This window comes from Natrix helvetica, assembly GCF_964273705.1.
Source record: "Natrix helvetica genome assembly, chromosome: Z".
NCBI lineage: Eukaryota > Metazoa > Chordata > Lepidosauria > Squamata > Natricidae > Natrix > Natrix helvetica.
The window spans coordinates 21,025,285-21,097,373 of NC_138554.1; the positions used below are offsets into that span (position 1 = coordinate 21,025,285).

The 72,089-nt window shown below is 43.6% G+C and overlaps 2 protein-coding genes across 2 annotated transcripts; one reads left to right on the forward strand and one right to left on the reverse strand.

Moving 5' to 3' along the window:
- Positions 1-4,910: 4,910 nt before the first annotated feature.
- Positions 4,911-28,994, reverse strand: LOC309381879 (serine/threonine-protein kinase NLK2-like). Its single transcript, XM_081933186.1, has 11 exons — positions 26,843-28,994; positions 25,900-26,029; positions 24,212-24,267; positions 21,867-21,973; positions 19,914-19,999; positions 18,672-18,881; positions 17,794-17,895; positions 17,621-17,707; positions 14,518-14,716; positions 6,869-6,962; positions 4,911-6,509 (listed from the first exon to the last, which is right to left on the reverse strand). The coding sequence occupies exons 1-11, from the start codon at positions 27,082-27,084 to the stop codon at positions 6,461-6,463; spliced, it is 1,362 nt and encodes a 453-aa protein (XP_081789312.1). The 5' UTR covers positions 27,085-28,994; the 3' UTR covers positions 4,911-6,460.
- Positions 28,995-41,291: 12,297 nt separating this feature from the next.
- On the forward strand, positions 41,292-47,219 carry ZG16 (zymogen granule protein 16). The gene is made up of 4 exons (XM_081933650.1): positions 41,292-41,381; positions 42,724-42,779; positions 42,865-42,997; positions 46,559-47,219. Coding segments are annotated over exons 1-4 (549 nt in total). The 5' UTR covers positions 41,292-41,379; the 3' UTR covers positions 46,917-47,219.
- The last annotated feature ends 24,870 nt before the right edge of the window (positions 47,220-72,089 follow it).

The window sequence follows — 72,089 nt, forward strand, 5'->3', positions numbered from 1 at the left end:
AATGGTTAATGACTCAGATCTCCAGGTTGGTTTCACATTTCCGATTGATCTCAAGATGGTGCAGGCCTTTCTGTACGGTTTCCCTCCGCTCTCCAGAGCTACTCGTGACTCAAAACCACAAAAGAACACAAGGTTTTGAGGAGGTAGTTTATCAATGTCTTGGTTACAGGCAACTGTCCTTACTCTTTGCTGTTACTGCAAGGGCGTCCAGAATAAGTAATCATACTAACATTATTCTAACAGTAAAACACGGACCCATAAAAATAAACATGACTAAAGCCTTGGCAGCACAGCCAATGGGACGATGCCTTTGGCACCAGAGACTGTGGTTCTGTCGTCCTTCAAATGACATTATATTGGGATATTGCCATCTTACATAAACAGAGCTCTTCAGGGGTGGGCTGCTGGGAGTTCGCAGGGGTTCGGGAGAACCTCTAGCTAACATTCTGTGCAGTTCAGAGAACCCCCAAATCCCACTCCTGGCTGGCCCCACCCACCCCTCCCCTCCCAGGAGTCTCCATGCGGCCCATTTTGGATGGAGGTAAGTGCAGGGCGCGCACGGAGGCTCAGATAAGTTGAAAAGTGGGCCTACTGGAAGTTCAGAGGGCCTCCGGAGCCTGGGGAGGCCATTTTCACCCTCCCGGAGCATCAAGGAAAGCCTCTGGAGCCCAGGGAGTGCAAAAACACCCACCACCACCACTGTGGTGCAGAAGCCCTGCATGGCCACGCCCGCCTTGCTAACATTTTTGAAGCCCACCCCTGGAGCGCTTCACACACGCCCCTTCTTGTGTGGTGGTGGGCTCACACACACACATACACACACACATATATATATGGATGGAAGAGAGATAAGTAGTACATAAAAGTTTAGAATGCTTTTTTTTTGTAAAAAAAGGGATACGGGTACATGTAATCCTCAATTTACGACTACAACTGAGCCCAAAATTTACGTTGCTAAGTGAAAAAATTGATAAAGGAGTTTTTGCTCCATTTCACGACTTTTCTGTTAAGTGAATCTGGCTTCTCCCATTGACTTTGCTTGTCAGAAGGTCACAAAAGATGATCGCGTGACCCCAGGACACTGCGACGGTCATAAACATGAGTCAGTTGCCAAGTGTCTGAATTTTGATCATGTGACCATGGGGATGCTGCAAAGGTCGTAAATGTAAACCATGATCATAAGTCACTTTTCTCAGTGCCCTTGTAACTTCAAATGGTCATTAAACGAACTGTTGTAAGTAGAACATAAAACACATTCACATGACTGTAGGATATTGCAAATGGCTATAGAGGTGAGCCAGTTGTTGAGCACTCAAAATATGGTGATGCAAACCATAGAGGGGAGGAAGGAGGAGGCTGCCAGAACTTGGAACCAAGTCAGAAGTACTGGAGGTCTGTCATAACTTTTCACGGTCACTAAGTGACTTTTCATAAGTCTAGGATTGTTCATAAGTTGAGAGGTATCTATAATTAATATAAACAGTTACAGTGTAATCCTTGACTGACAAACATTCATTTAGTGCCTGAAGTTACGGCACTGGAAAAAAAGTGGACCATGGCTATTTTTCACACTTACGACCATTGTGGCCTCCCTGTGGTCACATGATCAAAATTCAGGTGCTTGGCGACCGTGTCCCGCTGTCATGCGATCAGTTTTGGAACTCCTTTCATCCCAGCCTTTAAATACTTGCCCCAGTCACCAGATGGACAATAATCTACATCAGGGGTCTCCAACCTTGTCAACTTTTAAGACTTGTGGACTTCAGCTCCCAGAGTTGAAGTCCACAAGTCTTAAAGTTGCTAAGGTTGGAGACCCCTGATCTAGAACACGGGTGTCAAACTCGCCGCATCACATGCCCGTCATGTGACATATCATGATGTTTTTTTGTCCCTTCGTGGAGCTGGTGTGGGCATGGCCTACGTGTCACGCATCCGGCCCGCGGGCCACCAATTTGACATCCCTTATCTAGAACTTTTTTCAAGAGCTGCTTTCCATTCTCCTCCCTTGCTCCTAAATAGGGAAGTCTCCTGGAACAAAGTTTGTGTTTTCTCACTCATTCATATCAAAGAATTTTTTCTATACGTTGAAGTACTGAATTTCCCCGAAAATAAGACAGGGTCTTATTTTCGAAATAAGCGCTTGGCCTTATTTTGGGGGAGATCTTATTATTTTTGAGGTGCAGAAGGCGGCACGCTTGGTCCCCTCATGGCTACTGCTGCGTTGCAATATTTTTTTGGGGGGGTATTTTCAGGGGAGGGCTTATTTAGCGCATGCATTCAAAAGACCGATTAAGCTTATTATCCAGGGAAGTCTTATTTTCGGGGAAATAAGGTAGAAGATATTGTTGATCAGCCATCAGGTAAGCTAGTCTCAGATCTTTGTAACTTGGACTCGAGAGAGAAGAATATCGGGGCCTTTTTGCCCTTAGATGCCCTCAATTAAACCAAGTGCTGAGAACTATAAGTAACATGGCTACTTTTTCGGAAGAAATTATCTATATCTGGCAGAGTTACGTGCGGCTGGATCACCCAGGACGGCTCGCTGGGGTTCCAGAGAGGGCTAGTGCTGCTGGAACTGGGGCTCCCTCTCTCCGAGAGCTCAGTGGAACCGTAGCTCTCTGGCCCTGCAGGAGAAACATCCAGAAACCAGTCATTCGAACGCTGAATCCAAAGTGGGACTGCAGATGACGGTCTTGAGAGGACATCTGGTTGTCTATTATTGTGGGGGGGCTCAATCCACAGCGTCCCTCCTTGTCTCCACACGGTCGGCACAGCTCCTGTTTCTTGGGGCAGGGACCCCTGGAAAACCCGTTCGCAGAGGACGGCTGAGGCCACGATGAACACGGCTGCGACAGCTGCCAGGCTTACCATGATCAGCAAGCAGTTACCACAATCGCTTAGCGGGGAGGCAGTGGATGGAGGCAGCATCTCAACACTTGTTGGGAGACCCAACATGACAGCGGACATACAAGAACCAAGCCGGATCAAAATGGCCCCATCTGAAGCCGATATTACTTTTGTTAGAAAAAATAAAAAAATCTGGATGGAGAAGAAAATGGGAGGAGACGAGTCAGAGAGCTGCATTTAAGAGTTAGCAATCTTTGACGCAACTGAAGGATGTGGGAGTTGTGCAAACTTAGCCTAACAACTCAAAAACAACTCATATCAAAACCGCCCAACAAAACTCTCTTAAGTGCAATGGCTTATACCAGTACTAACCTGGTGATCTCCAGATGTGTAGGATGAGATCACAAAATACTTAGCTGTTATAATTATCATCGGCTAGAAATTTGTGAATTGCAGCCTAAATATATTTGAAAGAGACATGACTAAGAAAGGCTAGAATAGAACAAGAACTCTGCCTTGCAAATCCCAATCATTTTTACAGTTCTTCTAAGCCCTGATTGTGTCTTCTCCCAGGACAGTTTGCTCCAGTTTGTACTATTTCAATATTAGGGCTGTGTATTACCGTGTTTCCCCAAAAATATGATATGTCCTGAAAATAAGGCCATGCCAGATTTTGGGGGCAGGCAAAAATATACTCCTTTCCCCCAAAATAAGCTCAGTAGACAACTTCCCCCCCCCCCCAGGCAGAGCACCACTCACCGACCCAGCGGTATCCTGAGGCGCCAAGCCAAGCGAGCAGGGGGGGGCACATTAGCAGCTTGGCACCTTCGGGATACCACTGGGTCAGTGAGTGGCGCTCTGCCCAGCTGGGGAGGGGGGTTGCCAAGCAGCTGCTCTTTTGCGAACAGGCTCCCGAAGAGCCTGGCTCCAAAGTAATAAGCCCCCTCCCCCAATAATAAGGCCAAGGCCATATTTCAGGGGTCAAAAGAAAATAAGATCCTGTCTTATTTCCGGGGAAACATGGTACTTTTGATGCATATACTAAATATAATACATGTCTGCAACTTTTTAAAGCAGCTGTATCTTTTCCTGGAAGGTCGTATCAGCCGCAGTAGGCAGTTGTTAAGATCCCAAGAGAAGACATGGTTGCTTTAAAGAGTTGCAGACAAGCATTCATCCCTGCTAATGTTCTCCAAAGTACTTTTTGGGATCAACTCCAAGTTGCTGTATAGCTGTACTCTACACCAGGGATATGTAGGCCAAAGTATCTGAACAATACAAGTTTGAAGAAGCTGTAGTATTTTTTTCCATATTATTTTGGGTTCAAATTTGCCATGGTAGCATTAAAAAACTGAAGAATAGTTAGGAAGGCCCATCTCCAGATAGCCTTGGATAAAGTGGATTTCCCTTAATTTATCAAACAAGGCTAAATGAAGTGTTTTTTAAAGGAAAGGTGGGATTAGTCACCATAACTATACAAGTCCAAAAGAGCAACATTAAGACAGGCTATCAGCTAGCCCTCTCTGTTTGCCTCTCTGTAAAGTTATGCTACTTTCCCTTCAGATGATATCTGAGAAGTCTGAAGCCGTAATCCCAGCCCACCCATAGGAAACCAGGGAAGAAATGTGAAGTTTGCTTTCAGCTCAGAGTCACGGAAGAAGGGGCTGCACTTAAGGGAGGGGTGGTGGTGGAAGAAAGGGAGGCAAAAGGAGAAGTTGGAAGAAGGGGAGGTGAAAAAAATGTCTAACCTCGATTGTTGGAAGTTGTGCTGGATTTCTCTGTCTTCAATATTCAAGCGTATTGGCCTCCAAAGAGCGTAATGTACCCTTGACTTGCCTTTGACAACAGTGGAGGAAAGGATGTGGGATACATGGCGAGTCACATCACTTCCTGGGCACACCCATTCGGAGTTGTCAGCTGAGAGCAAAGAACTTCCTCCTATCAGACTTATCTTTTAACTCAGGTGACAGCTTGGCTCCTGCTCAGCAGTGACAACAATTGGTCCCGTTCAAAGCGGAAAAAAAGACTAGGAGACAAACCAAACCCACTACAGGAGAAAAATATATAGCATAAATTTAATTCAGCTACTATGGAGCACAATTAAATTAAGGAGGGGGATTATTACAGCCAAAGACAGTTCAAGTTTCCAGGTTATTGGTTCTATGTTATTGGTGTGTCGTCCCCCCCCACCCTCTCATGCGTTTTGTTTTTTTCTAGACACAAGGAAGAAATATACGCACACATTCGGGATTTAAACTAGTATATAAACTGCTCTGATCATAAATTAATAACAGGTCATTGACAAAAAGAGATGAAACACCAGCCAAGTAAAATAAATCAACAACCACCAACAAAATAAAAATACAAAATTAATAATACAAGTGTCCCAAACACATGCACACATGAAACCCATTAGGAGAAAAGAGGTAGATTTTTGAAGGGTGGTGGTGGAAAATTAATGGAGGAATACATTGAATCAAGGAAGGAGGCTGAGTTGGCTGCAGGCAGGAAAGGTGAAGGGCCTGGGGGATAACTTAACGGGCATTCCACATCCAGCATGAAGACCAAAACCTCAATTTTTCAGAAAACACCACATATTTTTAAAGAAAAGAAACACTTTCTGAAAGTACAGCAGAAGTGCGTCAGAGCCTCCAGCCGCTTAGGAGGTGTCCATGCTGGGAATAAGGGAAATCTGGAAAGCAAGTAGGCCAAATATACACACCAAAGAAGTAGTTAGCATCTTATCGCAAAATAAGTTCTGTGGGTTTTTTTCCCAGCTGCGTAAGATAAGTTTAAGGAAGCTACATGGTTTCCCAGAAGCTCCTGGAAGAGACTAAAGACAAGAACTCAAGACACAATTCCTGGTTGCAAGAAATGCCTGAACCCTGTGGTAGATTCTGTGGTAGATTCAGAAAATTCAGCCTTATTTATTTCTCCCATCTATCCCTGTTTGGGAAATCTTTTAATGGGAAGGGGATCTGTGGGAAAAGACATCTATCCTAAGTCTAAGGCAGTGTTTCTTAACCTTAGCCAGCCAGACTGGCTGGGGAATTCTAGGAGTTGAAATCCAGACATCTTAAAATGGACAATGCTGAGAAACACCAGTCAGAGTCTTTAGGTAGGGGGAGATTCTTTGAAACAGAAAGAACAGACAACCCCTTATTTCAAGAACAAGCTTCTCTCCATTCCAACCTGGTCATCCTTTTCAGAGGAAGCCAGGTAAGAGCCCATATGTATAAGGAGGGGAAAATATTGGTGCAGACCTAGAGGAAGAAGGGGAAGAATTCACAAAGACAGTGCCTACAACCCAAGAGTTTTCCAGTGTAGTACAGGAACAGAGGAAAGGAAAAAAACATCCATCAGGGGGGAGAAAAATTCCCTTCCCCAACTTGTCCACTTCCAAATAACAGTAATATAATAATGACCCAGACATTTCTCCTCCCCCTCCCTCTTTCCCAAATGCATCTGTCCATGAGTCAAAATATTCAAGAGTGCAGGATGAAGAGCCATGCCTCCGCCTCCTTTTCATCTCTCGGCTACCCCTTGTGTCTTCCGTCCCTCTTCTTCTCGTCTTTCTTTTCTTTTTTCCATCATGGCCATCCAAGAAGCAGCTTCATCTCTCTTCCTTTTTGGACACCTTGGAAGAATGCCATGCTGTGGAGCTGCCAGGTGGGAAGAATTTTAAAAAAAAAATGACAGGCAGTCCTTGACTTACGGCCACAATTGAGCCCCAAATTTCTACTGATGAGAAATTTGTTAAGTGAGTTTCACCCCATTTTACAACCTTTCATGCCACAGTTGTTTAAGTGAACCGTTGCCGTTGACAAGTTATTCAAGCTGGTTGTTGAGTGAGTCTGCTTTCCCCATTTGTTAAAAAGTCGCAAAAGGTGATCGCATGACCTTGCGACACAGCAACTGTCATAAATATGAGCCAGTTGCCAAGCAGCTGAATTTTGATCACGTGATCAAAGGAATCTGCAAAGGTTTCTGGTTAGGGGAGCCACCAATTTCGGAGACTTACCGGATGAAAGTTTTGAAGGCAGCTGACTGGGGGTTGATACAGAGGGGGACCCTTTTCCCATGCTGCTGTTCCAAGATAAACCTGTGCACCAGCTCTGAAAAACAAAGAGTTCATTTTTATTTGGTCAACACCAGGGCCACAAAAGTCCCAATTTTTGCGGCCCAAATCTGTAGTCCTATATTTACATAATGTATGTCTCTCTTTCCTTCTCTATTTTTCTATGTATTTTCATTCTTATTTATTTATTTATTTATTATTCACACTTATAGACCGCCCCCTCTCCCGGAGAGGACTCGGGGCGGTGTACAGTCACTAAAATACATTATAAAATACATACATAAACAATTAAATTAATACTAGTGAAGGAGGTTATGAGACTGTAATCGAATAATAAATATAATACGTTAAAAGCCTATAAAACCCTTAAAACCCAATTAAAATAAATAAATCCCGGGAGGTCAAACTAAGACAGTGCCAGGCCAGCTGATTGAAATAGGTGAGTCTTTAACTTTTGCCGGAAGGAGCGGAGGTCGGTGGTGGTTCGAATGTCTGGGGGGAGGTCATTCCAGAGGGTTGGGCCCATCACAGAGAAGGATCTACTCCTAGGTGTCGCCCGCTGGCATTGCCTAGCAGACGGCACCAGGAGGAGCCCCTCCCTGTGTGAGCGGATAGGTCGCAGGGACGTGTGTGGTAGGATGCGATCCTGCAGATAACTAGGTCCTCTCCTAACTCAGGTAAGCCAAAGCCTTCACAACAATTTGGGATAACAATCGTTGACTTACCTGAACGGTCCTTCTATGTGAGCTGCGAGGGGAATCCAAGCATGGGGTTAACTTTGTCCATTAGCCTAGAGACTGAGTTATGTAAATTGATGGCCACGCCTCCTCTGACTGGACTAGTTTAGTTTTGCACGAAGGTTCAGCCGATTTGAGAGATGCAAAAAGTAGTACAGAGTCAAAGGCAAGTCAGGTAAGTAATCTGAGACAGGTGAGTAAGGCCCAGAACAGCCGAAGCCGAGGGCGGGTTTGGATTCCCCTCGCAGCACACATAGAAGGACCGTTCAGGTAAGTCAACGGTCGTTCTCCTATGCGCTGCTTGGAGAATCCAAGCATGGGTCATACCAAAGCAATAAACTTTAGGGGCGGGAGCGAGGCTGGTCTGGTGTCGTAGCCGAAGAAACTACCCTTTGCAGCACGTGTCGTCCAAAGGACGTCACAGCCGAGGCATAAACGTCCACTTTGTAATGGCGGATAAAGGGCGACGGCGATGACCGGGTCGCTGCCCTGCATATGTCCTCTACCGAGGCCTGTGTTGCCCAAGCCGCCGTCGTGGCAGCACTCCTGGTGGAATGGGGAGTGATGCGACTGGGAATTGGTCAGGACTGACAGTCGTAAGCGAGGGCAATACACGCCTTCAACCAGCGGCTGATAGTGTGGGCCGATGCCTTTTGCCTCATGGTGCCTGGTTAGAAAGACACGAAGAGAGCCTCCATCCTTCTGAACGACACCGTGCGTCGCATGTAGCGGCGAAGTGAACAACGGATGTCTAGGTGATGCCAACACCGTTCCTGGGGATGAGATGGCTGTGGGCAGAAATCCGGGAGAATGATCTCCTGCAACCTGTGGAACCACGAGTTGACTTTCAGAAGGAACGTTGGGTCCAAACATAAGACGACTCTGTTCGGATGGAAGATGCAGAGGTCATCCCGGATGGATAGCGCTGCCAACTCAGACACATGTCTAGCCGATGCGATGGCTACTAAAAAGATAGTCTTAAGAGTCAATAATCTGAGAGAGATGGTCCGAATAGGCTCAAATGGAGCAGCTTGAGCACCAGGAAAGGTCCCAGGTGGGGTAACGATGGACCATGGGTGGGCTTAGGTTCGATGCACCTTTCAGGAAGGTCCACACCCCTGGGTGTTGTGACAGGGAGTGGCCCTGCCCACCACTAATCACGGTAGATAAAGCTGCGATCTGGCAGCAGAAGGTGTTAGGTGTTAAGCCCCTGTCCATGCCCATCTGTAGGAAATCTAATACCTGTGGTATGGTCGCCTTGGTACTTGGATCTGTATCTGTAGCTCAACACCATTTGCAGAAGGCGCGCCAGGAGGCCTCCTAGATACGGGTTGTCGACAGGTGGCAAGCTGCCTGGATTGTGGAAATGACCCTGTCAGAGAAATGCTGTTGACTCAGGATCGCCTGCTCACATGCCACACGGCTAATTGTAGTAGCTGTGGGTTCGGATGAATGAGGGCCCCTTGTGAGAGGAATATCCGATCGTCCAGGATCCTCTATGGACGCGAGAGTGACAGGTGGACAAGGTTGGCATACCAGGGGCACCTCGGCCACATCGGTGCAACCAGAAGTACCTCTGCCCGTTCCGCTAGAATCTTCTGGATGACTAGCAGTACAATTGGTAGGGGCGGGAAGGCATAAAGGAGACCCTCTGGCCAAGAACTGTGAAGGGCGTCAGTGCCTTCCACCCCCGGTACCTGAAACATGGTGTAGGATCACAGCAGGTGTGTGCTGTCGGATTGAGGGAACAAATCCACCTGCGGTTGACCGAAGCGGTGGGAGAGCTCTTGGAACAGGGCTGGGTGTAACCGCCACTCCGCCTGATCCACCGTGGCCCTGCTCAACCAATCCGCTTGGACATTCGCGGTGCCCGATATATGCTCCGCTCGGATTGACAACAGATGGTTCTCTGCCCAGTGGTGTAGATGTTCTGCTTCCATCATCAAAGATTTGGAGTGCGTGCCCCCCTGGCGGTTGACATGCGCCTTGGAGGCCACATTGTCGGTGAGTATCAACACATGGTTGGACGTCAGCAAGTCCCGAAACCCGTGGAAGGCTAGACGGATAGCTCATAGCTCCAGCCAATTGATGCTGTTCCGCAGCTCCCGGGCGGTCCAACGAGCTTGTGCCACTCGATCCAGGGCATGGGCTCCCCACCCAAATTGGCTCACATCTGTTGTAACTATGATACGCTCCGGTTCCTTGAGGAGGCATCCCTTGAGGATTCAGGATGACATCCACCAATGGAGCGACAGGGACCCCTTGGTCGGTAAGCGAGTCCTGGTGTGAGAATGACTGGTATGGGCCCTCTGAAAGGGGAGGAGGAATCACTGGAGTGGTCGCGCGTGGAACTTCACCCAAGGGACAATGTCTATGCAAGTATCATCTTCCCTAGAAGTTGGGACAGTACTGCGAGGGAAGGTAACCTCTGATTGGACACTTGACTCACCAGAGACTGCAGATTTCGTTGCATCTCCTGAGAAAGGGACACAATGCACATTTCTGAATTGATGACTGTCCCGAGATGTAGAAGGGACGTGGTCGGGTGCAGATGGCTCTTTGGGAAGTTCAGTACAAAGCTATGATCTTGTAAGGTGTCGATCGTCTGCTGCGGGTCGCAACAAGCTTGGTCCCGGGAAGACAATAAGACCAAGATGTCGTCTAAATAACAATTGACCCTTACGGGAACTGACCTCAGGGAGGCTGCAATCACTTTTAGCAATTTGGTGAAGGTTCGCGGGACCGATGATAGGTTGAATGGCAGGGCCTGGTACTTGAAATGACGGCCTGCAAAATGGAAGCGCAAGAACCTTTGATGGGCCGGATGTATTGGCATGTGTTGATGGAGGTGAGCAGATTGCCTTGGCGAATGCACGCTAGAATGCTTTTGAACGACTGCATTTTGAATTTTTGGTACTTTAGATAGAAATTGAGCCGTTTCAAGTCCAGGATTGCTCGCCATCCTCCCGAGCTCTTGGGAACTAGGAAAAATATGGAACAAAATCCTAGACCCTCCTGCCCTTGTGGCACCTGTTCTATGGCGTTCATGGAAATGAGGTGCTGAATCTCTGTCTGCTTCAGGCGTCTTTTCACCTGGCACCTGGGAACCGGGCATCTGATGAAACGTCTCAGGGGGATGGCCAGGAATTCCAGAGTGAGGCCCAGCCTCACGGTCTGAAGAGCCCAGGCATCCGAGGTTGTGGCCTCCCATTGGTGGGCAAAGGGAGCTAAACGCCTGCCAATAGGGCCAACCTCATGCAAGCCACCGGTACCTACGAAAGGACCGGTTGTTGGCGCCACGAAAGGGCCGCCGGGCCTGGGTTTGTTGTTGGTTTTGGTGTCTACCTCTGTCCCTGGTATTGACTCTATCCTGAAACCTCTCCTGAGACTGAGAGAAGGATCTGTTAGATAGACGGGTATAGGCGAGGGGGGTGTATCCCAAATCCCCGGCACGATAAGGCTGCCGCCAAGGGTAACGTTGTTGCCACCTATCCGTGCACCTGGCGGTTGAAGGGAGTACCTTTCACTTGTCCCTCATCTCAATCATTATGGGGTCTAGTGCCGCTCTAAAGAGGAAACCGCCCTTGAAGGGGGTGGAAGCAAGGCGCCATTTAGAGTGTACATCTGCATGCCAATGACGTAGCCATAAGAGGCGACGAGAAGCTATGTTGGATGCCACAGCTCGAGATGCGAACTTGGCCACATTGAGCGTGGCATCAGAGGAAAATTCTAATGCCACCACCAGCTTGATGACATCCTGATGAAGGCGCAAATCCTCTGGCGCTAGTCTCTCCTGTAGCTGTCTTAACCAGACTAAAGAAGCTCTATTGAAAAAGGAAGCCGCCGTAGCGGCACGCAACACCAATGCAACCGCCTGGTGCGTTTTGCGAATAACTAGCTCAGCCTTGCAGTCCTCAACCTTCAAGCCCTGCCCTCTGAAATCTCGGATGGGATGAGGGCTGGGGAAGCCAAAGCCGCTATCGGAGGACCAACAGTAGAAAACTGTAGGATGGTGTCTAATTCCGGTGTGGAGGCGTAAGCTAGGAGGTGTAACCGCGGTGGGGCTGGGACCATTGTTTTTGGATCACGTTTTTGTTTTTATTTGCCGAACAGGTGCAGGAGCGGGAGGCTTTTCCATCGCCCAAATTGTTTTTGGACGATGGAAAAGCCTCCCGCTCCTGCACCTGTTCAGCAAATAAGCGTTCTGTGGGGTAAAGCCCCACTTCGGTGCTCGCTTGAGTGGCTGCTCCCCCAAATTAGAGGTGGCCTTGGCCTAAAGTAAGGATTTAAATAAGGCTGGCCTGAAGAGGCCCGAGAAGGGAACTTTATCCTGGACCAGGCCTTCATCATCCGATAACTCTAGATCCAAAAATGTCCCCTTCCTCTCCTAGAAGAGAGCTCTCGCTGTAGGTGGACGGCAAGAGAGAAGGAGGATCAGCCTGAGAAGTGAATAAATCCTTAGCAGAAATCAGGTTTCTAGATCGTTGACTCCTGCGCTGCAATTCTGCATCTACTCTCCTAGAAATGGCAGCGGCAATCATGTCCCTGAGCCCAGGGAAAAGGTCAAATTCAGAACTGTCCTCCGGTCTAATGCCAGCGGCAGTGGAAGTAAAGGTAGACGAGGCCCCTGAACGGGAAGGAACTGAGCCTGTGCTGGATTCAGAAGGGCCAGATAAGCCTTGAAGACCTGATTCAGGTACTTCAGTGGCTAAGCCTTGGGGGATAGGAAGGTCTGGGGACAAACCTTGAATCCCAGTTAAGCTGGAGGTAGAAGGCCACTCAGGCAGTAAGATGGGAGGCAGCCTGGGTGTTGTGGGATTCTTAGACCCATTCTTAGTCTTGCTGGCGCGCTTAGCGGCCCTGTCAGGTGCCGCTGAATGAGCGCAGGATCTGTGGCTAGCAGCCCTGGTGGTGGTCCTACCCACTCTGGAAGAGGTCCCAGTGGCATCGGAGGACAGCTGAGGGGAGGTGGAAGTCCCAGCGCTGCCCCCGGTAGTATAACAATGTGCCAAGGTAATACTAGGATTGAAAAGGCTCAAGATCACGATCAAACACAGGCCAAATGCCGATCGCAATCGAAACAGAGGCCGCAAGAGATCAAGCGCATGCTCCAGCAGCATGGTGGTGAACCGACGTTCGTGGAGCAAGATAACTGGCAATTTTACGTCACTGTGGCCGGAAAGTAGAAAAACCGCTCCCAGATCGTTAAGTTTTCGGTGCGAAATTGGCTCCAAAATGGCCACCGCGACTTACAGCGGCGGCGGGAAATTCAAATTGGCCAAGAAAATTGCTGCCGACAGCATGGAAAACACAGCCTCGCAAGCAGCTAGCGACCGCAGCCGCTGCTCTTGGCGGCGCGTGATGACAAAAGTAAGGGCAGCGACTCCAGCGACCTGACGATGGGGCGTCCAGACTCCGCGTGTCGCAAAAGGAAAAGACCAGGGGAATGGCAGATAGCAGATGAAGTGGACGGCGCGGGGTAGCGAACCGACCCCCAACCGCTACAAGGCAAACAAAGGCGGCGAACCAACCTTCCCAGTGAGTACGCCGTAGGCAGTAACGCTGTCAATAACAGGTTCCCTGGCCTCAAAGGCTTTAGGAACACCAATTAGTGAATTGCAACCATAAGGAAAATGGAACAAACCCATATGCAGGAAAGTTCGACACAACCGCGAAAGAGATTCAGAAGCTGTCACACAACGGAGTTGCGAGGGAATCCAAGCTGAATAATAATGATGAATACTTTGGTCTAATAACCTAGAGAGAAAAGTTTTTGCGCCTCTTAAGGCTGGACTGAGTTAACAAACTGAACTAGTCCAGTCAGGGGAAGCGTGGCCATCAATTTACATAGCTCAGTCTCTAGGCTAATGGACAAAGTTAGCCCATGCTTGGATTCCCTAAGCAGCGCACAGGAGAATAACGTGTTTCCCCGAAAATAAGACAGGGTCTTATTTCCTTATGACCCCCAAAATAAGCGCTTGGCGTTATCTTCGGGGAGGTTTTATTATTACTGAAGTGCAGGAAACGGCAAGCAGGGTCACCTCATGGCTGCTGCTGTGTTGCAGGGAGGATTTATTTTAGTTCATGCGCTCAAAACCCCAATTGGGCTTATTATCTGGGGAGGTTTTATTTTCAGGGAAACAGCAGTGAATCACAACAGTACTCCACATTTGGACAGCTTGCCATTCAAGGGACTTGCTCCGTGTACACTTATAACTTCACCTGCAGATTTGGATAAATCCCTACTACTGCAAAATCTTCATCACCTGTTTAGAGATGTCTTCATCCTCCAAAATCAATAGATGCCAATAGTGCTGCGTGACTGCATAGGGGAATTGGAGGATTTAGCAACCCAAATGGGATGTGCTTCTTAGAATGAAACAATGGGTTAACCTTTTGACTTCTCCCTAATTATATAAGGTGATAATACAGAGGATGGAGAACTGAGACAATCCAAAACAAATCAGATCAAAGGTTTAAATTTCAAAGTCTGGTGCAATTCATGGAAGAATTTTGTGCATTAATTGCCCTCATGTACATCATATAGTGGGTTAAGATCAATATTTAGCTCCTAAATTAGCAACTGGGAATAGCAATAGAACTTATTTATATACCGTTTCATAGTGCTTTACAGCCCTTTCTAAGCAGTTTACAGAATCAGCATATTACCTCCCCAACAATATGGGTCCTCATTTTACCTGCCTCGGAAGGATGGACGGCTGAGCTAGTCAGGATCGAACTGCTGACAGTCAGCAGAATTAGCCTCCAATGTTGCATTCTAAACACCACTATGTTAAGAATGGAGCTTTCTGAAATCCCCAAGATTTGTGAGGAGGTTTGGACTCGATCTATTACCTTTAACCTGCCAGACAGAAGCAAGGTTTTTTTCGTAAGAGCCGTCAAATTTGGGGTCGGCCCGGGGTTCAAAGTCACTGGTGTAAATGCGGCCGGAGGAGACCGAAAAGCAGCAAGTGCACATACAGGTGTGGTATCTCAGTCGCCCCTCATCTAGGTAAGGATGAGAGAGGGCATCCTTGGCAGAGATCCGCTTGGCCTGCGGAAGGAAGGACAGTGAGGATCACCCAAAAGGTCCCGCTGAGAGAATTCTTGTATACAGGTAGTCCTCGAGTTATGACTGCTATTGGAGCCTTCCTATTACAGTCATTAAGTCTTAAGGATTGTAAAATGGGCCGATCACATGACCAGCCTGCGTTTACAACTCTTTGTGGCTGTTATTAAGTTAACACCATGATTGCTGACTGAATCCGTTGTTCTTTATAGCATGGCTGAAAGCAAGTGTGGTTTTTTTTGACCAAACGGTCGTAATGTGCAGTCACGTGACCATGGGACAATGCAAACCGGGTGGTAAATGTGGCCATGTTGCCGAGTGCCCAAAGTGCAGTCACATGACTGTGATGGTAGTGAGAAACAGTCGGGACTTCAGATCTGGCTCATAAATCCCCTTTTTCTGGTAGGTCACAGCTTTGAATGGTTGCTAAGCTACTGGTCCTAAAGGTTTGTTGAGAATCTCAGTCATCCAGATAATAGTTGTCCAAAAGGTGCTTTTTCAGGAGGCAACTAGACTTTTCTCATTTTTCTTTGAAAATATTTTGCTTCTCATCCAAGAAGCTTCTTGAGCTCTGACAGGATAGTGGGGAATGGAAGGATTTATATTCCTTGCAGACAACTAGTCATTTGCATCCTTTCTGAGGGTCACTGAAGCACTTGGAGGTTTATCTGTGTCCTCAGGGTGACCCGAGTAATCAAATAGTGTAGGGGTATGAATAGATTTCCAGAAAAAATGCAGACTACAGGGACCATTAGTACTACTAGGTAACCCTTCCAAGTCGCCTCAATGACGCTCTAAAATAATGCAAATAACCAGCTGTGTGCAAGGAATATAATAGGGTCAACCAGCTATGAAATCTCAATTCAATGCCTGGTTTTGCACAGAAAGGTGTCTTTTTCATTGCCCCCTATTCTTCTCTGTGAGGGTAGCCAAAAACATGCAGATGGTTCCATCCATGATTTGCTAGCAATATGTATAAAGAAGAATTGTTGGCTTATTCTCTTAAGCCATGATGTCTTTTTTGGCTTCTGCCTTACAGTAGAGCAAGATGAGAAAAACATTCCTCCAGCAAGACACCGATTATAACTCTATTCACTCCCCTATAGAAATCCTATTTTAAATTTTTTTTAAATTAAATTTATATGCCGCCAAGAGTTGCTTTGGATAGTGAGATGGCTGGCATATAAATTTAATAAATAAATAAATAAAAATTTAAATGACTAAGGGAACCAGGCATATGGCTGGGTTCCATTATGTACTAATCACATCTGATTATAACTTTATAATAAATTCAAGTTCGATTAAATGTTTTTAACATTAATCACGTATTGGAGAATTGTATGTTGCTCAGAGTTGGCAGATAGAAGTAGCCTGTAAGGACAGTGACCATATTTTCTTGGAAAAATGTAAAGAACAAATCTGAAAAGGGAGCAAATCAGAAAGGAACTGAGGGGATTAGAACAAAGTATTTTTTTTTTTTAGGTTTATAAAGAGACAGCCAGCGTTACTCTCATTTCAGTGTATGCTACCCTACGGCACACAAAATTTGATCATAAATGTGTGTGATGGTCTGAAATTTTTAATACTATCATATTGGCAAATGGTTGCTGAGAATGCCACTAAATGAGGACCGAACGTACAGGTAGTTTTCGAATTATGACCACAATTGAATCCCACATTTCTGTTGGCTAAGTGAGACGTTAAGTGAATTTTGCCCCATTTTACGACCTTTCTTGCCACATCTCTTAAGTGAATCACTGAAGTTGTTAAGATGGCAAGACAGGTTTTTTTAAGTGAATGTGGTTTCCCCATTTAGTTTGCTTGTCCGGAGGTTGCAAAAGGAGATCATATAATCCTGCAATCGTCATAGGTATGAGTCAGTCTGAATTTTCATCACCTGACAATACGATGGTCTTAAAGTGTGAAAAACAGCCATGTCCCTTTTTTTCAGTGCTGTTATATAACTTTAAACAGTCAGTAAATGAACTGCTGTAAATCAAGGATTGCCTGTATTCTGTTTCTACCATCTAGCACAGTGATGCCAAACCTTTTTCACCTCGGATGGCAAAAGTAACACGTGCGTGCTATCGTGAACGCTTGCATGCCCACCCCCATAATTTAATGCCCCCCCCGTGCCGTGCCCCCTATGCATGCGCGAATGACACACACACACCGCTGCCTCGTGCATGCGCACAGAGTTTTCCTGGAGCCTGGGGAGGGCGAAAACAGCCTCCCCCGCCTCCCTGGAGGCTGGAAATGGCTCATTTTCTGACTTCCGGTGACTCCTTTAGGTCCGTTTTTCGCCCTCCCCAGGCTCCAGAGGCTTTGTAGGAGCTGGGGAGGGCAGAAAATCACCCAAAGAGCAAACCGGAAGTCCAGTTTGTGCGTTGGGTGTTTTTGGGCCCTCCGGAAGCTTCAGGCGGCTTCCCTGAAATGTCTTGATGACGAAAAACAGCCCAACATGTGAACCAGAAGTCCATTCCCAGACTTCCGGTTTGTGCGTTGGGTGGTTTTGCTGTTATATCCTGGCAGCCAGCAACAGCCAAGCCGCGTCTTCCAGGACATAACATTTGCGCTCTCCGAAGGCTTCATGGATGCCTCCAGAGGGTGAAAAACAGCCAAATATCAGCTGGATAGCGCGCGCGCGCGCGCACTGGAGCTCACAGAGCAATGCCTTGCGTGCTCTCAAGAATGGCTCCGCATACTATATCTTCGCCATCACGGATCTAGCGTATCGGCTGGTGTATCTCTGTGTCTTCAATGTATGCCCCTAACAACCGGAACAACAACAGTGAGATGAATATGTGTGAGAGAGAAAGAAGAGATGGGGGAAAAAGAGACAATTGGATTGGGTTCTAAAGTTTTCCTTGGACTACATTGCCAACTCACTGGATCAAAGACCAACATGCGGCAGAGCAAATGCACAGCTTCGTGGGTTGCTTCTCCAGAGAGCATGTAAAGGACAGACAACGATGGCTAGGGGGAAAAAAAGATGCAAAGTGGTTAAGAGGCTTCTTTCGCTCCCACATGGCTGTTACCTTGCCAGCCCTGCTGGTACTCACCAGCTTGTGACTGCCACGCAGGATGTGGGCACGGGCCCCCTCACAGGCCGAACGGAGGGCAGCCACGGGAGGAGTCCCCAGAAGATCCGTAATGAGGTCCAACTGCCACCCATAGATCGAAGGAAGAAGAGAAGAAGAAGAAACAGAGAGAGAAATGAAGAAAGGTAAATTGCTTCTTCGGTGTTAAGTAGTGGATATTTTGTGGAATCACAAGCTGAAATATTCTTTCATGCCTTCTGCAACTACACCCTCTCGCAACTCTTTCTTCAAGAACTACTAAGATATTGTTGTGGCCCGCCAGCAAAGCGGGCAGCAGAGTCGGACAGTGAGGAGGTTGGGGAGGAGCATGGGCCAGTCCTGGAGTCTGGGGAAGGCTCTGATGAGGGCTCTGCGTCAGAGGCAGAGGCAGGGCCGAGGCCGTCTGGCAGTGATCATGTGCCTTCAGAGCTGGACAGCAGTGAGGCAGAGGAACAGCTGGAGCCTGTCCCCAGTGTGCCCATGCACAGAGCTGCCAGAAGAAAAGAACACAGAAATCAGGTAGACTTGGGAGTAAAGTCACAGGTGAAATATGATCAGCCCCTCCCATAGGAAATAAAAGAGGAGCGAAAGGGGAGTGGGCTTTTGCAGGAAGCAATTAGTTCAGTCAGATTCGTTTCAGGAGTGTGAAGATCTGTCCGGCACCTCATTGGGAAAATATTTACATGGCAGCTTTCCTAGATAGATAAGGTCTGTAGCCATAAATATTCCTTTGAAAGACTGTATGACAGGCCTTGCTAAATGTAAATGAGAGGAATTCACATTCGTTTAATAAAAGGGGTTTTGTCGGGACCAGGACTCTGCCTCATGCTTTTGGGGGAAGCCTAGGTCCGAACAGATACCTGCTGAATTGGGCTCTGGGACTGAAAGAGGATGCGCCTGCCAAGGAGTTCAGCGAAAATGCAGCCCACAGACCAAATATCAATTGGACGTCCATAATGCCTGCTGCCCATCAGGATTTCGGGGGCCCGGTAATATTGAGTAACCACCTCTTGAGTCATGTGCTGGGACTCATCCGGCTCCTCTACCCGGGCCAAACCGAAATCACAGATCTGAAGGAAAGATGAAAAGGTGTGGTCAACCTGAGTAAGCTTCTAGAGAAATGAAACTTCCAGACCTAGCTCTCTCTACTATCTGCTGCTCCTTCTGGGAATCAGTATTCTTTCAATGCCACTGAATGGTGTTAATTCAGGTGTAGTCTAAAATGGGAGCCGGGTGGGTGGATCTAGGGTAGTGTTTCACAACCCTGGCAACTTTTAAGATGTGTGGATTTCAACTCCCAGAATTCTCTGCCCAGCAAAAGGGAATCTCACGCCGCTTTTGAGGAACAATGGCGGTTGGGGCTGTAGGGCTTGGTAGGGGTGGGGGGAGCAGGCCCAAAGCCTATGGAGACAACAAGGGGCAGGAAGCAGAGCATTGGGTGTCTCAGAAGATGAGGGAGGCCCTACAGGGCTGGGATAGGTGGGCCTTGGCCTGCGCTAGGATTCTCAAGTTCTCCCCAACCCATTTAATGATCACATGAAGGAGATCAGAGGTGGAATCGTTAAGCAAGATCACAAGGCTGCCTCAATTAAATGACCATCACAACTTAGGATCATAGTGGGCAGGCAGTCGTAGGTCAAGGACTACCTATACACAAATACGTGTTTTTATATCTGAAATTTTAGCACATCGCATTAAATTAAATACAACCCATTTGATCTTTTCTTGCAGGGTTAATAACTTCCTTCTTTTGTCACATAAAAAATAGCACTTTTGTGGCTTTATCAGCTACAAGGCTAAGAGACAGGGAATTATTGAAGATATGGGTTAAAAACTGCAGCATGGTGGGCAATGTCACCCATGATGCCTTTGAGCACCACACAAAACCTAAAATCTTATAGATTTGTCACACCCATATATATATTTATACACCGGACATCCCTATTCTTAGCATAGTAGTGTGATTCACAGTGACTGGAGTGTGAGGGAGGGCGAGAAAACGTTTAATCTTTGGCCGTCAGAGTTAAAACTGCTGGACGTCAGAGTCTCCTTGGAGGCGGCTATCTTGAAAGCTTCCTGGGCTGGCTACAAGGATGAATTACCTTAAGGACACAGTTGCTATTGACCAGAAGGTTCCCAGGCTTGATGTCCCGATGAAGGACACCAGCAGAGTGCAAATATTTTAGCCCTGCAGAATCGAGGAGAGAAAGAAAACACATTGGGTGTTCCCAAACTTAACTGAAGTCTACAGATGCAATAAAAATTAAAACTAAAATTAAACGTTTCCTTCCATGATCAACATATCCCAAAGGTGCTTTTTTGAGGGGCAACTGGACTTTCTGTTTTTTCTTTGAAGACATTTCACTTCTCATCCCAGAAGCTTCTTTGGTTCTGAATGAACGGTGGAAGGATGTGGAATAGAAAGAATGGAAGCTTCTGGGATGAGAAGGGAAACGTCTTCAAAGAAAAACAAAGGAAGTCCAGTTGCTTCTTGAAAAAGCACCTTTGGGACAACCATGATCTGGATGACTGAAAATCTCCATAGACATTTAGGTATGATTATCAACATAGTTTTCAAAAATAAACTTTTATATAAGTTCCATACTATTGCCAAAGTGGTGAGCTTGGGGTTAAGCTTGACTCTAAATAAATTTCCTTAGCATTTGATAACTACCATATTTTTGGAGTATAAGGTGCACCGGAGTACAAGGCTCACCAAGATTTTGAAGAGGCAAATTTTTAAAAAAGTTTTTGCACTCTGTAGACCTCCCAAAATACTCTCCCTTTTTTTTTTTTGTAAAAAAAAAAAGTGCATGCATAGCTTTTAGGAGGCCTATAGAGTGTTCCTGAGGGCCGAAGGAGCATTTTTGCCCTCCCCAGCCCCCAGGAGCACTCTGGAAGCCTCCTAAAGGCTATGCACGGCCATCTTTGCAAAGGGGACGAGGTTTCGGGAGGCCAAAAATGCTGTATTCAGTGTATAAGATGCACCCAGATTTTCACCCTCTTTTTTGAGTGAAAAAGATGCATCTTATACTTCGAAAAATACGGTAACAAAATTTTAAAAGGGAAACTCCTTATCTCTTCTAAGAGAATTGCCTGCTAAATCATATGCATGCATGATTCTGAAATCCCGAAAAGAAGCTCTTTGCTTCAGAGCTTTTGCTGCCCATAATGCAACAACAGTGAATTTCAATGGTAAGTTTCTCAGATTTATATTATGGAATTGCAACTTTGTCAGAAATGTCAGAAAAGAAGGGAAAAGGCAAGGAAAACTATTAAAGTGAATTTAGTACAACTGGACACAGTTAAGAAAGACGGTAGCAAAGGAAAGAGGCAGGGGAAAGGGGCTTAAGAAATTGGGTCAACATGAGAGGAGAAAATGTTAGAGGACATGTGGAAGAGATCCTTCAGGAGGGACAACAGAAATACAACTTGTATGGTCATCTCATTAAACCCCCGCTGAATGTCCACCCCCATGGCTCTCCATCCCAATTCAAAGACATGCAACAAGGAAGATCTCAACACTCCTCTAAATGCTTCATTTGGCCAACCACTCAACTGTCAAAGCATTAGACAGATAGCATCCTATCAATGAATTGGATCTTCTTCTTCATGGGACTTGAAGCCCCTGAGATCCAGTCTCCCCCCACCCTTTGAAACAATATAGAGTACCCTTTACTCTCTTTGATTCTTCATAAGACTTATCTTCCATACTTCTGATTATTCTTGCCCTCGCTTCTCATCCCCTTCAATTATTCCTAGTCTTGATTAAGTTCTGGCACCCACAACTTTATCATCAATGGAGTTATGGAATCTTCTAACTTGAAATCAGTGATTCTACAATTACAGGCTATGCATCAATCTGTCAACTGTATAGACACTGTCCTATTTGTTCACATTTTTCTTCTGAATGATTACAATCCCTGTCATGTTATATGGTTGCCAAGCCAGATAGTTCCCCTCTTCTACATTCATACTGAATCTAAGTAAAGAACTTTGCCCAAATGGATAGTTCCCAATTTATGGCATTTGCCATAAATAAGTGTCAGACTTACCCCTGAGGATCTGATACAAAAAGACCTTGATATGATCGGAACTGAGCGGTTGTGGAGAAACTATGACTTTGTGAAGGTCACTTTGCATCAATTCAGTGATAACATAACTGATGATTATTGTCAAGGAGGGTGATGGGGAATGGAGCAGAGAATGAGAGTCATCTGAATACCCAGCTCTTCCCATTGTAAGTAAAAAAGAAAATTTACTTTTCCACCATTTTGTAAAACCAACAGGCTCCAACAGAATTAGGAGGCACAAAGGGCATGGACAAAGTAAAAAAACAACAACTAGAACACTTAGAAATAAAAATATTATACAGATCAGCCATCCCTAACTTGATACTCTGTACATGGGCTGGGATTGCAGCTTCCATGAATTTTGAATGACACAAAATAAGAAAAGACTGGCATAAATCAAAAAGAACTATAGAACATGAAAAGCATCTCCAAAACAGACCGATGCACAAGATAGCTGAGATAAGAAATGCAAGTGAGAATGGACTAAACGTAACTATTATTAAGAATTTTTTTAAAAAAATCAGTATGGAAACTCTTTATGTTAGTTGCAAGGAAAATAAAAGAAGACGAAAGTGAAGATACAATAAGTGTAAGAAATCTTTTCTAGTATTAGACACCACTGCACAATCTCAAGATGAGATATTTCCTGCCCACAAATGCCACTCAAATTTCATGAAATTTTGACAATCTCACCACATACTCTAATGGGGGATTGTGAAAAGATTAGAATATTCTTAACAATAAAAAAAACCAAGCAAGCAGTGATATCTGATACAGTGGCTTCTGTGAGCGTTGATGTTTCAAGCCACCCAGAGTTGTTTGCTAATGGGATGGGCAGCATATAAATTAAATCAAACTTAATAAATGCAATTGTGTTGTTGACCGCTGAGGTTAAAAAAATACACTCACAACTTTTAGTAATAAATAGCAAAGGAGAGAGGAGGTGAAGTTGGAAAGATTACACGTAAGATATGATAACCCTATCTAGGTGCTGCAACATTGACATACAAAGAGAAGAGGAAGGAACAATTAGACCATTAGAAGAGAATATATGTAGCTCAGAACTGAATCATGGAATCATTGATGCCCTCTGAGCTTGAAAACAGAGTGTGGTGCTCTTTGAGCAAATAATCAAGCTAAAAAAATACCAAGGATTTAACTGTCACACCATTCCTGAATCATGGAATCATTGATGCCCTCTGAGCTTGAAAACAGAGTGTGGTGCTCTTTGAGCAAATAATCAAGCTAAAAAAATACCAAGGATTTAACTGTCACACCATTCCTGACCATCCATTCTCACTACTCTTCATAGATAGAAAGCCATTGTCTCCAGCAAGGACCCTGGCATCTCATTCACCAGACACCACAGACCTTAATATCCATCAGGTTCCATGCCTATCTCATATTCTATTAGGTTGATGTACTCAACTGTCCAAAGAATTTAAAGTGGAAGCTAGCAGGATCCAGAACAAAGGTCCTACCATAATTTCTAAGAAAGCACCTGCGTCCCACCAGACCACAAAAAACTCCTAGTGAAGGAAGACTTCAATCTAATGCTTTGTGGGAAGATTGTTCAGCTGCCCAGAAACAACAAAGGAACTTTGGCTGATATAGAACTTCTTCAGAGTTTTGAAAGAATGATGGAGAGCAGCTTCCCCAGCTTAGTTTTGGATAAACGAGAGCCATCTATGCCAGCTATTGAAAGACTTAAAATAGCAACTGTACCTATCAGTGTCCAAAGGCTGTGGACATCTGGATTAGAGGATTGAGCATTCAGATCCCCTAGCATTCTCAATCTCATAAAAAACCTGTCTTGAATACTATGCTGCAGTTGACCTCAAAATCCAAAGATTGGAGCAAAGCTAGTGATTGAGTCAATCATTTTCAGGTGAGTAAATTTTTCATACAAACTGGGGCAAGAAGGAGAGGATTCCACATAAACTTTGATCATTTGAAAATAGCTGACGCCGGCTGAGAAACTTGGCAAGGAACGGTGGCAAGGGCAATCTCAAAGAACTACTTTAAACAATTACATGAGAAAATAATGGGGAGGATCCCAAACAGTATGGTAAATGGAGGAAATTTTTAAAAGGCGAGAAGAGAAAAATCAAAACAAACACAAATATACTGCCAAAAAAAAAAGAATCAAACCAGACTTAAGAAAAGCAAGATCAATCAATAAATATTTCACTTCCTCTCCTCATATGTAACATGTACAGAGGGAAAAAAAGCAACGAAAGATAAAGATAGCACAAAATGGAGCATCAGAAGAATAGGCAAAATAATAATAAGAAAATAACTTAGCTACAGGTGGGAATGAAGGATACATTTCCTCAAAACAGTCAATCTGTGGAGGTTGGAGGATATCCAGTGCTGAGAGGACCTGAGGAGAAAAAGAAACCAAATTTTGAAAATAAAGGTAGTCCTTGACTTACAACAGTTTATTTAGTAACCTTTCAAAGTTACATGACTGAAAAAAGTGACTTATGACCATTTTTCACACTTACGACCTTTGCAACATCACCACGGTTGTGTGATTTGCATTTGGATGCTTGACAACTGATTCATATTTATGACGGCCGGAGTGCCTCGGAATCATGTGATCACCTTTTGCAACCTTCTGACAAAGTCAACGGGGAAGTCAGATTCACTTAACAACTGCAATTTGGCATCAGTATGATTCACTTAACCCAGGGGTGCCCAAACTTGGGAACTTTAAGACTTGTGGACTTCAACTCCCAAAATTCTGGGAGTTGAAGTCCACAAGTCTTAAAGTTCCCAAGTTTGGACACCCCTGACTTAACCAATGTGGCAAGCAAAGTCGTAAAATGGGACAAAGCTCACTAAACAACAGAAATTTTGGGCTCAATTGTGGCCATAAGTTGAGGACTACCTGTATGCCACCACAGACAAGAAACTAGTGATGGAACCGGCTATAGTGTAATATGGTGTTTTGGCATGACAGGCCTATCAAGCTTAATGTACCACTCGCCCCCCTCCTAGTAATAAAAATAGGACAAAGGCAACTAATAACGTAGCTACTCGGAAACAGGACTGAAACTTAATTGGTAGCAACAGCCTACATAGTTTGTCTAAGAATAGGGTTGGCCCTGCCACCCACATCTGCAATGACTGTCAATGCAAAAGACCCTTCGTCAAACTTCCTTCAGTCCTACACACCATCAGTTTGTCCCCATCTCCTCCAAATGTCCCTGAGGTGAAACTGCCCTTCACCCGTTTCTTTGTGCCAAGGAGCAAGACCGCTATTAACTCCAGCCTACTCCATTCAGAGTTTGGGTTTCAAGGGTTCTATTGCTTCTCACCGAATTGTATCGCTCTAACGCTTTTCTTCTTGTCCTTTCTCCTCCATTCCTGTCAATTTCCCAATAAAGAAGCCTGCGGAAATCCAACATTCTGGAGTTGAGATAGGGATCCCGTCCACCTGATCATTCCACCCTATTCTGGATCAGAGCTACTACACATGCGATCAACTGCTCTTGTCGCCTCTCCTCTATAATCTGCCTGGAGTCACCATTTTATATTTATTTAATCAAATGTTGAAATCAATAGAAAATATTTGTAGCTCACCCTTGTGGGGGTCCTTGGTGCTCTCTCAGCTGGAATGCTTTCTTGCAGCTGTTTCATTACCCAACTAGGTAACATCATCAGTTATCAGGTCATTCTGATGATGTTACCTAGTTGAGTAATCTTAGAATCATAAGGCTGGAAAGCACCTTGGAAATCATTTAGTCCAACCCTTCTCCCCAAGAGGAGACCCTTATACCATCTCAGAATGAAATGTCTGCAAAAATACCAACCCAGTTCAAAGTGCAATAAGGACCCCACAATTTTGAAACCGCCTATTTTCCTCGCTGTGTACAATTATTGGAATGTAAAAACAGTATATGAAAAGTTAAAATTTAAAAAGAAGCAAGAAAGATAGGAAAAAAAAATCAATACATGCCTACACATCTCTGGCCCCGAAGCAGTTCTCTGCACACTGTACCATACTCACATTGTCATGCTTGAAGTAGCAGAGCATTCTCAATTCTCTAAAGACCCGTTTGCAAGAGACCAAGTTCTGGAAAACATTGGGCATCTTTTTGAGTGCAACTCTCGACCCATCCCGAGGATCTGTCACAGACCTGCAGGTAGAAAAATGGCTTTCCGTTTGCAATTTTTCCTTTTGGTGATTAGAAAGGGTAGACTAGAGCAGGGGTCCCAAAACTTGCCAAATTTAAGACTTGTGGACTTCAACTCCCAGAATTCTCCAGCCAGCTATGCTGTTAAAGTTGAAGTCCACAAATTTTAAAAGTTGGCAAATACATTTTAAGATATGTTCTTAAGAACATTGGAAAACAATTTTACATTTTTCCCTTATTTTCCCCCCCTATTTCCTTTCTATTACGATGGACTATTTTTCTCTATTTTTTCTCTAAAATGTACTGCTTTTATCCTAAAAATCTCTTTAATAGAAATTATTTTTAAACACCGAATTATGATTTATAGATAGCCCTTGATTTAGAATTATTTATTTAGGGAACATTTGAAAAGTAACTTATGACCAATCCTCGCGTGAATGAGTGTTGCAGTATCCCCATGGTCATGTGATCAAACTGCAGGCACCTGGCAACCAATCTGCATTTACAATGGTTGCGGTGTCCCAGAGTCATATGATCAGCCTGTGCAACCTTCCTGGCTAGCTTCCCATAAGCAAAGTCAATGGGGGAAACCAGATTTGCTTAACAACTGCATGATTCATTTAACAATTGCAGTGATTCGCTTAACAACCAGGGGTAAAAAGCTGTGAAATTGGGTGCGACTCACTTAACAACCATGTTGCTTAGCAATGGAAATCCTGGTCCGAATTGGGATCGTAACTACCTGTACTTCCAATCCTTTTCCTAATCTCCACCTTCATCTTTCCTTTATATGGCAGTAAATAACTCCGCACTCACCATACCACACCAAAAGCACCATAACCGATGGGTCGATCTGGTTCTGGGTCCACCATCATAGCATTGCCAAGCGTTGTCTGCTGTTGCTGGGGGGGAGCTATCTGTACCCCATTATTGCAATAGTATTTCTGGCCCCCACCTAGTCCTGCAGCTAAAGGTGGCTGAATTAACCCCGTCAATGCCCCAAAAACATTGCTACAAAGCTGAGCTTGAAGTGGCTGGTTGGGGTCTTGGAAAGCCATCAGACAAATTAGGACAGAAGACTAGAGACCCTGGTTTTGGACAAGAAGATTGGAAGAGGAGCAAAACAGCCCACTGGAATTCAAATCAATTGTGGTTTGCAAAAGGGAGATTTGGGAAATATTCAGCGGAAAATACTGGCTTATTAGGGCAATTCTCACAAGCAAAATAAATACATGCAAAATTGTGTGCTCCAGCAAAGGAGTGTTTTTATACCAGTACAGTAGTTTTTTTTTCCCCTGTAAGGTTTTAAAAAAATCTTTTAAAGAAAAGAGGTATCTTGTCTTATTTTAAATTTACAATAAAGGGTAAATTATATTTTGGGATAGTTTGATATGTTTTTTTTAGGGACTCTGTACACCCTGGCTGAAAGTGGGGGTGACAGAGCAACTGATGGAAATCAGTTCTCTAACCAAATCTCCGATGTGGGGGACATCAGGGAAGGTTCTAAGAAGGTGCGTTTTCGACAGAATGCACAGAAAAAATTGGAATATTGTACTTACATTAAACAAAAAAGAGGAGAATGACTAAAGAATATACGTGACAACTCGACAATCTATTGGAAAAGAGCAGAAATGTTGTATAACATCATTCTCTTAATAGGTGAGCTTTGAGGAACAAGACATTAAAACAAGGTTTCTGGGATTATGTTAATTTTTAAAAAATATTAAAGAGAGAACAGACCACTCAGATTTTCTCACAATATAACCAAGATAAGGATGGAAATCCTGGACTGCATTGAAATATCAAGAGGCCTAAAAAATTGGGGAATCTTATCCGCACGTTAGGAAATAAAAAGCTACAATTAGAGGCCGAGACGCAAGAGAGGCACTCTCTAGGACAAGAGAAATGGAAGTAAGTTTGGGAAGAGCACTTCACAAATTGGAGAATGAGGTCTATTGCCTTTCTAGTGAGGTGTGGAATGCTGGGGGGAGGGGCGCTCCCCACAAAATATTAGAAGGGCTACTGTGACCCAAAAGGGCCAAAGTTGCAAAAATATCCCCTTCCAACAGGATGGAAAACATCAAATGAGGATGCGGTGTAATTACGCAAGAGCGGCCATCTGAACCACATAGACTTAACTCATGGGGGAAACTTTGGGGAAAGTTTCTCAACAATCAAAAAGGGGGGTGCAGCAGCCCCAATAAAAAGGGGGGTGCAGAGAAAGCAGCTATCTTGGCAACCAGTCCTGTTAGGCTTGAGGAAGCTATGATCAAATCTGGAGGGATCCAAGAACCTCCTTTACACCCACAGCAAGAGAGGGCAACAGATTGGAAGAAGGATGCCCCGATAACTGTGGAGGTAAAGTTTAGGGGTTCAGGATCTGCAAGGTGTGAGGAATAAAAAGGGTGCAAAGAGAGGCCCAAAAGTGCTTTGAGAGGCAGATCTTGGGGTGCTCTCAACTTTTCTTCCCCCGGCAGGGAAAGAGATCCAATCCTCAGCCAGAGAAGGGTCCTAGCGATGGGCCAGCCCCTCTCCGGCGGCGGGGGGGAAGGTGGGGGCGCCCATGGTGCGGCAGGGGGTCCTTCCCCCCCCGCCCCCCCGGATGGGCTTCGCAGCGTCTCAGCAAGGCATGGGGGCGAGGGTGGGGGCGCTGCGGTCGGAGACAAAAGGGGATCCGCGGGACGCAAACGCGCCAAGCACCCCACTTCCCCGGCAGACGTGCAAACCCCGGCGAGCAGCAGCTGAAGAGGAGCAGTGGCGGCGGCGGCGGCGGCAGCAGCGGCGAAAGCTGGGTGCCTGGCGGGGTCTTTTGTTAGAGGCACCGCGGGTCCATCTTTACCGGCTGGAGGAAGGAAGGAAGGCAGGAACCAGGCAGGAAGGAAAAGGCAAGCTGCGTGCGAGGCCAAGCGACGCCGGCGGACCCCATCTACTGGCCGCGGGGAGAGAGGCAGGCGGGCCATGGGCTGCGGGGGAGCGGGCGGGAGGAAGCCAAGCCCCGGGCCGCCGAGGGATTAAAACGGCTCCGCAAAGGAAAAGCCAAGCGTCTTTGCAAAAAAAAAAAAAAACCCACGTGGCTGAACAATATGTGCCTTGAGAGCTGGAAAACGGCCTGGATTTGGGGTTGAAAATTGGGTGGAGATACGATTTCTAGATTTGGGGATGGAAGGAGGGGCTGCATTTTTGCAACGCTGAAGAGGGAGGAATGGGGTTTGCTGATAATTGTTTAAAAAGAGGTCGGGGAGCACAGGAGCTTATTTTTTTCCCCCTGATGAATATTTTTTTAATAAAAGTTAAGTCTTTTTCTCCCACCCCCTTTTGTTTCCCCCCTGTTTTGCTTCCTGCACTCGCCTTTATTTTAATTGGGGGGGGGGGATGTTTTATATTAGTCTTTGGGCTAGGTGCAAACTTTAAATAAATGTTTTACAAACAAACAAAATCCACCTGGCCTGTCAAGGAAGGAAAGAGGAAGAAAGAGAAGGGAGGAAAAGGGGACACAGGAAAGGGAGAAATGCTTTTAAGGAGAGGAAAGAAGAGCAGGGAGTGTGTTTTTGTTTTATTGTTTGTTTGTTTATTGTTTTGCACCGCTTTTGTTCGTGGCAGAGATCTTGCTTTGAAGTGTGGGGGGGAGAGGTAGGCTAAAACCCACAGGTCTTAAAAGTTGACAGGTTTGAGAAATGTGGATCTATTTAATGTTTTTCTTTGGTTTGTGTCAATAACCGCAGCACAGAACAAAGGAACAGAATAAATTTGCCAGATGTAAATACTAGGCTTGGATTTAAACTACAGTTTGATGAACAAGTCTCAGCACCTCGCTACAGGTAGTCCTCAACTTACAATATTTTGTTTAGTGACCATTTGAAGTTAAAATAGCACTGAAAAAGGTGACTTAAAACCAGTCCTCACACTTAACGACAGTTGCAGCAACCTCACTGGTCTCAAAATTCAGGCACTTGGCAACTGGTATGAATTTAAATGGCTGCAGAGCCCCACAGTCATATATTCACCATTTGCAACTTTGCCAGCCACTTGTGAGAAGCAGAGTCAATAGGGGAGGCAGGTACACTTAACGACTGCAGGATTCATTAAGGAATGGATGATTTGCTTAACAATCTTGTCAAAAGAACTGCCTTCCTTAGCAATTGAAGTTTTCGTCCTGTAGGACGTTAGCACCCACCCCTCTCCTAGAAAAATGAAATATTCTAGGAAATATTAAAAAGGGAGAATATTATATTTCCCTGTATGAGAAATGGAAAAGCATGTTTTTTTTAGACAGCAGCAACTCACTCTTAATAGTCCCCACACCCTCCCCAATAGCCCAGAGCAGATGTCAGCACTTAAGAGATAGCTAGATCATAGACCAATACCCTCACCCAAGATCCAACAAAGGTAGGATTAACCCTCTACCCATCTAGCAACAGAATTCACCACATGGCACCTGGGGAGATTATATCACCCACCAAGGCTCAACCAAACTTGGGACTCAAAACACAACCTACGAAGTTACCCCCCATGGGAGTCTGACATAAACCGCTCCAAACTCGATTGCAGAACATATGACTTCAGCAACAAAGTGGTCAATCCCTGGAATGCACTACCCGACTGTTCTTACATCCTTAAACCCCTGTAACTTCAACCTCAAGCTGTCTAGCGTGGATCTCACCCCTTTCCTAAGAGGTCCGTAAAGTGGGCATGCATAAGTGCACCAGCATGCCTACCATCCCAGTCCTAGTGTCCCCATTTATTCATACCCATTTCCTGTGTTCATGTCCATGTTTATATTTATACCTGTTCTCTTGTCTATGTCTGACAAACTAAATAAATAAGTAAGTAAGCTCAAATTTGAAAGCCCAGAGAGGGCATAAAACTGAGGCACTCCCAGCATCTCTTCCCTTTTTTCTTCGATCCTCAAGGCATGGGATCCTGTTCATCAATAAACCTTCTTTCCAAGCAGCTTCCATGAATCCGGTGTCTTTTTCCCCACTTGGAAATGAACCCAGATGGATGTTTCCCAACATGGTCTATAAATCAAGGATTACCAGTTGTTCAGAAAGTTAAGCAATAGGGATTGTCCGTCAGTGGTTACCAATGTGTTCCCAGATACTGCTCTTTATGGATGTTCAGTCTTGTAAAACTTGTCCCCTTCAACAACAACAAAAAACCTCCCAGACCCACCCTTTTCCTTATGTGTAATTTCTATTTGCAAGGTTTAAAAAAGAACAGCTGTATTTCTCAATGTTCGTCTGTACAGGTTACAATAGTGGCCAACCATTCTTCTCTGCAAACTTCTTCACCCTCACAAAAATTCAGTTATATAGCAAGACTGTATCTCATCCTGAGCCCACTCATTTGCCTGGCTTAAATGATCTTAAATTGTTTTATTTTAAAGTCACGGGTTTTGTTTTGTTTTTCACTTAGAGCAGGGTTTCCCAACCTTGGCAACTTTGTGATGTGTGGACTTCCAATTCCCAGGATTCCCTAGCTAGGATGCATCTTGGCAAGGTTGCAAAGCCCTGTCTGAAAGAGCCGGTTTGGTAGTGGTTAAGGCAGACTTCTCCAGGCAATTTGCCAGGCATCAGTGCTGGTTTTAAAGCATCAATCAATCAATCAATGTTTCTCCCTTAAGTCATTTTAGGACATGGAAAATTTTCCCTGTTCTTTCATTGCAATATGATGATTTGCAGAGGGTGGGAAAAGCACCTTCTTTCTGAAAGAGTTGGACACAGCTGTGGGTTGCTTCTATGCCCAGGAAAAACTAGATTTTTGAAAAAGCTTGATATCAAACCAAGCTGACTTGCGTTGGATGGTTAAGTGAGAGAAAGGTGGTAGTGCCAGGTTTGGAGAGAGCCAGCTGTCCCACTTTATTATGCAAGAACCTCAGCTATTTGGTAAGGTTTTCAGGCTTTATGGGAGCTTCCATCTCTTTTTTTTCCAGGTCTTTTTTTTGACTGACAGGTTTAGCCTCCTGTTAGATGGCTCAGGACAGGCACTGTGATCATCTGTCAAAACTCATCGCTTGCCCAAGCTCTGCTCCTGCCCTGCCTCCCTTTCATTATTCTATTGGCAGATGGTGGGCAGTGCCTGGTGGCATTGATTGATTGAATATGTGCCATCCAGTCATTGTCAATGCTTAGCGACTTTACATGGATGGATTTTCTCCCTGATTTTTCCACAAACAAAAGAAGAGCAAACCAAAACAGAGGCTATACAGTACAGGTAGTCCTCGACTTGCAACAGTTCATTTAGTGACTGTTCAAAGTCACAACAGCACTAAAAAAAATGAGTTAGGACCGTTTTTCAACTCAGGAGCCTTGCAGTATCCACATAGCCCTGGATCAAAATTCAGACGCTTGGCAATTGACTTGTATATTATGATGATTTCATGTGAATTTGTGACCTTCTGACAAGCAATGGGGAAACCAGATTTATTTAAACAACCATGTTACTAACCTAACAGCAACAGTGATCCACTTAAACAACTGTGGCACGAAAGATTGCAAAATGGGGCAGAATTCACAAATGTTTCACTTGGTAACAATTTTGGGCTCAATTGTGGTCGTAAGTCAAGGACTACCTGTATAGGTAGTCTTCAACTTACAACCATTCACTTAGTAATCGTTCAAAGTTACAGTGGCACTAAAAACCTGAGTATCGCCAGAGGTGAAATGCTTTGAAATCTGCTACTGGTTCGCTTTGCTACCGGTTCGCTTCGCACCCATATGCACCACAGGGTCTACCGCACAGCACTGAAAAAGGACGATTAAGAAGCCTTTTCTGAGTCTGCAAAGGTAAGTAGAACGGGGGGGTGGGGGGCAGCTGTGCCGCGCAATTTATATTTGGTAGAAAGCAAGATTTCCTGCTTTCTAGCAAATATAAATCGTGCAACACAGCTGATTGTCGCACAGCTGATCGTTGTAACTGGTAGTAAAATAAATGCTACCAGTTCGGGGGAACGGTAGTTCTGACAACCAGCTGTGCGACAATATCACACAGCTGATTGTTGTAACTACCAGTTCGCCAGAACCGGTAACATTTCACCCCTGAGTTAAACCCAATCCGCATACTTACAACCGTATCACTTTCCCCCCAGTCACATTTGGAAACTGGCATTATTTATGATAGCTGTAGAATCCTAGGATGATGTGATTGGCATTTGCAACTTTCCCAGCCAGGTTTCAACAATAAAGTTAATAGGGAAGCTGAAGTCACTTAAACAATAGCATGCTTTGTTTAACCACTGTGATGATTTGTTTAATGACTGCAGGGAAAAAGTCAAGAAACTAATTTAATTGCTATCTTACTTAGAAACAATAGTTCCAGCTCCACTTGTGGTCAAGAACAACCTGTAGATCAAAGGTAGGGACTGGGGATTAAAAAATAGCAAATGTTATGACCGAATAGTTTTCTGCCAATTCAAGCACAGGAAGTTAACTGAGGAGTGGGATAAAGGAAGGGAGTCCCTGCGGATTTTACTCCGCTAGTCGTTGCCAACTGTAGGGGGTGGTGCTGATCTCTGTTTCAAGGCAATGCTGTCCAAAAACCATTTCTCTGCTCACATGGCCAGCATGATGGAGCATTATTATCTTCCCACCAAAGTGGTACCTACAGCATTTATATACTCACATTTCCATGCTTTCGAACTGCTAGGTTGGCAGAGCTGCACAAGGACAAGAGCTCACCCCATCAGGTGACACGAGGGTCTCAAACCTGGACTCCCAGCTCTCCACTCCACAAGCCCAGCGTCGTAATCACTGAGCCACCACATTGGCCTAAAATGGGGAAAGCGCCCTGATTTCTATAGACTGAGTAGGCTATTCTGACCCCACCAGTGTTATTCAGAGTAAGGTATACAGGTAGCCCTCAACTTACAACAGTTCATTTAGTGACCGTTCAAAGTTAGAACGGCACTGAACAAAGTGACTTATGACTACTTTGTGCACAGAAATGGGTCACATCTACCCCCACAATGGATGAATGGCTACAAAAACTGATGGAGTTAGCAAAAACTTTCCTCAATTTCGTCAAGCATGTTGTTTGGTTACAGGTTTTTGTGCATCAATTTTTAAAATTGACTGTTCTGATGAAAGAAAAAAATACAAGTACTTTTATTTCTACCTGGAAACCTCTTCTGGACTTTTTGCTTGAGGTGGTAAAAAATGAAACTTTGATTTTGGGTTCTACCGATTACATACTGTGTTTCCCCGAAAATAAGACATGCCCTGCTAATAAGCCCAATCGGGCTTTTCAGAGCATGCGCCATAATAAGCCCTCCCCTGAAAATAAGCCCGCCCCAAATATTTAAGCGCATGCGCAACTAGTCCCCGCCATTAACACTGTACCACCTACCGGTACAGCTTCTGGGGCAAAAAGAGGGCTCGCCGCAAAAACAGCGGCAGGCCAGCAATGTGATCACCCCCTCCTGCCTGTTCCTTCTCGTGTAAAAAAACACCGCCCACCCCAATGGCAAAGGCAGCCTACCTGGTTCCCTTCCTCGCGTTCCTCGCCATTGTGCTCAGGGAAGCGGCTGGTGAAAAAAAAACTTCTCACGAGTTCCATCAAACATCTTGAAATCGCGAGATGGGTTTTTTTTTTTTTACCAGGGGCTTCCCTGAATACAATGTCGAGGAATGCAACAAAGCTCGAAAGGTAAGACGCACCCCCTCCTGCCTGTTCCTTCTCGTGCAAAAAAACACCGCCCACCCCAATGGTAAAGGCAGCCTGCCTGGTTCCTTTCCCCGCCGTCCCTTTAACGAGGGGCGGCAGGTGGGGGGTGGAGAAGTGAGGCATGCCTCCTACCTTTCCAGCTCCGTCGCGTTCCTCGCCCTTTTGCCCATTGAATCCCCTTGTAAAAAAAGCCTCATGAGTTCAACTCGTGAGATTTTTTTTACAAGGGATTCAATGGGCGAAAGGGCGAGGAACGCAACAGAGCTGGAAAGGTAGGAGGCGTGCCTCGCTTCTCCCCCACCCACGCACCTGCCGCCCCTCGTTAAAGGGACGGCGGGGAAAGGAACCAGGCAGGCTGCCTTTACCATTCGGGCAAGTTGTTTGATTGAACTTGCGAGAAGTTCTTTTTTTTTACCAGACACTTCCCTGAGCACAATGGCGAGGAGCGCGACGGAGCTGGAAAGGTAAAAGGCGCGCCTTGCTTCTCACCTGCCCCAGAAATAATAAGCCCTCCCCTATAATAAGCCCAAGGCCATATTTCGTGGGGCAAAAGAAAATAAGACCCTGTCTTATTTTCGGGGAAACACGGTAGATTTCTGGTTATAGAAATGACTGATTTATATTATTATGTAAAATGGAAAAGTTGAGGTTTGATGCTAATGCCTTATTTTACTGCACCAAATGGAATCGGAAGTCAGTGCCTTTTCCCCCCTTGGCTTTCCCCCACTATTGACTTCCCTTTTCTCTCTCCCAATTTCCCTATTATTTACTTTTGCATTCTCTTTGTATGCCAAATTATAAACTAATAAAATTTTAATTAAAAAAAAAACTTAGGATGGTTGCAGTGTCCTGGGGTTATGTGATCCTCTTTTGCAACTTTCTGATCAGCAGAGTCAGGGAGGAAGCCAGATTCACTTAACAACTGGGTTACTAACTTAACAACTGCAGTGATTCGCTTAACAACACTGCAGTGGTGGGATCCTGCCAGTTTAACAACGGTTTGGTAATCGTGCATTTCGCTGCGCATGCGGGCACAGTTTTACCAAAATTTACCTTCCACGTTACTTCTTGGGGAGTAATACAGTTGAGACGTGGCAATCCGCTCTGCCGCGCTAATCAGCTGAGAAGATAAAGGTAAGTAAAGCGCAAAGGGAGGGAGGGAGGCCAACCTGATCGTCGGAGCTACGGGTTCGCCCGAACAGATCCGAACCGGCTGAATCCCACTCCTGCAACTGTGGCAAGAAAGGTCATAAAATGGCGCAAAGCTCACTTAACAAATGTTTATCTTAACAACAGAAATGTTGGGGTCAATTGTGGTCGTAAGTCGAGGACTATACCTGTATAACCCACAACTTTATTATTGTCTCTGATGAGAAATGGTGTAGCCTGTTTTGTCATAGCAGGCATTAACAGTTCATTTTGCTAAAATGAGAAAAACCACCTTCTGTTTTATTGAGCTCACCAGGGTTTAAATTTTGTAGTGAATATTTACATGAAATCCATCTCTTACTTTATCTTCCATCTTCATCAATTCTGTTTATACATCTCCATAAAGGAGGAAATCCATCATTAAAGAAAGACAAGGGAGGGCGCTGATTTGCATTAACTTTGCATATATTCATCTATATGCGTCATTGCAAATGTAGAGGTATAAATCATATCGAAATGTGGTACAGGCTGAACTATAGCTTATATTAAAAGCAGCATTTTGACGTGGTACATATGGAGGACTCCAGTGTGCCATTTGGTCTAATTTGTTTGGGGTAGTTTTCAAATCTTTGAATCCTGAAGACATAAACAAGATGCATAATAGTTATAAAGTCTACCACGTGTTTTCTTAACATCTGCAAATCCTCTTCTATTTGAGTTAAGCAGAAGAAATTGACTTAGTCATTTGGGAGAGAAACCAAACAGTCTTTTGCACGGTGGAAGGATGCTGCTGGCTTTAAAGAAGACAATTCAGCTAGTCCTTGACTTACAACCATTTGTTTAGTGACCACTCAAAGTCACAACAGCACTGAAAAAGTGACTTAACAATCCTCACCTGACCACTGCAGTGTCCCCATGGTCTCTTGATCAAAATTTGGGCCCTCGATCATTTACAGCCATTGTGCATCCCAGATAGTATGATCAACATTTCCAACCTTCCCAGCCAGCTTCTGACGAGCAAAGTCAACGGGGGAATTCACAAATTCACTTACAGCCATGTGATTCACATAACAATTGCAGTGCTTTATTTAGCAATCATGGTAGAAAAGTTCATAAAATCGGATATGAGTCATACAACCACCTCCTTCCCTAGCAGTGGAAATTCTGGTCCCAATTGTCATAAGTTATGGACTATCTGCAGTCCACCCATTTCTAAAGAAACTTTCCTGGCTCAGGATCCATCCCCCGTCGTTTGAGCAAAGTGCTTGAGCCCAGATGTTTTTTGTATAGCCCCAGATGTTTTTCGTGGGCATTTAAAAGCCAACTAGAATTGAGTTGGGGACTGAATTAACCAGGGTGGCCCTGCTTGTAAATCCTCTGTAGAGAGCATTGACTCAGCTGATCCTGTTTGATCCCTCAGCTGCCTTTGACGAGATCAATAGCACTATTCTCCTGAATGAATTCCATGGTTTAAGCAGGGGCTAGCGGCCCACGGGCCCGATGCGTTACACGTACCACGCCTACCCCAGTTCTGTGAAGGGAAAAAATGTCGTGATACATCACGTGATGCAGTCGTGGGATTCAAAATATTTTACTACTAGTTCTGGGGCGGGGCTTTGTGGGCATGGCAGGGGAAGGTTACTGCAAAAACTCCATTCCCTCCCCACCTCACTAACCTGATTTCCAGCTCCTGTTCTGGGCAATAAAAGAAGATCAGCTGGGAGGATAGGAGGCAGCAGGGGCGGGGCCAGCCTATTTGCCAGTTCTCCTAACTACTCAAAATGTCCACTACCGGTTCTCCAGAACCTGTCAGAACTGGCTGAATACCTCCTCTGACGTGATGACAACATGACACCGCTAGTTTGATACCTATGATTTAGAGGCTGGGCACTTAAGGTTATGTTCAAAGAGTATCACTGAGTAATCATTCCTCTTCTGTGTGAATGACAGCTATGCTACCAGGAGTCACAAGTTATTAGTTTTGATCCAAAAGCTATTTAGCATCTTTATGAAGCTACCGAGGCAGTCTTCAGATGCTTTGAATCCATCCAGTATCATTGCACTGATGACACCCAGTTTTGCTTTTCAGTAAATATCTAATTTAGGAAAAGTTCTACAAAGTGGTCTTCATCTTGCAGCCATTTGTTTAGTGAGCTAAGTTGCATCAGCATTGGAGGGGATGACTTATGAGTTGTCCTTACACTAATGACCGTCACAGCATCTCCACAGTCACCTGATCAAAATTGGGGCACTGGGCAATTGGCATGTAGTCACAACGGTTTCAGCATTCCCAGGTGGTGTGATTGCCACTTGCAACCTTCCCAGAGGTCTTCTGAAAAGCAAAGGAATGAAGAAGCCAGACTCCGGCTTAATGACCACATGGTTCACTTAACAACTGCAGCAATTTGCTTAATAACTGTGGGGAAAAAAAGTTCATAAAATCAGGGGCAACTCATCTAAAGACCGCTTTGCTTAGCAGTGGAAATTCTGGTCCCATTTGTGGTTGTAAGTTGAGGACTGCTTGTATGTTTTGAACTACAGATAGTCCTTGACTTATGACCACAATTGAGCCCCAAATTTATGTCGTTAAGTGAGGAATTTGTCAAATGAGTTCGTCCCATTTTACAACTTTTTTTGTCGTAAACTTTTGGAGCCACATTTGTTAAGTGAATCACTGCAGTTTTTAAATTAGTACCGCGGTGGTTAAGTGAATCTGGTTTTCTCCATTGACTTTGCTTGTCAGTAGGTCGCAAAAGGGGATCACATGACTCCAGGACACTGCAGCCATCTTAATTGTGAGTCAGTTGTCAAGCACCCGAATGTAAATCACATGACCATGGGGATGCTGCAATGGTCATAAGTGTGAAAAATGGTCATGAGTCACCTTTTTCAGTGCCATTGTAACTTTGAACAGTCACTAAATGAACTGTTGTAAGTCAAGGACTACCAGCAACTGTGGTAAGTATTGTTGAGCAGCAATTAACAGGGCAAAAGAAGCACATGTGTTGGCCATTTTGTAAGCAATGTATTTTGTCATCTTTTGGGGGTATCCCACTAATACCACTACTGGTAAAACAAAGACCAGATGAATGGATAGTTCCCAGGTACAAAAATTGGGAGCAGGAGTTCCAACTGTTCAAATGGGGTTTTCCTCTTTCAAAAACCACAAATCCTTGAACTGAAGAAGGTCACAATGTCATCCGTGTCATTGGAGGCCAGGAGCACCTCTTATCATCATCAGCTGGCATGTCAGCTGTGACTTTTCCTGGACATAATCTGTTCATGAGTTGGTCACCTCATATTCAGAGTACTCTGTGATGTATTTATTCGGCGGGGGGGCAGAATGCTGTGCACAGGTCTTTCGGGGTGTGTATGTGCACGGACTGTCCCTTAACTTCCAAACTAGATTCAAACGTTTGCATATTTGAGAAGATAGGCTGCCTACAAAACAGCCAACACCTGTCCTTTAAAACCTCTCCCTAGCCAGCAGAGCAGGGGTGGTTTTCACTTACCTTCCCTACTGGTTCGCAAAGGTGTGTGCATGCGCTCCTCGCCTTCCACGCATCACTTTGCTCAAAAAACATCCCTAAATAGGATGAAATAGATCCAGGGCGGTTGGGCGGGATTTCCGCTACCGGTTTGGGTGAATCAGTCCAAGCTGGTAGAATACCACCTCTGCAGGATAGCCATTGTTGGCTATAAAATCTGAACAGAGAGGGGCAGCTGAATTTTGTGTGTGTGTATGTGTATGTTTATGTGGTGTGTGTGTGTGTGTGTGTGTGAGAGAGAGAGAGAGAGAGAGAGAGAGGGCAGGAGTGTTTGTGAGAGAGAGTGGGGAGGGGGACAGAGAGAGAGGGAAGGAAGGAGGTGTGTTGGTCTGTGGCAGTAAAATAACCTGAAGCAGATAGAAAAAGATAGTTTCCAGCAGTAGGACTCATAAGGAATACTAGTTGGAGGAATAAAGGTATAGTAGAAATAGGAAAAAGTAGAAGAGAGACCAGTGAGCACTAGTCTTTGTGTATCTATTGGCTAGGACCTGATGTTTTGGAGCCCGCTAACTTGGGAATGCTTAAAAGAACCCATGACAAAGTAGTGGTATAAGTGGGATATCCCAAAAAGATATGACAGGACAGTCTACCAACAAAATGGCCAGTACCTGAGCTGCGTTTGCCCTGTCCCTTGACAGCATCTGACATACAAAAGGATCAAGACCAATCTGACATTGCCTTCACTACTAAAGATTGGAAAATTGCTACATTGGGGGTGGGGTGTATCTGACCTCATGCGTGTAGGGAGGCCTTGGGGGGGATTTGGCTTCATGTGTGTAGATTGGTAGATCGCAATCTTTGTATGGAGACTTTCTGTGGAGGTGCTTGTTCTCTGCAGCTGTGGTTCTTAACCTTAGCGACTTTTAAGATAGGTGGACTTCAAGTTCTAGAATTCCTCAGACAGCGATGAATTCTGGGAGCTGGTCCATCTATCTTAAAAGTTGCTAAGTTTGCAAAATGCTGCTTTCTCGGGTAATCTATGGGTCCTCTCAGTTTATTAATAACGGGCAATTTCAAAACATTGCTTCCTTCTGTAGGAAGTTAAAATTCACACACACACACACACACCCTTGTAGAAAAATGAAATATCCTGGGAAATATTGAAAAGGCAGAATATTATATTTACCTGGATAAGAAATGGAGAAACATGCTTTCAGGCAGGAAATAGATACACTCTTAATAGCCCCCACCTTTGTCAATGGGCCATTAAAAGGCCTGAGGCAGTCTATTCTATGTATTAAAAAAAATCCCCCCCTCATTCAGTGCCAGGGTGATAGGATTAAGGCACGATAGTATTAGCCCTTTACCCTTCTCACCTCAGGGCACCTGGGAAGAAGCAATGCTCAACCAAACTTGGATTCAAAACACAGACTAGAGAGTTGCCCCTGCATGGCCCCATGGCAGTCTGACAAGCAATCAGAATACAAGATCAAGATTAAAGACCAGAGAAGGCATAAATCCAGGGGTTTTCAGCATCTTGCTCTCTTTTTCTTCTTCACCCAACATCTGAAAGCATGTGATCCTCTTTTTCTGTTCAGGAGCTCAAGCCATGCGATCCTGTCCACCCTTAAACCATCTTTCCAAGCAGCCTCCATGTTTCCAGTGTGTTTTTCCCCACTGGGAACTGAACCCAGAAGGACATTTCTTCCAACACTTCAAACCAGTGAATAAGGGAAAATGCTTTCAAAGAAATACCATCTTTAACTAAGTTGGTCACAAGGACATGCTTATCCTAGAAGTCATGCAAGGCCAAGCTGGGACCGTCAGATCAGGCATCCAGGGAAGAGAGAGAGGGTGTTCCCTGGGTGACTTCCAGGAAAATGCCAACCCAGGAAATCTATAAGAAAATTATGATATTGACCCAGCAGGCCTGTTCCCAAGATAAGGTAATTCATATGGTGCCTTGGAAACAGTATAAAACCGTATGAAAGCTCCCTTAGGACACTTTGCAGGAGATAGCCACAGATCTCCAAGCCCGGGACTGTGTTGGCCACAATGTAAGTAAGAAATGGGACAACTCTTAGAAACTTAGATTGTCCCTAGTCTAAGTTTCTAAGAGTTGCGTCAGTGGTAGAGGGAGCTGGATGGTTTCTAAAGTTAATAAAATATTTAATAGGGGAGAAACTTCCTAAATCTTGAAAGTTATGCTGATACAGGTGCACCCATAAGCGGTCGTGCTTTTTACATCCCAATGGATTTGGAGTTCTTTCTAAGAACAGGCTTCTGGAAGGAGAAAATCAGTCTGGGATTTGTAGAGAGGATGTTAAAGTTGGATTTCAAGGCCCTGCCATTAAGCCCTGTTCCTCTGCAAAAATTGGGGCATGAGGAAATATTAAGGATTCTGGATCCAATTTTTAACCTTGAAGGTGTTGCAAGAAATACAACAAGCAGATTGGAAATATCGCTGCTACTACGGGAATAAGGGCAGTGTTATTATATAGCAATGGGATATACTGCTTCATAGTGCTTTTACCACCCTCTCTAAGCGGTTTACAGAGTCAGCCTATTGCCCCCCAACAATCTGGGTCCTCATTTTACCCACCTCGGAAAGATGGAAGGCTGAGTCAACTTTGAGCCGGTCAGAATCGAACTGCCAAACTGCAGCTAGCAGTCAGTTTAAGTAGCCTGCAGTACTGCGCTCTAACCACTCCGCCACCTCGGCTTTATATACAGGCCATCCTTGACTTACGACTACAATTGGGACCAGAATTTCCTTTACTAAGCAAGGCAGTTAAGTGAGTCACACCCAATTAATGTTTTGCCACAGTTAAATGAATCAATGAAGTTGTAAAGTGAAACCCATGGTCGTTAAGAAAATCTGGCTTCCCCCATTGACTTTCCTTGTCAGAAGCCGGCTGGGAAGGTTGCCAATGGTGATCATATGACCCCGAGATGCTGCATCTGTGATAAATACATGTCGGTTGCCCGAATTTTGATTACATGACCACGGGGATGCTGTGAGGGTTGTAAGTGCGAGGAATGGCTGTAAGCCACTTTTTGCAGTGCTGCTGTAACTTTGAACAATGGAGATACAGTGGTTGAAATCCAGTATTGCAAGCTAATTCTGCCCACTACCAGGAGTTTGATCCTGACCGGCTCAAAATTAACTCAGCCTTCCATCCTTCCCATGTCAGTAAAATGAGGACCCAGATTGTTGGGGGCCAATGTGCTGACTCTGTAAACCACTTACAGAGGGCTGTAAAAGCACTGTGAAGCAGTATATAAGTCTTGAGTGCTAGTGCTATGTGATGAACCACTAAATGAATGGTTGTAAGTTGAGGACTACCTGTAATAATAAAAATAATGTAATTCATTGATTTTATACACCTGTCTTTCTAGGAAGCATTGCTTCATCATCCTCTTCCTCCTGTCGTGTGGCAGCACCCTCCACGCAGGTAAATTCCAGGAAAGGAATTGGGTCTATTATTACCACTACTCTATCACAACTCAACCCTTTCTCCCTCCTCCATCTTATTTCAGAGCATGCTCGGACTTCCTCCTTTTCTGGGGAGTATGGGGGGACAGGTGGAGAACGCTTTTCTCATTCTGGGAACCAACTCGAGGGGCCCATAACTGCCATAAGGATCCGGGTTAGCAGTCGTTACATTGTGGGGTAAGTACATGAATGGCTGAGATGGCTGTGGGATTTCAGGATTTTGTAGGTCGAGGAAGGAAAATGTGCTTGGGTTGATGGAAATTAAAAGATCCTGGGTCAACACAACTTTGAGGGGTATAAATTCTGTCGCAACACAGTTTTGTGGGGAAGCATTTCAGATTGTTTCTTTTTTAAAAAAAAATTCTACAGCTGTCCCTCTCAGTGATTCTGGGTGACTTACAATTCCAGAATTAATAAAACAATAAAAGGCATTTTGCAATCCAAATATCCAACATAAATATAAACAGAAGCCTATTTCTGGACTTATTCCATTTTGACAGCACCCATCTCAATCAATGACTCTGGGTAGCTTACACTTCCAAAACTATAAAAATAATTAAAACAACCAGTCCATGAAATCTAAAGGGTAATGTATATGTTGAAGCTGAAGAAATGGGTCAAAGATGGCAGTAATGACCGTATGATCAGAGCCCCACCCCTTTTTATATGTGCTGCATACACAGCACATATAAAAAGAGGAAGAGTTTCAGTTACACTGTTGCGTGTAGGATGTGTGCACAAACAAATGTCAACATAAGGATATTTGTTCACTACAGTTCTTCTCTGTCCATATGCGTAGAAGAGAACAGGGGTAACTTTTTTTCCCTTCAGTTTTATTGTGACTCCGGTTTAGGTTTCAGAAATTTCCTGAATCAGTTGCATGGACAATTGTGAAAAATTGTGTTTACTAGAATTCTAATTTTTGGATGTCCATGTTAATAGCCCTGGAATCAGTCTTGTACACAGCAGAGTAGTGATTAAAACTTGATTATGGAAATATTGCCTGTCAATTACTTGACTTGATTATGTGCCATTACATGGGTGTGATTCGTGACGACATAAGTAGGTTTTCTTCATGATGTTCTGCCCCTAATCTATCGTTCAGGTCTTCCAACAATGGGCCCATCTCTGCTGTAATTGATTATTCTTTTCTTCTATTTCCTTCCACAGTTGCTTTACTGAAATCCATATTTTTTGCTTGTTGATCATTGGTTCTGAGAACTTGTTGCTGGACCTGAAACTGAATTACTCTGCTTGTTATCAAAGTCAACTTTGAAATGGGATACCCAGTCTTAGTTGTTTAAGAAAATCTATATGGCCACTCAACTCAGTCTGATTCCGAGGAGCTTGCAAAGATAAATGGCCAAAGTAAAAATAATAAAAAGAGATAGCCTCCTACCCCCACCCCCAGTGACCACAGTGAAATAAGACACTTGATGGGCTTTTTTCCCCACTTTGGGGTCCCTGGTCTGTTGGCAAAACCTATTGTAGCCTGCCAGCAACCAGCAGAGCTGGCAGCAGAGTCAGTCGGTGAGGAGGGTGGGGAGGAGCATGGGCCAATACTGTGATCTGAGCCTTTTTGATATTGCTTCTTCTTCCCTGTCGCCAGAGAGAGCCTCAGTGCCCCCCTCCTTCCCGTCTTGAGTCTTACTATCTTGTGTTTTACTGTCTCTTTCACTACTCCCACTCAATTCCTCCTCTGAGAGCGGAAAATTCTTTTTGATAAAGGCCTCCAGTAGCATGGGCCAATCCTGGAGGCCAGGGAAGACTCAGACAAGGGCTCTGTGTCAGAAGCAGAGACAGGGCTGAGGCCATCTGGCAGTGATCAGGAGCCTATGAAGCTAGACAGCAGTGAGGCAGAGCAACAGCTGGAGCCTGTTCCCAGTGTGCACATGCGCAGAGCTGCCAGAAGAAAAGAACTACTCAGAACTCAGATAGACTTGGGAGTAAAGTCACAGGTGGAAAGTGATTGTCCCCTACCATAGGAAATAAAAGAGGAGTGAAAGGGGAGTGGGCTTTTGCAGGAAACAATTCGTTCGGTCAGTTGTTAGATTCATTTCAAGAGTGTGAACATCTGTCTGTGAATCTTAGAGTCTCTGTGCCCAGTCTTTCATTGCACAGCACCTCATTTGTATAATATTTACATGGCAGCTTTCCAAGATAGATAAGATCTGTAGTCATAAATATTCCTTTGAAAGACTGTTTACCAGGTCTTCCTGAATGTGAATGAGAGGAATTCATATTTGTTTAATAAAAGGGGTTTTGTTGGGACCAAGATTCTGCTTCGTGCTTTTTGGGGAAGCCTAGATCAGAAGAAAACCTTGACTTCAGGGCCTGCTGAAAGAATGTTAAAACGTGAGTCAATCTTATCCCCTACAGGGATGAAGTTCCACATGAAAGGAGCCACATGGAAAAGGCTCTCCTTCTCGATCTTGCTAGAGGAATCTCCTTAGAAGAGGGCACCTATAGCAGCGGTTCTCAACCTGTGGGTCGCAACCCCTTTGGGGGTCGAACGACCCTTTCACAGGGGTCGCCTAAGACCATTGGAAAACACATATTTTCGATAGTCTTAGGAACCGAGACACCAATTTTATGGTTGGGGGTCACCACAACATGAGGAACTATATTAAAGTCTCGCGGCATTGGGAAGGTTGAGAACCTCTGACCTATAGCATTCCCTACTTCCCTGCTCTGGTGGGTTGGATCAGTGTGATTGGGAAAAGACAATCCTTCAAATAATGTGATCCCAAGCCATTATTATTATTCCCTATGTTAGATTTGATCCCGTGTCTTATCCCAAAGATACCTTAGTGAAGATGACTGTTTTTCAAGCTTGACAACTTGAAGATTCGTGGACTTCCAACTTCCAGAATTCTGGGGGTTGAGGTTCACTCATCTTCAAGTTGCCAAGCTTCACAAGCACTCATCTAGTCCTTTTGTGGTTTCATTTTGAACTGTTAGTAGCTGTTCTTCCAGTCCATGTTTTTTCACATGGCAGAGTAACTATAGGATTACTCAACCAGGCTTTGATGTACAGTGCCAGATGAAATGAAAAACCCGTGTGGTTTAGTATGAGAGCAAACACACTTTCAGAGAAAGGTTTCTAACAGTCCAGGGATAATTTCTACACTTGTTGGAAATAAACACTGTTCCCAATGTAGGTTTAGTCATCGTCAAGCCAGTTCGCTCTTTAATCAGTGTAGGTGTAATTAAGCCCAAACAAAAGCTCCATTGTGCAGTTGTCTTCACATTATTTGCAGAATTTTAAGAGGAGTCATTACAAAGGTAGCCTCAATTTTTAACCTCCCTGTTTTTCCTCATTGTTCATTTCCTCACTGTTCTTCTCAAAGAAAACTATTAAGGAAACTAAGGTGCCTTTTTATCGGTAATAATATGATTCTAATCTGGAAATTCATACTTCACAGATTGAAACTGGTCCAAGAGAACCAAGATCCCATTTCTGTGATGGCGAAACTATGGCACACAGAGCCCTCTCTGTGGGAATGCGAGCCATTATTCAGCTCAGCACCACGCAAATGTTTGCAGGCCTCCCGCTGGCCAGCTGATTTTTGGGTCTCTACCACACATGCAGGAGATGCATATGAATTTGTGGGGGTGGGTGGGTGGAGCATGGGGATTGCAGTGGAAACCCATCCACCACCACCCCCTGCGGGTGTGGACGATTTAGAATGCGAGGAGAAAAATGTTAGCCATCACTGTCCTATTTATTTATTCCAGCCTTCAGGTCCGTTATGGAAAGGAGTGGAGTAATTATGTTGGCGGCAATTCAGGAGATCTGGAGGAAATCTTCCTGTTCCCAAGGGAGTCCATCATCCAAGTATCTGGGAAATACAGATATTATGTTCGCAAACTGGTCTTTGTCACGGATGAGGGGCGCTACTTTTCTTTCGGCAACGACGATGGCACCAGTTTCAGTGGGGCCCCGCTCTTCCCAAACACCGTCCTGCGTTATATCAGTGGCCGTTCCAGTTCCCTCATTAACGCTGTTGGATTCCACTGGGATAAATATTCTAGCGGTTGCGGCGTTTGTAAAGAGGAGGTCCAGGAAGAAGAGAACAAAGAAAGAGTAGAGTAGAAGGCAGCAGAAAGCCTTTTCTGCTATCAGTGAGATCAGTGTAATAAATTCCTTCAGCATGTAAAGGGTACTTGTCTCCCCTGTCCTGTTGCCAATTATCTGTCTCTCTACGGATACATGCTAAACCAATAAACCATACTAAACCCAATCCAACTGGTTTCCCACCCTTCCTTAATCACGAAAAGAAAGGGAAAGAAAAGCTACCACAATCTGATCTGGCCTAGACTTTGGTTTGGAGCTGTTCTTCCCACTAAAGGACTAGCTGTGAAAACTGTGGCTAATAAAAAGCAAACTGGAAATAAAGAGCCATTGTTTTTCTTTACCGATTGTCCACCTTTGAAGGTTGGGACATCACTCCGCTGAAATAATGTAGGAATTTTTTACAACCTAGTTTTTCAACATTTAGGTAGGCATAGCATGCTCAATTCACATAGAGCAATGGTTAAATGCATCAGCTATGAGCTCCTACTCTTATCTCAACCATGGCCTTTCTGTTTGATCCTAAGCAAACTGCTATATAGCAATAGCTTTTAGACTTATATACCGCTTCATAGTGCTTTTACATCCCCTCTAAATGGTTCAGAGTCAGCCTATTGCCCCCAATAATCTGGGTCCTTATTAAATATTAAAGGTTGGGGGGGAAATGACATTGCCATAGGTCTACATTATAGGCCACCCAACCAAGCAGAAGAAGTAGATGAACTTTTTGCTAGTTGCTAACTAAGGTATGTAGGAAGCATGCCACAATAGTAATGGGGGATTTTAACTATCCTGACATCAACTGGGAAACAAACTCTGCACCAAGTGGAAGATCCAATAGGTTCCTAACGAACCTAGCAGACAACTTTGTTTCCCAAAAAGTAGAGAAGGGAACAAGGGGATCAGCCATATTAGACTTAATTCTCACTAACAGAGAGGAAATGATAGAAGGTGTTGAAGCCATAGGAACCCTGGGGGCAAGTGACCATGCAATATTGGAATTCAACATTATGCAAACACAAGTAATAGAACAAAGTCAAACTAGAGTCTTGGATTTTAAGAGAGTTAATTTCAATAAACTTAGAGAGATCTTGGGCAGAATTCCATGGATGAGAATCCTCAAGGGGAAAACAACTCAAGAAGCTTGGAAAATTTTGAAAAATGAGATTACAAAAGCTCAGTCTAGCACAATACCAATGAAGAAGAAAAATAACAGCTCCCAAAAGAAACCAGCATGGCTGCATACAGAACTCTCTGACAAATCGAAAGACAAAAAAAGTTAAGTATAAAAAGTGGAAAGAGGGGGATATAACTAAGGCAGAATATCAGCAAATAGCCCGAGCCTGTAAAGATGAAGTAAAGAAAGCTAAGGCTCACAATAAAGGAAGGCTTGCCACAAAAGTAAAAAATAACAAAAAAAGCTTCTTCCAACATGTTAAAAACAAGAAAAAGATTAAGGAAACAATTGGTCCATTGCTGGGAGAAAGTGGCAAGAAGGTGACAAGCAACAGGGATAAAGCAGAACTATTTAACTCATGTTTTGCATCTGTCTTTACACAAAAGGCTAAAACAGTCCAACCTATCAAAAACAGTACCACAAAAATCAGATTAGGAACACAAATTGAAATAGGGAAGAAAATGGTAAGTGAGCACCTGTCTACCCTAGATGAGTTCAAATCACCAGGACCGGACGGATTACACCCCAGGGTTCTTTTTTTTTAAAAAAAAAACAAAGTTTTATTGGTTTTTTTAGTATTTTGCAAAGGAAAAAGATAGGGGAAAGGTTACAAATTTTGGCAACTGCAATGTGCGGTAGGTGTGCCCCCCCTCCATACTCATAGTATACATTTACATATAATTCATTATTAAGTAGTAGCATATAGTCAGCATATAAATTCAATTGGTAATTTCGATCAGTTTATGTCAGGTGGGTTTTCTTACTCATTTTTGTGATCTGAGCTTTCTCAGTGTTGCCCCATCTCCCCCCGCCGGCAGTGCTCCAGCCCCTCCCGTGTCCTGTGTGTCTGGTGAAGGATCATCAGGTTTTTCTAGGAGTAGCTTATTTTTTTCCATAAAGGCCTGTGCCTCTATGGGTGTATTAATTCTAACTCTTGTCTCCTCCCAGAATATTAGTATACCTTCAGGCATCAACCATCTAAACCACACCCCCTCTGGTATAATTTATTTGCTAATTGCGAATAACTTTTTCTTTTTTCCCTCACTTTCTTGGGGATCTGTTTCAGGGTTCTGAAGGAACTGCAGATGAGATCTGAGAACCACTGAACTATATCTTTCAGAGATCCTGGAGCACCAGAGATCCTGCCAGAGGACTGGAAAAGAGCTGATGTGGTTCCCATTTTCAAAAAAAGAAAAAAAAATTGATCCAGGAAACTATAGGCCTATCAGCCTGACCTCAATACCAGGAAAGATTCTGGAAAAGATAATCAAGCAACGAATTAGCGAACACCTAGAAGTAAACAAAGAAATAGCCAAAAGCCAACATGGGTTTGTCAAAAACAGAACATGCCAGACTAATCTTATTGCTTCTTTGACAAAGTGACAAAATTAGTGGACCAGAGGAATGCCGTCGATATAATTTACTTGGACTTCAGTAAGGCATTTGATAAGGTAGATCATAACCTACTACTAGATAAAGTAGAAGAATGTGGGTTGGACAGCATCACCACCAGATGGATTCGTAACTGGCTGACCAACCGCACTCAACATGTAGTCCTCAATGGAACTGCATCTACATGGAGGGAAGTATGCAGTGGAGTACCCCAAGGCTCTGTTTTTGGCCCAGTACTCTTCAATGATTTGGATGATGGAATAAGTGGGGAACTCATCAAATTTGCAAATGACACCAAGCTGGCGGGAGTAGCCAACACTCCAGAAGATAGGCTTAAGATACAGAAGGATTTTGACAAACTTGAACATTTGGCACTATCTAATAAAATGAAATTCAATAATGAAAAGAGTAAGGTTCTACATTTAGGCAACACAAACGAAATGCATAGGTATAGTATAGATGATACCTTGCTCAACAGTAATAACTGTGAAAGGGATCTTGGAGTCCTAGTGGACAACCATTTAAATATAAGCCAGCAGTGTGCAGCAGCTGCGGCAAAAGCCAACACAGTTCTAGGCAACACTTCGGCTCTATGTATGGCTCCCTTGGCCTTCCTGATATAAATGAAAGGATAAAAACAATTCTGTTTTTCTAAAATTATTGAGAAGATGAATGAGTTTATGCACTGCATCCAAGCCTTGACTTACTTCAACCAAAAATTTTGACTAAGCAACAATGGCCGTGTTGACCCACAGGTAGTGCTTGACTTATGACTATGCCAACATTTGCATTGGTAAGCAGGGTGATTGTTAATTCACGTTCAATCTTATGATTCTTTTTGGACATGGTTGTTAAGTGAATCACATGGTTGTTAAGCAAATCCACCTTTCCCCATTGACTTTGCTTGTCAGTAGCCAGCTGAGAAAGTCACGGATTGTGATCACATGGTTCTGGAAGTATCATAAATTCCAGTTGCCAATTGCCCATGTTTTGATCATGTGTCAGGATGCTATGACAGTCGAAGGGTGAGGACCAATTGTAAGTCACTTTTTCACTGCTGCTGTAATTTCAAATGGTTACTAAATGAATAATTGTAAGTCGAGGTGTACCGTATTTTTTAGAATATAAGATGCACCTTCCCCCCCCCCCCCAAAGGATGAAAATCTGGGTGCTTCTTATGCACTGAATACAGCATTTTTGGCCTCCCTGAACCCTGCCCCCTTTGCAAAAATGGCTGTGCATAGCCTTTAGGAGACTTCCAGAGCGCCCTAGGGGACTGGGAAGGGCAAAGATGAGTGAAATATGTTTAAGAAGTAGCCTACACAAATGCCCAAGTAGCATTTTTCAAAGGACAAGTCAAGCATTATGAAGGAAGATGACCTTACAGAAGACAAATGTCTAGGCACTGCAGCAGCCCAGATCAAATGGCCAATTTAGGGCAGTGGCCAGCCAGTGGATAGGAGAGGACACATCTGCAGCAATCTCAGTAGGAACTGTTATCCGCAGCTGTGCATAGGCTTCAATGCATATTTATCCTGCCAAATGATTGATGGGTAAGTGTAGGTTGCAGGTGGTTGGAGAAGGGCCGATCCACACATCTGCCAAATCTCAACTACGCATTGTGTGAGATGCATGTCCTGCCTGCTCATTGGTTGACATCTTCTACATTTTGTGTGCTTTGTTGTTTGAGCATCCCCCTGCCAGAACGTTAACATTCACAGAAGTATAATTGCAACAGCTATATGCAATCATCCCCAAATAACTGACACACACTTTTCATAAAGTGCAGAAGTCGAAATCAAACCTAAGGCACCAGGCTAGGCTAGAGCCCAGGAGACAGTAAATTGTAGTGCCACCTCAGGCATAAAATCCGCTGGATGACTTTGGTCCAATCACCAGGAGACTGTGAATTCTAGTTCCAGATTAGGCAGATGGAAAGTAGTCAGATATCTGCTTTCCATTTTGCAGGGCTTGGAAATGTAAATTTTATGGGCCTCAGAGTTCCTTTAGTTTAAAGGTAAAGGTACCCCTCACACATATGAGCTAGTCGTTCACGACTCTAGGGGGCGGTGCTCATCTCTGTTTCAAAGTCGAAGAGCCAGTGCTGTCCAAAGACATCCCCGTGGTCATGTGGCCAGTATGACTAAATGGCAAAGGCGCCCAGAACTCTGTTACCTTCCCATCAAAGGTGGTTCCTATTTTTCTACTTGCATTTTTTACATGCTTTTGAACTGCTAGGTTGGCAGAAGCAGGGACAAGTAACAGGAGCTCACGCCGTTATGCGGTGCTAGGGATTCAAACCGCTGAACTGCCGACCTTCTGATCGACAAGCTCAGTGTCTTAGCCACTGAGCCACCGTGTCCCTACAGAGTTCCTTTAGGAAGAGCCAAATTTGTTGGCTTTCCTTGGATTTGTTTTTTAGGATGGGGTGAACAGCCAAAATGGAACAGATACTGAATATTAGTACCAGGGTTTATACCAGAGAAGGAGATTGTGAGTTCTAGTCCCACTTTGGGCATGAAACTCTGACTGGGTGACTTAGGGCCAGAGACTCTTTCTGAGCCCAACTCACCTCACAGGGTTGTTGTGGGAAAAATAGGAGAAGGAAGCTGTATTGGATATGTTCACTGCCTTGAGTTATTTATAAAAATAATGAAGCCAGGATTTAAATAAATAAGTAAAAACTTGGCAAACCCACCCACCCCAAACTTGTTATCACTTATATTATCTATGAAGAGTTGCACATGGTCAGCAGACCATGGAAAACACTTCTGTAACACAGGAACAATGGAAGTTACATTTAGGTCCCTTTAGTAGTTAGCTGAGAATGAGGTAAAAGCAACTGTGTGAGAAGTTTGGCCTTTAAAAATCGTTAGCAAAGCGTTTTTGGGTTACAGCCAGAAGGAAGAATGAGTTGAAGATTCATATGGAAACTCCTGTAAGGTTGCTAACAATGACTTGCATTACCAACTCCAAGCATCGTTTCTGTATATAGGAAGACCAAGTCAACTATTTAGAATCGGTAACATCAGTTGCTAGGCACCATTGGGTCATTTTCTGCAATAGTGAAGGCCTCTCAAGATTTTGGTATTCTTGTCTGAAATCACATGAGAAATTGAGAATGTGGAAATGACCTGCAATAAAGGCCATCTCGTGAGATGCTGACCACTTTCAAAGTAAATATTTTCAGTTTTTACTTTTTATCTCTAGTGGGCAGGTCCAGAATCACTTGGTGATAGTTGACCCATCATTGGTATGACATTGGGCCTTGTTGTGGAGCCCTAATTTCAATGTATGTTGGACTAAAATCAGATCTATATCTATAGATGGGAATGTTTGGTTGCACAAAATCAAACCAGAATATGTACATTCTTCCCTTCCTTTTTACCTTCATTTAAGTTAGTTTGTTTCAAACCAGGGTATCCAATGTCAGCAACCTTAAGACCAATGGGCTTCAATTCCCAGAAATCCCCAGCCAGCCATATTGGCTAGGGAATTCTGGGAATTGAAGTCCATTGGTCTTCAGATTGCCCACGATGGACACCCCTGGCCTGGACCATCACTTCATTTTCTATCAATTAACAGCCTTGGTTTTGTTTTTCTGCCTGAGCACCAAAGCATTTATTTCTATGCCTCCTTATCCCCAGAGACAGTGGTGGGATTCATTTTTTTTACTACGGATTATGTGGGTGTGTCTTGGTGGGTGTGGCAGGGGAAGGATACTGTAAAATCTCCATTCCATCCTCATTCCAGGGGAAGGATACTGTAAAATCTTCATTCCATCCTCATTCCAGGGGAAGGATACTGTAAAATCTTCATTCCATCTTCATTCCAAGGGAAGGATACTGTAAAATCTTCCCTCCATCCTCACTCCTGGGGAAGGATACTATAAAATCTCCATTCCATCCTCACACCAGGGGAAGGATACTGTAAAATCTTCCCTCCATCCTCATTCCAGGGGAAGAATACTGTAAAATCTTCCCTCCATCCTCATTCCAGGGGAAGGATACTGTAAAATCTTCATTCCACCCTCATTCCAAGGGAAGGATACTGTAAAATCTTCCCTCCATCCTCACTCCTGGGGAAGGCTACTGTAAAATCTCCATTCCATCCTCACACCAGGGGAAGGATACTGTAAAATCTTCCCTCCATCCTCATTCCAGGGGAAGAATACTGTAAAATCTTCCCTCCATCCTCATTCCAGGGGAAGGATACTGTAAAATCTTCATTCCACCCTCATTCCAAGGGAAGGATACTGTAAAATCTTCCCTCCATCCTCACTCCTGGGGAAGGATACTATAAAATCTCCATTCCATCCTCACACCAGGGGAAGGATACTGTAAAATCTTCCCTCCATCCTCATTCCAGGGGAAGAATACTGTAAAATCTTCCCTCCATCCTCATTCCAGGGGAAGGATACTGTAAAATCTTAATTCCACCCTCATTCCAAGGGAAGGATACTGTAAAATCTTCCCTCCATCCTCACTCCTGGGGAAGGCTACTGTAAAATCTCCATTCCCTCCCCACTCCAGGGGAAGGTTACTGCAAAATTCCCATTTCCTCAGCTGCGACTCGAGAGGCAGAGAATAGATGAGGGCGGGACCAATCAGAGATGGTATTTACCGGTTCTCCAAACTACTCAAAAGTTCCGCTACCGGTTCGCCAGAACTGGTCAGAACCTGCTGAATTCCACCTCTGCCCAGAGAGTATTCCATATCACTTTTATTCTGGGAGCAATCCCATGAACTAAGCCATGTGAAAAGGCAGCAACTAGCCCAATGTCATCGGCAACTTCCATGATCCAGGAGGACTTGATCCAAGTTCTCTGCTTGAAACCACAGCCCTGGCAGTTAGCTATATGAGACATTTTAAAACAGCAGGAGAAGCAGAAACTCCTTCTTATATATATCTCAGCTCAGCAAGAAGTGGCAATGAAAGCTTTGACTTTATTATAAACCATCAATTCAGTGTTGACTTTTAGTATTCACATAGATATTTTCCAGGATGTAGATCTATATATCTTCTAACAGGGTTCCAATCACCACTATAACAGAGTCCATACAATTTACTGCTGGCCACTAAAACCTTCTCTTTCCATTCAACGTTCCCAGCATGATGGATTTCTCCAGAGAATTGCATAATATGTCCAAAATACAACATGGTAATTTGAGCCTAGTCGGGTGTTCTTTGACTGAGAACTCAGGGTTGATATTTGTTCAATGATCTGTTTGTCCATTTTCTTAACCATTTGTGGCACTCTCAAGAATCTTCTCCAGCACCAAATTTCAAAGGCATCAAATTTCAAAAGCATCAAATTTCAGAATATCTTGCTCTTCCATACTGTTTCTACCTTGCTCCTCTAAAGCCCAACTTTCACTTCTGTAGAGAGTCGTGGGGAAAAGTATTGCCTGAATGATTCTGGTCTTTATTTTTATTTGTAACATTTTTTTTTGTATCCAACCTTTATTATATAACTCAAAACAGGGAACATCTAATGCTCTTACCCCCTTCTACAACAACCCTGTAATGACTGACCCAAAGTAACCCATCAGCTTTCATACCTAAAGCAGACTAGAACTCACAATCTCCTGGTGATTGGCCCAAAGTCACCCAGCTGTTTTTCATGCCTAAGGCGGGACTAGAACTTACCATCTTCTGGTTTCTACCCTGGTTCCTTAACCACTACACCAAAGTGACTCTACAGCTATAGACCCATTACAGCATCTGAATGTCATTTCCAAGACTTCCATGACTGCCCTACCAAGTGATAGTCTGTGACTGCTAGCTCTTTCTGATAGTTGATCCTCAAAGACAGAAACTATCATGGATTTCTAATGGAAAGCAAATTCTGGTGCTGCTATTCACTATCCATTCCATTTGGAGGAGGAGGAGGAGGAGGAGGAGGAGGAGGAGGAGGAGGAGGAGGAGGAGGAGGAGGAGAGCAAACAACTTTGGCTCCTCCCTAAAGTACTCTGAGGGCTATTCAAGTTGCACCTCCATGCCCTGCAAAATGGAAATGGAAGCTCTCATGGTGTGAAACAAACAGCCTCTCTGAGCAATGTTCTTTCTCTCTTTGCAAGAATGCCTCTGGATTTCACATGTTCTCCATGCAAATACTGAAAAATAAACATCAGATAGCTGCAACCCAGAACTTTTTTGGGAAGGTTGATGATTACCTATCCTGCAAAAATAATAAAAAATAAAAACAGGAAATCCATTGTGTGTGAATCTGGTGGGGAGTAACCTCAACATTACGTCTTTACAGTGAATGGATGTGAAAAATGCAGCAAAACTTTCTTTTAACAAACAGAAGGGAAGGGAGGCGTGTCTGCTATTAAGTCTGTTAAACTGAACAGGGCTTATCCACACTTTCCCGATTAGAAGATTTTTAGTACCAACAATCAACAGTAGCCCATGAAAGGGGTGCCTCTCATTTTTTTAAAAAAAATTGAAATTATCAACACAGTTTCTTTTAAAAAAAACACACAATAATTTCTTTTTTTAAATTATAATTTTTTAAATTATTTTTTTCCTTCTACAACATCTTACAGTCATTATATCAACATTATTATGTCATCATACCTGTACATGTAAATATTGTTTCGCTTCTATGTTTATAAACCTTTATACACAGTTCTCCCTCCCTCCCTCCCTCCCTCTCTCTCTCTCTCTCTCTCTGTATGTGTGTGTGTGTGTGTATGTATGTGTATGTGTATATATATATATATATATATATATATATATATATATATATATATATATATATACATACATATACATACACACACACACACACATTAATTAATTAATAATTTATTCTTAATTAATTTTATTCTTGTTTTGCAGCCATTTGTACCAATTGTTCCAAATTTCATAATATTCCGACTCTTCTTTGGCTTTTAATTTTAGTGTTAATCTGTCCATCTCTGCATAATCCAAAAATTTTTTTATCACTAATTCGTCCGAGGGGATATTATTTTGTTTCCAGCACTGGGCAAACACTATTCTAGTTGCGGTCAGCAGATGTGTTAATAAGTACTTAATTTTCTTTGTATATTTCCCTTTGATTATTCCCAGCAGAAAGAGTTCGGGTTTGTATTTTATTTGTTCTCCTGTAATTTCTTGCACCCATTTCCAAATTTTTGTCCAATATTTTTGAGATTCTGGGCAGGTCCGCCATATGTGATAGAAAGTCCCTTGTATTTTTTTACACTTCAGCAGGTCAGATTCATATTTGGGTACATTTTAGCCAATCTCGTTGGTGATAAATGCCAACGATAAAACATTTTATACATATTTTCTTTGAGTGCTACTGATCGTGTTAGTTTATAATTTGATAACACAATAATTTCTAAAGTACTTTTGAGCAGGAAATTCTACAGACAGTCCTTAGCTTACAACAGTTCATAGTGACTGTTCAAAGTTACAACGGCAATGAAAAAAGTAACTTATGGCCATTTTTCACTCTTATGACCCCTGCAGCATCGTATCCCAAGATCTTGTGGTCCCCTTTTTCAACGTTCTGCTAGAAGAAATGTCCATCTGGGTTCAATTCCAAATGGGGAAAAAGACACTGGAAACATGGAGGTTGTTTGGAAAGATGGTTTAATGGTGGACAGGATCACATGCCTTGGAGCTGCTGGATAAAAAGGGAAGAGATGATGAGAGTCCCTGGGTTTTATACCCTCTCTGGGCTTTGAACTTCCTGGGGCACAGGAAGAGTTTCCTGATTGGTTGCTGTCAAAGGTCATAGCTAGCTCTATAGGTTGTCTGTGTGCTAAGTTTGGTTGAAACTTGGTGGATGGTGCAATGAAGGGGGTAGATCTTTGTTATGTAGAATAGACGGACCGAGGCCTTAATGGCCAATTAACAAAGGTGTGTGTGTGGGTGAGTTTCTGCCTCTCTGAATTTCTACTTTTTAGGGTAAATATTCTGCCCTTTTGATATTTCCTAAAATATCTCATTTTCCTAGGAGAGGGATAGGTGCTAACTTCCTATATTTCCGACAAGCATAGTCAATGGGAAAGTCAGTTTCACTTAACATCCGTGCTACTAACTTAACAACTACAGTGATTCACTTAACAACAGTGGCAAGAAAGGTCATAAAATGGAGCAAAACTGATGTAAACAATGTTTCACTTAACAACATAAATTTTGGACTCAATTATGGTCGTAAGTCAAGGTGTTGGTTATAGTAGAACAGTCCATGGAATTGGAAAGATTCTAATTTGAAACCATGCACCTTAACAATTAAATTGTAAAATATATGGTTTTGATTTTTAATTAATTTGGTCTACAAATATTAACAATCATAATCTTTGTAGACTGAATTAATTTTTCTTTCTTTCTTCAGACACTGTCCTGGATTCCATCCTGTGGCCATCAAGATGTTAACTTCCTAACGGCTGAAATCCCAGTGAAAAAGTAAGGATGCACTCTGCACATTCTGTACCAGCAGGAAAATTGAAGTATAAGATTGGCTTAATCAGCCGGCAACTGAATAGAGTGTTCTTTGTGATAAAGAATGCTTACATAACCTGGGAAAATCAAATCTTTTTGTAGGGCTGACTGGAAGGATTGAGAGGGTTTTTGACAATAAAGTTGCAAGCAGCAGAGACTCCAGGCAGGAAATCTGAGTCAAGAGCTTCTGCTAATAGGAATATTTTCTCACCACCCCTTAAGTTCCAGGCTGAGAAGAAAACCCACAGTAAGCTTGTCTTTCACATGTAACAATATCATGGGGCCGATCTAGAAATAAGCGGCAAATAGCACATCGGTCTTCTCCAATTTGACGCTTTTTAGATGCTTAAAATCAGTGTATAGGTAGTCCTCGACTTATGACCAAAATTAGGACCAGAATTTCTGTGGCAAAGCAAGACAGTTGGTAAATGAGTCACATGGCCTCTTTATAACCACGGTTATTAAGCGAATCGCTGCAAATGTGAAGCAAATCTGGCTTGCCCCACTGTCGGAAGCCAGCTAGGAAGATCACAAATGATTACACATGACTGTTGTAAAAGCCTGTTGGTTGCTAAGCACTGTGGGAAGAAAAATCTGATCTGGTTCTAACCTGGGAAAAAGACGCTGGAAATAAAAGGTGGGTTGGCTGGTTAGAAAGAAGGTCTCTGTTTATTTGGATGCCAGAAACATCAGTGACAGCAATAATGTTTCTGGGGTGGCTGACAAAATGGCTGAATGAGTGGATGGATCTTTATAGGTCTCTGGGGTTTTGTGTTTGAGATGCTCCAGGGAGTTGTGCAATGTAGTGAGCCTTGTGTCTTTTGCTATTCTAAAGGTGGTGGGTAAATCCTATTATGTCCTAAAAGTCATATCCTGTCCTTAGAATTTGGATGGGGCGGATGTAAATTCTTAACCCCTTCAACTCCAGCCTTCTGTGGGAGCTGCGCTGAAGGTCTTTTGTTTGTGAATAGCTCGTGCGAAGCGAACCGGTTGTTAAACCAGTAGGATAATATCCCCTGAACACGGTTGTTAAGTGAATCTGGTTCCCCTATTGACTTTGCTGGTCAGAAGGTCACAAAAGGGGATCATAAGGTCCCGGGACACTGCAACCATGGAAAATGTGAGTCAGTTATATAGCATCTGAAATTTTTATTATGTGAGCATGGGAATGCTGCAATGGTTATCAGTGTGAAAAACTGTTGCAAGTCACTTACTTAGTAGAATTTAGTGCTACAAGTGGTATGACATCATTTAAATATCATCCTCTTTCTTCACAGACTGCTATGTTTCCTGTGGAGGTGGGGAGGGAGGAAGTCAACGGAGAATGGAAAAAGGGCCCCCAATATGTTTGCTTCGGGCAGCAGAAAAGTAACAGAATATTGAAATAATTACATTACATACAGTTCCCTCCTTTCCTCATCCGTAAATTCATTAGACAGATCAATCCTGAATTCTTCCCATCACCCTTAAGGAAAAATTAATAAGGAAATAAGTTAGACTAGGCAATCACTGACTCTAAATATAGTGTAAGGCAGCTGGGTAAAGGACAAATTACCACAAATTAGGTCAATCTCTGACAAACTGCCCTGCCACTCAACAACTCACTCAGTCCGGGACTCTGGAGATAAATTTCCATGAACAGCGATGCTTGGTTTGGGTTCCCCAGCCAGTCTGAAAAATCTTGATGTTTATTACCTTAAGCATTGGAGAAAGTTATTAGCCAACTGCAATTCTTAGCATGGCAAAAGAGCAAATAATTAGGTCTCCAGGGAATTAATTGTTCACGTTTAATTTAATTTTACTTGTATTTAAATTTGAACGAGAAGATTTTTTTCAGCATGAAGGGGGGAAAATATCACATTTGCTATTCTACTTTTCTTCATGAGCTTCCTCAAATGGATTTTTGCATGGCACTAAGAAGTTTCAAATTATTTCTATAATATATTTAAATCATTTCAGCCGTTCCTTTTGCTTCCTAATAGTTAAACATTTCCACTCTTTGTCTTTATTATACGATGGACCCAAATGTTTACAGATGATGCCATTTTTTCTCATTTTGGAGGAGAAAGAAAAATAGCCTCAAATTACTTAGAAGGCAAATTTCTTTTCCTGTTGATGAAGAGCTCAGCTTACTTTCTGAACTGAGTATTCAGTGTTGCCAGAGGCAGGGTTAAATTAAACATTAATTTCACTTTTTGAGCCAACATGCAAAACACTTCATGTTCACTGAAGTTTTAGCTCTGAAAGATTTAGAGCTGTGTTTCTCAACCTTGGCAAAGATGGGTGGACTTAATTCCCAGAATTCCCCAGCCAGCTTGGCTAACTTGGAAATTGAAGTTTAACGAGTGTTCACCCATCTTAAAATTGCAAAATGGAGAAACAGTGATTTAGAGTTAGGACCGTGAAGTTAGTTCTCAATATATGATCTTAATGAAGCCTGCCTACCTGTTATGGTTGTAAGTTGTGATGGTTGTAAAACAGGCCAGTCACCTGACTGAAGTTATTTAATGACTTTTTGTGGTGGTCATTAAATAAATGGGGCAGTCATAAAAGAAACAATACAACAAACAGGGTGATTGCTGGCTCAGGAATTCTGGGAATTAATGTTCACAGGTCATAAAGGCGTCATAGTGGCCCACCCCTGGCCTAAACTGTTTATAGTTTTAAGCACTTTTGTCTGATAAGCAGTTGGCAACCACTGGAGACTTTTCAGTACAAACATCGTATTATTGCTGAATCCTGTCCCTAGCATCGATTAGGAGCCTATTTGATTGAGACTTCCAGACACTTTTCAAACATACCTGCCCAGTTATCCCATCCCACCCTGGCCTAGTAAACCATGTTGTACTAGTCAAGGTGGGATGTAACCAAAGGTGGATAACAGTTATAACCAGTGGTGGGATTCAAACATTTTTACTACTGATTCTATCAGCGTGGCTTGGTGGGCAGTGGCAGGGGAAGGAAACTGTAAAATCTCATTCCCTCCCCACTCCAGAGGAAGGTTACTGCAAAATCCCCATTTCTTCCCGATCAGCTGGGACTTGGGAGGTCGAGAATAGATGGGGCCGGGGCCAGTCAAAAGTGATATTTACCGGTTCTCCGAATTCCTCAGTCTCCACTACCGGTTCTCCAGAACTGGTCAGAATCTGCTGAATATCACCTCTAGTTATGCTAAATCCAACTAGCTTAAGAAGGGTTGAATTGATGGACCACTTTATAGTATCTTAGTAAGACCACACCTGGAATATTTCATCCAGTTTTCATCGTAACAAGATAAAAAAAATATAGAGAGACTCTAGAAAGAATTGAGAGAAGAGCAACAAAGATGATTAGAGAACTGGAGGCTAAAACATATGAAGAACTGATGTGGGAATTGGGTATGTTTAATCTAGTTTAAAGCAGGACCAAGGGTGGCATGATAACAGTGTTCTTCTCTCAATGAACAGGGAGTCAACCTATTCTCCAAAGCACCTGAAGGCAGGACAAAAAGCAATGTATGGAAACTAATCAAGGAGAGAAGCAACTTAGAACTGAGGACAAATTTCCTGACAGTTAGAACAATTAATCAGTGGAACAGCTTGCCTCCAGAAGTTGTAAATGCACCAACACTGGAAGTTTTTAAGAAGACGTTGGATAACCATTTGTCTGAAATGGTATAGGGTTTCCTGCCTGAGTAGGAGGTTGGACTAGGAGGTGCCCTCCAAGATGCCCTCTGTTACAGGTAGTCCTCAACTTATGACCACAATGGAGCCCAACATTTCTGTTGTTAAGGAAACATAGGTCCCATTTTATGACTTTTTTGTCGTAGTTATTAAGTGAATCCTTAACAACATACAGTTGTTAAGTTAGTAACAAAGTTGTTAAGTGCATCTGGTTTCCCCGTTGGTTTTGCTTGTCAGTAGGTCACAAAATGGGATTCCATGACTTTGGGACAAAGCAATGGTAGTAGATATGAACCAGAGGCCAAGCATCTGAATTTTGATCATATGATTATGGGGATGCTGTAAAGGTTGTAACTGAAAAAACAATCATAAGTCACATTTTTTCAGTGCCGTTGTAACTTTGAATGTAGTAACTTTGTCACTAAATGAACTGAGGACTATCTGTGTTCTGTTATTTAGATTGTGGCCTGCAAGGTCAATATGAGCTGAGGGTGAAGTGTAAAATTACTGGTGAATGTGCAACCCCACTCAAAGCAGGCCTCACCTCAACCCCAGAATCCAGCTTTTTCCGTATCAACCAAATTATGTTTAGATTTAATTTCAGCTTGTTTTCCCTGATCTAGCCTATTAATGAGTTGGCCCTATGCCTGCAGAATGTCTCTTGGGAGTGAGGCAACACTTTCCTTCTTCTATCTTGTTTTATCTAAATCTGAGGAGAATTTTGAGAAATTAACATGCTGGGCATGAATAGCTCTATTGCATTAATGTTGTGGACTTGAAAGGAAACATTCAGAAACCTAATAGATGGCAACAACAACAAAAATCTGGTTTTTGTTGTCCTCCCTTCAAAAAATAAATGAATGAAACTAATAACCAGTTTTACATTGTCAGGTTTTTCTTTTCTTTTCACATATACTGTAGATGCATCTGTATATTTTTGTATGTGTGTTGTTAATCTTTAAATGCATTCAGTGTTCATTTTATTTTTCCTCTGTAGCTTTGCAAATAATTTTTTAAAATGTGTTTAGTATTTGCAAAAGCTACAGGAGGGAAAATAAAATGAACACTGATTGTGAAGGTCTTAAAAGGATTTAAAAAATGTGTTGCAACTATAAATAAACTTAAATAAATAAATTACATTTAGGGCCTTGGAAAAACATTTCTAAATTCATAGCCAGCAGGGAAATGGCTGGAAATTATGAAATTACAGGCAAATTAGAGAAGATTGGCTTCTCCTGAAAAGCTTATATCGAATGGTCTTACTAATCTCATGTCCTAAATTCTTTCTGCACAATTCATTTCTTCTTAAATAGTTCTACTTCTATTAATTTCTTCACATTATGTTGTTTTGCTTTTTCTTGGGTTCCCTAGTGTTCATTAAGACTTGACACCAAAATTGATGCCATCTAATCAGTGGTGGGATCCTGCCGGTTTAACAACCGGTTCGGTGAACGTTGCGTGTGTGTCAGAGGTGGGTGCCAGGGGTGGGTTCCTGCCAGTTCTAACCTCTTCTATAGAAAAAGTTCCACAAATCTACAGTGCCGTTTAGAAGCGGTTCCAGCTCCCTCCCCGCCGTCCGTCTGCACATCATCAAGATGAAGAGCGAGAGGAGGAATTCTGGGAGTTGAAGTCCACAAGTCTTAAAGCAGTCAAGTTTGAACACTCCTGGGTTTTTTTTTTTCTAAAGAGTTAGGCGTGCAAGGGTCTTGTAACTTGACAGCTTTAAGACTTGCACACTTCAATGCCAGAATTCCTGAGCCAACATGACTAGAAAAGGAATTCTGGGAGTTGAAGTCCACAAGTCTTAAAGCTATCAAGTTTGAACACCCCTGGGGTTTTTTTTTTCTAAAGGGTTAGGGGTGCAAGGGTCTTGTAACTTGACAGCTTAAAACTGCCAGAGTTTCTGAGCCAACATTTTGGTTGCTAAGCAAGAGTGTTGTTAAGTGAGTTTCACCTCATTTTACAAGTTGGCCATGCCTACCCAGTCACATGGCTGGAAAGCCACTCCCACCTGGTCACATTGTTGGCAAGCCACTCCCGGTCACATGGCCAGCAAACCATTCCCACAAAGCAGGCCACACCTACAGAAGAAGTTCTAAAAAATATTGAAACCCACCACTGGAGGGTTCATACCGGTTTGGACTGATTCGGCCAAACCAGTAGTAACTTGGCGGCCTGGGTCGCTGGAACCGGCAGCAATGCAGGCCTGCCATGCCCCCGAACCAGTTCTCCTACAGCGGCGCCATCTTGATTTTCAGTCCAACCTTTTTTGCATGCCGAACTGGTAATAATGCCGGCAGCAACCTACTCCTGGGGTGCGTGCGCTATTTTATCAAAGCTTACCTTCCACGTTACTTCTTGGGGAGTAACACAGTTGAAGCATGGCAATCCGCTCTGCCATGCTAATTAATTGAGAGGATTTAGGTAAGTAAAGCGCAAGGGCGGGTGGGTCCTCTGATCGTCGGAGCGAACCGGTTTGCTCTCAGCTGATCATTGGAGCTACCGGTTTGCCCGAATCGGTCCGAAAGGGCAGACCGAGGATGAGGATTATATCCGCTGATATAATCCTCATCAAGACAAAGTTGAACTATATGACCACTACTATAATACCATTGGATTCTACAGTAGATAGTGTTACAGAACCTTAGACAGACTAATTTTATTGTTACTTTGAATGCACACTAATCAGCATACGTTAAAATGAAATTTGATTGCATACAGCTCTCAAAGGATCACCACCAGAGGTGGTATTCAGTAGGTTCTGATCAGTTCTGGAGAACCGGTAGTGGAAATTTTGAGTAGTTCGGTGAAACAGTAAATACCACTTCTGACTGGCCTCACCCCCATCTATTCTCTGCCTCCCGAGTCCCAGCTGATCAGGAGGAAATGGGGATTTTGCAGTATCCTTACCCTGGAGGAGGGAGGGAATGGAGATTTTACAGTATCCTTCCCGTACCACGCTCAGCAAGCCAAATCACGTCCACAGAACTGATAGTAAACAAATTTGAATCTCACCACTGGTCACCACCCCATATATACACCACATAAACATGACAAAATAAATCAATAAATACAAAATTATGCCTATGCCCACATATATTATATGACACAGAGAAACAACACAGTCTAGTTCGGATGTATACATGTACAAGGCGAGAAAAATAGAATCTTGCGAGTTTACTAGATATATGGCATAGGGAACAAAGCTGTTACAGAATCGGGTAGTCCTGCTAGAAATACTTAGAAACCTCCTCACGGAGGGCAACAGAAACAGACCGTAAAGTGGGTGTGCAGAGTCTCTAACAAGACTTTGAACTCTAAGCACATAGCGCTTATAAAACCTGGATAAAAACTAGCTATATCATGGTTAAGACTGTAAAGAAAGTTCAGATCTTTTCGCCAAAGACCACAGAAAGAGAAAAGTAGGAGGGTTTTTCTTTCCCCAGCTAAATTTTTATTTTCACTCCATGCAGATCCTAACACATCTGTTGTTATTTTGGAGAGAGATTGTCTGCAGTTTTGGAGGTGCCCGTTCATGGAAGCATGGGATTGAGTTGTCCATTGTTTGCTGTGTGCTTATACTGGGCTGCCTAATATCAGAGGTCTGAAGACGTGAGATGATCCCACAGGTCAAGATTTCACAGAGAAGATAATACAATAATGAGTTATTTAGAATAGAATTCATTGAGAAACATGGAGATAACCTTGAAGAAAGCATGCAACAGCGGATACATAAATATCAGCTCAGCCCTGAAAAAAGAGGAAGAAATGAAAAAGAAGGTCTAAATTACTCACCTGTTCTATTTGGTGGAGAAGAAACAAATTATATTGTTGCAGAGTATAATAAATAGAGTTTCAGTAGCCCTTGTGAAATTGTTTCCTTCCCTATTGTACCTTGAAAGTCTGACATTGAGTAGAAGATAGAATCATAGGGGTGGAAGGGACCTCAGAGGTCTAATCCAACCCTCTACTGAAAGCAGGAGATCTTATACCATTCCTGGTGAAATGGTTGTCCATCTATTTTTGGAAACTACCTGTGACGGAGCACCCACAACTCCAGGAGGCAAGCTATTTTATCAATTAATTGCTCTCCCTGTCAGAAAATGTCTCCTTACTTCTAGGTTGTATCTCCCTTAGACAAGCTTCCACCCGTTACTTCTTATTCTGCCCTCTGGTGCTTTGGAGAAAAAGTCAATCCCGCAAAGTTTTGATTTTAATACTCTGAAGGACTTCCAGAGTAAGCCAGAATATCAGTGAAGAATCTGCTGATGATTTATAAAATCAGCTCTCCATCTTTCTGGGACTGTGAGATAATCAAACAACATGTGTGCAGCTCTAAAAAGCCCATTTTATAGTCGCAACAAGGAATCCAGATCTTGAAGTAATATCTTAGAGCAGTGCTTCCCAAATCTTTTCCTTCATTACCCAAAATCACTCACCCAAGAATCTTAATGAACTTTGAAGACTGGTTGTAAAACCTTTCTTTCAGCACTGTCATAACTTCAAATGGTTGTTGAATGAATGGTCATAACTCGAGGACTAGCTGCATTATAGAAACAATATCACTGAATGATCTGCATGTCATTTCAACAGATTACCATTGGTGATTTCATCTATTTTCATCTTAATAGGAATATTTTAAAGGTAAAAGTTCCCCTCGCACATATGTGCTAGTCGTTCCCGACTCTGGGGGCGGTGGTCATCTCCGTTTCAAAGCCAAAGTGCTAGCGTTGTTCGAAAACATCTCCGTGGTCATGTGGCTGGCATGACTAAACAGCGAAGGCGCACGGAAGACTATTACATTCCCACCAAAGTGGCCCCTATTTTTTCTACTTGCATTTTTACATGTTTTCGACCTGCTAGGTTGGCAGAATCTGAGACAAATAGCGGGAGTTCACTCCGTTACACAGCGCCAAGGATTCAAACTGCCAACCTTTCGATCTTTCTGATGGACAAGCTCAGCGTCTCAGCCACCGAGCCACCTTAGGAATGCTTTAGGAATTGTTTTAAATATATTTTAATATACGTGGCAAACTTCAAATCAGTTTAAATGTCCCCGTAGTGATAAGTAATGCATTTGTGTATTATTATCCAAACCTTCCCCCCTCCCCGCACTTTTACCAAATTCTGGGTAATTTACTCAGGGTTGGGAAGTATTTTCTTAGAACTTTTGTTCATAAGATCTGCCGTTTCTTAGCTTTACTCTCTGGCAGCCTCACTAGTAATGCAGGTAAAGCCCAGCAGGGGTCACTGTGCCCCAGGGAGGGAAGATTAAATTATTCCCCCTTCCCTTCCCAGCTACTTTGGAGCCCTTCCTATTCAGGTGAGCATGATGCAAGAGGTGGAAAATATGTTTCAGAAACAGTAGGGAAAGATGAAGGGATCTCCACCTATCATGTAGGTTCTGTGCGAAAAGGGGATTACACTGCAAAGCTTGGCATCTAATACAAGGATGTCAAACTGGCGGTTCATGGGCCGGATGTGTCATGCACAGGCCACACGCCTATCACAGCTCTGCAAAGGGGGGAAATGTCACGATACACCACGTGACAGCAATCTGACACTGCGAGTTGGACACCTGTGATTTAATACAAGCCCCATGTATAAGATGTCATTGCCTTTAATGATGTCATTGTCATAATGATGTCATGGTGCAAGTTACATGAATTGCACAATAACACAGTGATGCCCACAATGCCACTCCTCACTGGTTTTGCACCTACAAAAGCCCATGTGGATTTTTCAGGTCCCTTTTCAACATTAAAAAGAATTTACATATGGTCTTTGGTCCAATCTAGCCAAGCGATTGAACGTTGCGCAGTTTTAAAGCTCAGAGATTTCCTGGAGCCTTAAAACATATTGCAAATATACTTTAAATATTTTTTTTAAAATACTAATATGTTTTTATAGAAATATACAGTAGACATTTTGCAATAGTGGCGAACATCTGTATCTCGGATGTAGGATGAGGGTGAAGGTTCGTTCTCCGAGCTTCTGGGTTGGTTTCCAAACATTTCATTACCAGGCTAGGTAACATCTTCAGCGGAGTTTAGGGGATGTCAGTGTCCGTGTTCTTCTGTTGATAAAGACTCCAGGGGTGTCAAATGAGGGTCTAGTGATGGGTCAGCTGTGAGTCATCAGTGAGTCTTATGGTAGGTCTTTAGATAAGGCGATTACCATATTTTTCGGACTATAAGACGCACCATGATTTTTGAAAAGGTAATTTTTTTAAAAAAGGTTTTTGCACTTTGCAGGCCTCCCAAACCCTCTGCATGCCTCATTTTTTTGCAAAAAAAAAGAGGGGGGCATGCAGAGCTTTGGGAGGCTCTTAGAGTGCTCCTGCGGGGGGGGGGCAAAAACGAGCAAAAAACAGGCTGTTTTTTGCACAAAAAAGGGGGCATGCAGAGGCTTTGGGAGGCTTGTGGAGTGCTCCTGGGGTTGGGGGGCAAAAATTCCCCTTTTTTGCTCTTTTTGGCTCTCCCCAGCCCTCAGGAGCACTTTGAAAGCCCCCCAAACCCTCTGCACATCCATTTTTGCAAAAGGGGCGGGGTTTCAGTAGACCAAAAGTGCTGTATTCAGTGTATAAGACACACCCAGATTTCCACCCTCTTTTTTGAGGGAAAAAGGTGCATCTTATACTCTGAAAAATACGGTACATCAGGGTCATTGGGAGGTGAAGTGCTGGTGGGAGGTGAGTTTACAGGGGTTGGTTGAGGGTCAGTGCTGTCCCTGGTTGGCTGTGTGGTTGATTTGGATTCTGAGGGGTTCGTAGGCTGGTTGTAGATTGATGTGTCTGTTGATGGAATTGCTTGTAGAGTGCCAGGTTTTGATGAACTCAGGAGCATGGCGGGTGGTAGCGTGGCCGATGATTTTTGTGTTTCTCCAATCAAAATGGTGCTGTTTGGTGTCAGTCTGGGTAGAGATTAAGGATTTGTGATCGTGGCATTTGACGGCCAGTCGGTGTTCATGGATCCTGGTTTTTAACTGACAGGATGTTTGTCCCACATAGACAATGGTTGGTTGCAATGGATACCGTTGATTTGGCAGATTACGTATATTGAAGTAGAAATAGAAGTACTACTGTACTACACTGAAGTAGATGTAGTACAGTAGAGGTACTACAGGTAAAAATAAATTTAGTTCATGATCATAATTATATGGCATGCCCAAATAACCAATATTTAATGAAATCAGTCGTTATCCAGAGATACATTTCCAAATTGACTTTGCTATTACTCATTTCACACTTGCTCACATTTGCAAACCGCTAGGGAAGGTAAGTGAATTCCACCACTGGTGTGAAGGTCATCTCAGGTACTTAATTAAAGCAGACGAACATCTATATTGTAGCAAAAGATGTCTCACATCAGGGATACAAGCTGTTCCAACTCCTCTCCTCAGGATGCCATTATAGGGCATTGGATGACAAAATTAGGCACAAAGGCAGCTTTTTCCCTCGGGCCACCACTCTGTTGAACAGCTAATTCCCACAGCACTGCCTTTTATCTAAAGATATTCACACAGGTACTAGGACTGAGTATTACCCTTCTCATCTTTCCTACTATCTACTCCTATTGGTATCTTATGATTATGTTGTTTGTATGTACATTGAGAGCTTATGCACCAGAGAAAAATTCCTTGTGTATCCTATCACACTTATCCAATAAAGAATAATCTATTCTATTCTACTCTACTCTACCATACTCTATTCTTATTCTATTTCTAGTCTACTTTACTCTATTCTTATCTATTGTTTTCTACTCTGTTCTATTATTCTATTCTATTCTATTCTACTCTTATTTTATTTCTAGTCTACTCTATTCTATTCTTATTCTATTTCTATTTTTATTTTTATTTCTATTTCTTTTCTACTCTACTCTACACTATTAGTCTATTCTATTCTATTCTATTGAAAGATCAGTGATGCAAATAATAACTTTGGAGAGAATGGCAGTGAATCATTTCATACTGCATGCAGGAAGTTAGTGATAAACCATTTTTTACCAATAAAACTACATGTTTAGACTATAGTTAGTGATTGATGATGTTGTGCTGGATGATGGGTCTCTTGGGCGGATAGCACTCAGCATGGTACAGAGGCAGAGCTGAGGATCTTTTTGCAGTTGTAATGATGTTTATGACACAGCTAGATTAAAGCCTTTGGGATGTCTAGTTGCTGGGGTTGCCATGGAGGAAAACAAAATCCAAAATTGCAAAGACAAAACTGCAATGATAACATGGAACAGAAGAGTAATAGCAATAATACTTAGACTTATATACCACTTTATAGTGCTTTACAGCTCTGTGTAAGTGGTTTACAGAGTCAGCGTATTTTCCCCAACAATCTGAGTTCTCATTTACTGACCTTGGGAAAAAAAGAAGGCTGAGTCAAACTTGAACCAGTGGTGGGATTCAGCCGGTTCGCACAGGTTAAGTAGAACCTGGAGCTAACTTTCTGTGCAGTTTGGCAAACCGGATGAATACCCTGCTTCCCCATGCCTGGACCCACCTTGCCCTTCCCCTCCCAGCCACTCCTCGCCTTGCTGTCCGCCACTCACCCGGCTATCCAGCTGCTCATCTAGCTGCAGTAGTGCTTGCCGGAACCAACCCCTGCTGAGTATGTCTAGTTTAGTGAAAAGAAGGACTAGGGGAGACATGATAGCAGTGGGATGCCACCAGTGGTGGGTTCCTGCCGGTTCGCACCAGTTTGGGCGAACCTGTTGGTCAATGAACCCAGAAGTAAGTTCCTGCCCTGGCCCTGTCACTCACTCACTCGCCCCGACCGTCCAGAAGCCACTCCACTGCTCGCTCCCCGCCCCTGCTGATGGGGTGGGGAATCCTCCTTTTTCTCCTCTCAGCGAACTTTTGGGAAGGGAAACAGCTTTGAGAGGGGGGAAAAGCCTCCCATCGAAAACAGCGCTGAGTGGGGTGGGGAATCCTCCCGTTCCTCCTCTCAGCGATCTTTTGCAAAGGGAGGCTTCTCAAAATGGGACGCCCCCATCTCTTTGCACCCTTCAATCCGTCTCTCTCTCGCCCTCTGCCCTCCCCCAATGGCTCAGCTTGAAAAACTGGGGGAAACTGTGCAGAGGAAAAGGAGGAGAAAGGAAAGGGGGGAGAGAAACGGGGGGAGGAAGAGAGAGAGAGAAAGAGTGACACACAAAGGGGGGAAGTTGGGAGATTCTCCCTCTAAATACTGATGCCCTCTGCTTTTGGGGGGAGAGGAGAGGAGGGTCCTTGGTGAACCTCTACCCCCTATTCCCCCTATCCCAGTTAAGCCAGCTCGGTTTGGGACCCAGCCTTTCTAACTTCATTTGGGATCTTCTAACATCCCACTCCCACCCGGTCACATGGCCAGCAAGCCACTCCCACCCGGTCACATGGCTGGCAAGCCACTCCCACCCAGTCACATGGCTGGCAAGCCACTCTCACCCGGTCACATGCCCGGCAAGCCACTCCCACAAAGCAGGCCACACCCACAGAGTAGGTTCCAAAAATTTTTGAAACCCACCACTGGATGCCAGAGAGAGAAGGGAGTCAAGCTATTCTCCAAAGCACCTGAGGGTAGAACAAGAAAGCAATGGGTGGAAACTAATCAAGGAGAGAAGCAACTTAGAACTGAGGAGAAATTCCCTGACAATTAGAACAATTAATCAGTGGAACAACTTGCCTCCAGAAGTTGTGAATACTCCAACACTAGTTGGAAAAAAGAGATTAGATAACCATTTGTCTGAAGTGGTGTAGCGTTTCCTGCCTAAGCAGGGATTGAACTGGAAGACCTTCAAGATCTCTTCCAACTCTGTTATTCTATTCTAATTGGTATCTTAGGCATGTTAGTCATTAGTGAATTTAAATGGATTGGAGTTGGCCCCTTTCAGAAGATCATCCTATGTGCTCTTTTGGGCTTGAACAACAAAGAAGGAACAGTATTACTTCCACAGACAGGAAGGATGTAGCAAAGACAGTACTTTGCAGTACATTGCAATTAATGACCAATAATATCAATTAGACTCCTTTACCAGACAGTCCTTTAATAGGACAGCTATCCACGCTCATCCTCTGACGCAGAAGGTGGATGACAAACGTGATGGTCAAGTTCGATCAGAAATCACGAAACTCTCAAGCATGATGTACAGCATGTGGTCGGAGTCAACCAAAATGATGCCTACAGGCACGGATGTCAGGCAGAGCGCACAAAAATCAAATTATCCATATGATTGCTACATGATGGAAGTCAAAATTATAATAGCAAAGTTGTGGCCAGGGGTTGATTGAGGAACTAGTCGTGATTTTGATGATGTGAAAGTTTCACGGGAAACTAAAGTGGAGGACAAAAGGAATCATTTTCTATGATATGATCTTGAGCGTATGCCCATTGTTTTCAAGGAGACCATCTGAAGTCCCAAGCATCATTCACAGGGAACCAAAAGAATGGCAATATTCTTGCAGATGAATGTGAAATTGCAGACTGCTGAAGACCAAGAAACAACAAAGCAAACCATGGGA

Coding starts and splice junctions, on each gene's coding strand:
- LOC309381879 (XM_081933186.1), bottom strand. CDS start 27,084: ATGGCTTTCCAAGACCCCAACCAGCCACTTCAAGCTCAGCTTTGTAGC. Junction 17,896..18,671: donor CCCAGAGCCCAATTCAGCAG/GTATCTGTTCGG, acceptor TATGGGTGGCAG/TTGGACCTCATTACGGATCT. Junction 6,963..14,517: donor TTCTGTCTGGCAGGTTAAAG/GTAATAGATCGA, acceptor TTTGTTTTTCAG/AGCTGGTGCACAGGTTTATC.
- ZG16 (XM_081933650.1), top strand. Junction 42,780..42,864: donor TGGCAGCACCCTCCACGCAG/GTAAATTCCAGG, acceptor ATCTTATTTCAG/AGCATGCTCGGACTTCCTCC. Junction 42,998..46,558: donor AGCAGTCGTTACATTGTGGG/GTAAGTACATGA, acceptor TATTTATTCCAG/CCTTCAGGTCCGTTATGGAA.